The 71,658-nt window shown below is 43.6% G+C and overlaps 5 protein-coding genes across 8 annotated transcripts; 3 read left to right on the plus strand and 2 right to left on the minus strand.

Annotated features, from left to right (window-relative positions):
- Positions 1 to 13,185: 13,185 nt before the first annotated feature.
- LOC127328667 (uncharacterized) lies at positions 13,186 to 16,346 on the minus strand. Its single transcript, XM_051355249.1, has 4 exons — positions 16,050 to 16,346; positions 15,852 to 15,988; positions 14,759 to 14,979; positions 13,186 to 14,222 (listed from the first exon to the last, which is right to left on the minus strand). Exons 1-4 carry the CDS (start codon positions 16,322 to 16,324, stop codon positions 13,668 to 13,670), a joined length of 1,188 nt encoding a protein of 395 aa, XP_051211209.1. The 5' UTR covers positions 16,325 to 16,346; the 3' UTR covers positions 13,186 to 13,667.
- Positions 16,347 to 16,428: 82 nt separating this feature from the next.
- LOC127333061 (uncharacterized) lies at positions 16,429 to 17,444 on the minus strand. Its single transcript, XM_051359381.2, has 2 exons — positions 17,301 to 17,444; positions 16,429 to 17,049 (listed from the first exon to the last, which is right to left on the minus strand). The coding sequence occupies exons 1-2, from the start codon at positions 17,316 to 17,318 to the stop codon at positions 16,594 to 16,596; spliced, it is 474 nt and encodes a 157-aa protein (XP_051215341.1). The 5' UTR covers positions 17,319 to 17,444; the 3' UTR covers positions 16,429 to 16,593.
- Positions 17,445 to 17,543: 99 nt separating this feature from the next.
- LOC127333059 (phospholipid-transporting ATPase 2) lies at positions 17,544 to 38,234 on the plus strand. Of its 4 annotated transcripts, none has more exons than XM_051359378.2 (26): positions 17,544 to 17,672; positions 18,175 to 18,368; positions 18,503 to 18,716; positions 20,167 to 20,283; positions 21,349 to 21,441; positions 21,515 to 21,689; positions 22,533 to 22,699; positions 24,639 to 24,743; positions 27,399 to 27,496; positions 27,583 to 27,725; positions 28,480 to 28,576; positions 28,662 to 28,771; positions 28,872 to 29,036; positions 29,255 to 29,409; positions 29,488 to 29,568; positions 29,672 to 29,792; positions 30,210 to 30,316; positions 32,318 to 32,449; positions 32,830 to 32,983; positions 34,699 to 34,816; positions 34,946 to 35,119; positions 35,256 to 35,307; positions 35,801 to 35,928; positions 36,010 to 36,160; positions 36,246 to 36,368; positions 38,181 to 38,234. In XM_051359378.2, the coding sequence occupies exons 2-26, from the start codon at positions 18,247 to 18,249 to the stop codon at positions 38,217 to 38,219; spliced, it is 3,141 nt and encodes a 1,046-aa protein (XP_051215338.1). In that variant the 5' UTR covers positions 17,544 to 17,672; positions 18,175 to 18,246; the 3' UTR covers positions 38,220 to 38,234. The 4 variants fall into 4 exon arrangements, with proteins under 4 accessions (XP_051215338.1, XP_051215337.1, XP_051215339.1 ...); XM_051359377.2 differs by lacking the exon at positions 38,181 to 38,234 and adding an exon at positions 37,339 to 37,613; XM_051359379.2 differs by lacking the exon at positions 38,181 to 38,234 and adding an exon at positions 37,158 to 37,311.
- A 657-nt stretch (positions 38,235 to 38,891) lies between these two features.
- Positions 38,892 to 41,373, plus strand: LOC127333060 (uncharacterized). The gene has a single exon (XM_051359380.2). It carries the CDS (start codon positions 39,136 to 39,138, stop codon positions 41,344 to 41,346), a length of 2,211 nt encoding a protein of 736 aa, XP_051215340.1. The 5' UTR covers positions 38,892 to 39,135; the 3' UTR covers positions 41,347 to 41,373.
- A 21,229-nt stretch (positions 41,374 to 62,602) lies between these two features.
- Positions 62,603 to 63,413, plus strand: LOC127333062 (uncharacterized). The gene has a single exon (XM_051359382.2). It carries the CDS (start codon positions 62,892 to 62,894, stop codon positions 63,114 to 63,116), a length of 225 nt encoding a protein of 74 aa, XP_051215342.1. The 5' UTR covers positions 62,603 to 62,891; the 3' UTR covers positions 63,117 to 63,413.
- The last annotated feature ends 8,245 nt before the right edge of the window (positions 63,414 to 71,658 follow it).

Genomic DNA, 71,658 nt, shown 5'->3' on the forward strand with positions numbered 1-71,658 from the left:
TGGGGATTTGGCCCTCAAGCCCCCTTCACGTGTTCTTCTTGCTCACTTGGGCAACAAGGACAATGTCATCGGGTAAATCTCCCTTCCATTCCCTCTCCTTCTTGCTTTCCCTCTCCCATTGCCACATGTTGAGGAAAGTTGAGAAAAATTAGGGTTAGGGTTAGGGTTTGTAAGTCCTCATGCCTTTAGAGTGTCTCTCACCACAATGCACTTACTCCACTATATTGCTATAGTCTATATTCAAGTTTATGAGTTTTTGCATGAATTTGTGGTAGAAAATCTGGGCAAAACTTCACACCTCGACAGATCCGGTCACCAGCCCGGTCGACCGGCCGCTCAACCGGCCGGCCCGGCGTACGGCCCGGTCAACCGGGCGCCAACCGGCTTGTCCAGTCTGCTGCCCGGTTGGACCGGCCTGTGCGCCGGTTTGCCCAGTTTTTGCACAATTTCATCACTACACTTGGATATATGCTATGCTCTTTTGGCTTCCCTCTTACTGATGACATGTACACTTACCCCACTGCTATCCTTGCTCTATTTTCTCATTCACAGGTAGTTGGAGTGGTGAGCCACAACGTGGCAATGTTGCCAAGAGAGGAAGGACTGCTGATCCTCCCCGCCGTTCTAGTGGTCGCATACCCCCTCAAGCTCATCAGGGTACTGACATTGGCAGCTCAGCTGGGGGTAGAAGCAAGTCTGTTGGTGGCAAGAAAAAGTATAAGCATGTCGCCCAAGAGGATGATGAGATAGTACCAACTATCAATGTTGGGATTGCAAACCGTGTTGAGTGGCAGGAATGGAGGACAGTGAATCCGTATCGCTTTGAGCAACGGACTTACACTCGTGGGGACAAGGCCTTCTGGACCAAGACACAAGCAGCTCTCTGGGATGGTTACTATGATTCTCATGAGTTTATGAAGCATGGTAATATTGTATCACCCAAGGCCATCAATCCTGACGAGCTTGCCTTGCATGACGTGCGGTGACCCAGCATACCACTGCATGTTGTAGTATACAAGTCGTTGATATGATCTTTGCGAAGGGACTTCTTCACAATTTGCCATATCCCTCAGAGTGGTACAACAGAAACATTGCAGGTCATAACACTCCATACTTTATTACAAACATTGTCTTAACAAGTTGGTATTCTCACAGGTCCTATGAGAACACCCTAAGATACTACTTAAGTACGATTACAACTCATAACAAATATAAAGAGCTCAACAACTTATTTAGGTAAGTTCTACGTTGCTCGGCTCTATGATGCTAGGGTATGTCACTACTCCTCCACCTCCGTGTCATCTGGTCCGTAGACTATCCCATAGTCTACGCCTTCCACTCCGCCGGTAAGATCAGGTTCTTCGTAGACCAGCTCGTAACTTCCTTCTGGTGCTCCATCGTTGATGGCCTCCACTTCCGGATCACAGTCTAGCAAGGGTGTCGAAAGAAAGTGAGTACAGGGGTACTCAGCAAGTTCTAAAAGAGTAAAAAGGTGTTTGATGCACTAGCTACGACCATTGATCAGGAAATCTCAGGTCAATGCATGTTTTGCAATCATTTCTTCAAAAGGTTGCTTTTATTATGAAAACTATGCCCGTCAGTCTTCACAGGTTGACTAGAACTTCGTGGAGTTCCTTTCCTGCCGCGTTCGCAGTTCACTTCCCGGAACAAGGAGTGACAGCCACAATTTGATACACTCTGCAGAGGTGCGTTACTTTTCCCACAAGAGATCTCACCCTTTTTGCCATCCGCAGGGACTTGCCCCCGTTCACACTTCCTTTGGTGTGAGGCCAGGTATAAAGATCCAAGCCCACACCGCCTTCTCCGCGACTGCAAACCCACCCTTTTGTCCAACCGTACACCTCCAGTAGACTTCCCCCGATAATACGGCTTTACTCATGGTGTACTCCGGACAATCCTTCATAGATCGTAGAGCCATCATCACTAATGGATGGGGATTTAAAAGGCTATCCCAACCTACGGCAGTGCCTCCAACACCCCGCCGGCTCTACCAATCCGTTGGCGTGCAGAAGGGAAAAGATACGACTGGCTTCCCCAGAGCCATTATAGATCTCATGGTCAACGCGATTTGTACGGCGCTAGAATCACTGGACGGCATTGGTAATTTAATCCTAGGGTGATATAACCCATTGCAATGGAACCTCCACCATATCAACACATACCATGGTTCCATTGCCAGCCACATAGTCATATTCATAGTTGGAAAGTAACATTTCATTTGCGATGCAGGAATGATAAGTATATAGCTTTGCATTAAAGTAGTAGAAAATACTCAAGTTGACATGAGCAAGGGTGAACTTGCATGTGGACCTGCGAGATAGTGCGGTTCAATGCGGTTGATGGAACCTGGACCTCGGGTTACTCAGAGAAGCATCATTGTCCGGTAAGGACAATGTTATAAAATCCAAATAATGCAATCATGGATGTATTATTTTATGTTGAATCCCTTTACCCCGCTGAGTCATATCAATTTAGGGTTGCGTTTAAGATTTATGTCTTTGACAGTAATTTACAATTGATTTAAAAGTATAAACCATTTTTAATTCACACAAAGTACAACAATTCAAAGTAAAACTATTTACTTGTTGATTCCCTTAATCATTCCAAAAAATAATTGAAAATTATAGAGTTACCTCTATAGTTTTTGGAATAAAAAGGAGTATAGTATTTTTCTGGGAAAAATACCCTTTTCCAAAAGAAATGACTTGGAATAATAGAATTTCATTTTGAAATGTTTGAAAATAAGTTTTTGAACTTATTTGAGATTCTTCCTTGAATTTTAAATACAAGTAAATAATAATTTTAAATTCCAAGTTATTATTTGAATTCTTAAAATTCATAATTTTGAATTTGTTTCATAAATTCCATTTCATATTTTATTCTTGTTAAGATTTATTTTTCATTCATTAATCCAATTTTTAATGGATTTTTAGAGTTGTATTTGATTTATTAAAATTTGGTAAAGTTCTGGCCTTTTATTAAATGTTAAAAGACCAAAATACCCCCTGGACCTTATTGGGCCCAGCCCAATAACCTAAGCCCATGGGACAGCCCACTAAGGCTTGCCCCATAGCGGCTCGGTGGAGCCGAACGGCCCACCGCTCTCACTCACTCGGCCCTCTCTCGCTTTTCGTCTCTAACCCTAGCCTCTCTCGCGACGCCCTGGCGATGGCGTCGCCGCCTCGCTCCGGCCATCGCCGTGCTTCTCCGCCGTAGCCACCTACTGATTCGGAACCGCCGCGTGCAGATCTATCGATCTGTCCGCGTAGTTTTCCCCTTCTCTTCCTCTCCTGGCGAATCGCCTCCGATCTGGATCTCGTGGAGATTCGCCTCGACGAACTCCGGCGAGCTCTCGTCCTCGCCGACGATGGATACGCGCCTGAGGTTGACCTGGCGCGGGTGCTGCTCGCAGTACTCGTGCCATCGCCTCAGGTGCTTGCTACGGTGGTGCTGGTTCGTGTCTGGGTTCGCCGGCGTAACGTCGGCGCCTACCCTGGGCTTGCAGCTGTTAGGGCCGCGCGAGCACTGCCTCGCCATGCCCTAGCTTCTGCTTCCAGGCGCAAGTAAGCGTTGCATCTCTTCCTTCTCCTCTGTGCGCCTCCCTTGCCACTGTTCTTCTTCCTCCTCATGCTATGTTGCTCTCTGGTGATCCTGTGATCACGCAGAGCCATGCTATTGCTGTGCAATTTGCCTGTGCTTCTGTTTACTGCAAGCTCATGGCCCAATTACCGATTCTTGATGCTTGGCACATGTCGATTTGCTTGCTATTTATGCTGTGCTTGCTTCTCTGCTGCTCCTAGCATGCTCTGTACTTGCCATGCTCTGTTGTGCTTGCTCAAAAGCTAACTATGCCATGCTATGCTTGGTTATGACTTGCTTGTGCTTACTGGTATATCATGCTTGCTTGTCTAGGTGTGCTTGTGATGCATCAGTGACACTTGTGTGTGTGCCAGTGGTGTCTGTGATCTGCTTCAGTGCTATCTATGCAAGCCAATGATCCATTGGATCATTCCTTGCTTGTTGGCTAACTTCCCTGTGTAGCTTGGCTTGCTATAATTGATCCATTTGATCAATTCAATGTCAGTGATGGCTTACTGATTAATACTGTGGCTAAGTGATTCAATTTCCTTGTGATGCTGATGCTCAAGCATCACTATGCTGTTGCTCATTCAAGCTACTGGACTTGCTCCAGTGGTTCTGGTGCAGTGATTAAATTGTGTTGCTTAAATAGTATGCTACTGTCAGTGCTTAGCATGGTTCTGTGATAAATTCATGCTTGTATTAATTAAATTATGATGAACTGCTTATGCAGTAATGATTTAAATGACTTGCTTGCAAATGATTTGGCTATTCATGAGTGTTTAGCAAGCAATTGAATCTGAATCCATTCCTGGATAATGATGTGCTATGTTTGGCTTCCTTTTAATTGATGCTAAGTGTGATGTGACCTCAGTAGCCTTGCTACTGATTGGTTGCTCACCTATTTAGTTGGATCTTGTGGCTACTCAACCTTTGCTTGCATATTTGGGAATCATCCTTGAGATGAATGCCAATATGCTTGCCTGATGAAAATCTAGGGTTACTGATGGTTCATAGCTTAGGATTTACTGTGTAGTCTTAGCTGCTAATCCTTGCCATCTACTGGTGCTATCTGTGCATCTAATCTGGCTAATGTGTGCACCTGTGCATATGTGCTAGTTTCTGTGTACAAGATCTGTACCTAGATGCCTTTCTATTCTTAGTAGCTTTTTGACTGGCAGTAATCCTTGGTGAAAACCAAGTGATGATCTACCCATATGAGCATCTGCTCATCCCATGCTTATTTCATGCATATGATGGATCAGATCCATTGGATCTGTCCAAGTATTTGGTATACCTTGTTCCAGCTCCTAGTGTGAAATATTTTGTTGATGCAGACTTGGGGTTTCTGTGCTCAGCCCTTCACCTCCAATCTCTGGTTGATCTTCTCAGGTCACCATGATTCCTGGTGGCTAAGTTGGTTGTGTTGGTTTCTGTTCTTGGTTATGAACTGGATGAACTGTGCTTGTTCTTGCTTCACCCTTACCTGGTGATTTGCAAATGTGGTCGACTGTCATGGTTCTAGGGTTTGTGTGCTATTTATATGGTCTCTACTTCTTCCCTGGCCATGACACACAGGCTCATTTACTTTATGACTCATCCTTTGCCTTGCCTTGCTGTTGCTTGCCTAGCAACAGCCTTGCTATGGTGAAACTTGAGCCCTCTGTGACTGCTCAGGTTTGGTCTGCCTGATCCTATCTGTCTTGTCCGGGTTTTGGACAAGCACAAGTGTGCGGTGATGTTGTTCACTGTCCAAACTGAATTTCTGTGATGTTTTTCACTCTGTCCAAACTGAATTTCTAACACTTAATATCCTGTCTAGCACTTGTGATTTGTTTTGCAGGTTTTGAAGTTGAGTATGACCAGAAGATCATCCTCAAGCCACTTAGTTTAGGTTTAGTTTAGAATTAAACTTGTAATTTTCCTTTTCTTTTTATTCTGATCATTATCTCTCAATTCTTGTATCAAAAATATTGTAAAGACTTTGTAATTGTGTTGTATATCAATAAAGCTCAAGTTTTGGTTTATGAGCTTTGTATTATGTAATGTTTATATTCTTGATGAAATATTATTTGATATTCACTTTGAAATTCAAAGTGATTTCAATTTTTATATCTTGTGTTTGAATTTTAAATTCATTGTTTATATGGTGTGATGTTTATAGTTAATTGTTTAACACTTATCAAATGCAAACATTCCCCAAAGTAACAATTTACAAAAGAGATCATGTCAAAATTTCCCTAACTCACATTGCCTAACCCTAAGTGCAAAATGAGAGAGAACCTCGATCCCTCTTAGGTTTAGTTGCAATAAGGCACGAAAATTTCTCCCGTTTTGCGATGAAATGCACATCCCATTTCTAACTCTACCCTTCGTTGTTCCTATGTTCTGGGTTATTACATGACGCCACAAAGTACCGCTTTGTGGTTCAAACCTTGAAGGGTATGGGATTGTATGACCTTGTGTGCCTCAAGCCTGATGATCACCAAGACGATCCTACCTTCTGTCCCCTCCTTGTCCGTCAGTTTCACTGCACCGTCTTCTTCCATGATGATGCGGACCGCACCATCACCTGGATGACCGGCAAGGATAAGTACTCATGCTCCTAATCTCAGTTCCGTGCAGCCATGGGTTGTGGTGATGACAGTGTTCCAGGGTACAAGATTCATTCACGGTCCAAGCTTACTAAGGGTGACATCTCCTTCTGCTATCCTGCGAACCCTACGCCTGGACCTCCCACTATCTCTGGGATGTACTACTCCTATCTGGTTCTTGCCAAGATGTTCCGTGAGAGCCTCATCAGCAAGTCTGGCGACTCCAGTGAAGTCCGGAACTATCACCTCAACTTGATGTACTATTGTCATCCTGACAGGGTAAGGAAGATTGATGGCTGTGATCTTATCTACTGTGAACTGAAGCGAGCAATTATGGACCGCATGACTCCCAACTATGCTCAGTATGTTCAGCGGCTCATCAACTACATTGTCCCCGCTCCTCTCAATGTCCTTGGTGAAAAAGTCATTATGGACCCATTCAGGATACCCATTCAGGAGGCCACTCGTCCAGACGTTCCCTCCATGATGCCCTCCACTAAGCGCCGTTCCAAGGCACACCATGATCATGATGCTAGCTCCAGTCACTCTCGGCGCTCCCAGCATGGGGTCGCTCGCTTCTTCTCCAGCATGTGGCAAATGTGCAAGAACAGCAATGATGTTGCACGTCAGACCCTTACTCTGACCCAGGAGACACGGAGGCGCCAGACTGAGTTCATGGCCTCAAGGAACCACCTTGTTCCTCCTCCTGGACCTGAGATGGAGCCTGTGGTAGCACCTCAGTGGGAGATGCCTCCTCTTACCGATGAGATGATCCAGAACTTCGACTTCTCCGTGTACGCTCATGGTGCTCTCCCTTCTAGGACTGCTCGTGCTCCCACTCCTGCTGATGATGGTGATGATGTTGGTGATGACGATGAGGTTGATACGGCTGCACGCGATGGTGATGGCGAGAGCTCCTCCTCGATCGGGCTTGGTCACTACTGATGGGTGCGATAGCATCTCTCCTTTTTTCTTCGCCTTTTTTGGTGTTCCGATGCCAAAGGGGGAGAAGAGAGTAGAGTCTAGGACCACGGGGTTCTTTGATTGCCACAAGCCATGGGAGTTGCTTTATTTGGATTTTATATGGCTTGTGCTTGTTTACTTTGAGTTTTTCAAGAACCATTTGCTATCTCCAATAATTCGTGTATGGATGTGTATGGACGACTATTATGTGTGCTACTCTATGTTAGGATGATTATGTGTGCTATGCTTATATATCTTGATATGCACATCTCCATACCATGCTTGTTTCCTAAAGATATTGGGGGAGCTTCTCATGTTTCACAAATGGTGCACTTTGCATTCAAACGCAAATTCTCCAAGTGCACACATTATGGGGGAGCTATCGTAATATCTTATATGGAATCAAGGTTTAGAGTTTATCATAATATCTATTTGTGACTCTAGCTCGGTTTGTCATCGTATACCAAAAAGGGGGAGATTGTAAGGGTATTTTACCCTTATCCATTATTTTGGTAGCGATGACACCGTGCTAAAGTATTTGGCCTAATATGTTTATAAGGATAATCTCAGGTATTAGGCAATGAGGCGTAAATGGTGTATCAAAGGAACAAGAAGGCTCAAGGAGACCCCCCACTTCGAAAACAATCAAAAAGGGTCTACAGGAGAAATCCGGTCTGCAGCCCGGTCCAACCGGGCCAGCAACCGGCCAGTCCGGCGTGCTGGCCGGTCAACCGGGCGCCAACCGGGCTTCAAACGAAGAGCCAGCAGATACGGTTGCCGCCCGGTCAACCGGGCTACTGACCGGCGGGTCCGGCGCTCCGTCCGGTCGACCGGGCGCCAACCGGGCGCCAACCGAAGGAGCGCCAGGACGACGCAAAGGGGATCCGGTTGCTGATCCTGTCTGACCGGCCTCACGACCGGGCTCTCCGGTCTGTGGTCCGGTCAACCAGGTTTGTCGAGGAAAATGCTGAGGTGGCAAGTTGCAACGGCCAGATTTTGAAGAACACTATAAATACCCCTTCTCCTACCTTGGAAGGGTTAGGCAACATACTACAAGCTGTTCTTGAGCTCTCTCTCTTACTCCATTATTAGAAACACCAAAAGCCTCCGATCTCCCTCCTCCTCCACCCAAACTCAAATCCCTCCGGGGAATCACTAGAGGAGGACCCGATCTACTGTTCTACCAAGCCAAATCTCATTCCCCCTTGTATTCATCGAGAAGCTTGCTTCCTAGGGTTCCTTGGAAACCCTAGGTGGGCAAGAGGAGTCCGGAAGCATCCGGGCTGTGGATTTGCTCCGGGCAAGATTGTGAAGGTTTGGAGGCTACCTCAAAGTCTACCACAAGTGGGTGAGCTATTCCTTCGTGGGATAGGCTCCGGAGAATAGGGTGAGCCTTCATGGCGTGGGGAATCCTTCGTGGGACCTCCACCCCTCCAAACGTGACATACCTTGTTGCAAAGCAAGGGAACACGGGAATACATCCTCGTCTCTGCGTGCTATCGGTTATCTCTAACCGAACTCCTTACTTGTGATTTAAACTGCCTGAGAGAGCCTTCGTGCTCGAGATAGTTGTATCTTCATATAGGTTGCTTCACCTAGTTTGCATTAGGCTCACCTTTATATTCCGCAAAGCCTAATATTGCAAAGAAAGGATTAAAATATGTAGAAACCTATTCACCCCCCCTCTAGGTTTACCATCTCTATACTTTCAGTAACAATTTAGATTGGGCTCTGTTCTATAGGCAGGGATTACTCTAGGATTTATGACGAGCTCACAAGATCTCTTTAGGTATAATGGTTAAGGCTTAACTTTAGGTATAATTAGTTTCTACTTTACTTCTTAATGTCAAGAATGTGATTCTATTCCAGTAAGGTTTGTGTTACCTCACCACCTCTCAATGAAATGAATTATATCATGGGGTGCTAACTCAAAGGGTGATGATGTTATCATCCGATGGATAGAACTCTCCCTTGGCTAGGGTTTGGTGAAGATAGATTTGGATTGAGACAAGTAGAATTAACAAGGGATTGTATTATTGTCCTTGTCCTGAGTTCAAGATTGAAGACATACCATGAAGATCATGGTAAGAACATTAATTTGGCAAAAGACATCGAAAAGATAAGTCAAGAATAGTTTCTCAATTCTTTCTTGTTATTTAATTTATAGTTGAATAGGTATCTATATGTTGTAGCAAGGAATGCCATATTATGATCCTTTAGAAGATATGTGATACGTCCAAAACGTATCTACCTTCCCGAACACTTTTGCTATTGTTTTGCCTCTAATTTGTGTATTTTGGATACAACTAACACGGACTAACGCTGTTTTCAGCAGAATTGCCCTGGTGTCTCGTTTTTGTGCAGAAACTCAACTTTCAGGAAAATCCCCGGGATTAATTCTAATGGGCCTATTTTCACATAACATTGACGGAGCCAGAAGACCAGAAGGAGGGGGGCCACGAGGTAGCCACCCCACCAGGCGGCGCGGCAGGCCCCTGGGCCCCGCCGGCCTATGGTGGCGGCGCCTCGGGCAGCCCCAGGTGCCCCCCTCTGGACTACTTAAGGGTTTCGACCTAAAAACGCACGGGGGTTAGACGAAATCGCCAGAAGACATCCAGAACACCGCCGCCATCGCGAAACTCCGTCTCGGGACCAGAAACTCCGTTCTGGCACTCCGCCGAGACGGGGAATTGGAGGAGATCATCGCCATCATCACCACCGACGCCTCTCCATCGACCAGCCATGTTTCCCCCATCCATGTGTGAGTAATTCCCCCGCTGTAGGCTGAAGGGGATGGTAGGGATTGGATGAGATTGGTCATGTAATAGCATAAGATTGTTAGAGCATAGTGCCTAGTGTCCGTAATTGGTACTTTTATGATATTGTTGCAACTTGTTATGCTTAATGCTTGTCACTAGGGCCCGAGTGCCATGATCTCAGATCTGAACATGTTATCAATTCATGATGATATTCATTGCTTTATGATCTTACCTGCAAGTTGTATACACGTATTGCTGTCCGGAACCCGAGGCCCCAAAGTGACAGAAATTGGGACAACCGGAGGGGAAGGCAGTCATATGAGGATCACATGTGTTCACGGAGTGTTAATGCTTTGCTCCGGTACTCTATTAAAAGGAGTACCTTAATTTCCAGTAGATTCCCTAGAGGCCCGGCTGCCACCGGCTGGTAGGACAAAAGATGTTGTGCAAGTTTCTCATTGCGATCACGTACGACTATATACGGAACACATGTCTATGGATTGTTTAGTACTTGGATACTGTTTTATTACTATCTGCAAATGCCCTACTTTGATTGTTACATGAGTTTCTCTCATCCATGCAACGCCCGTTCATCCATCCCTGTGCCTACAGTATTTTAATCCTGCTGTTTACTATAATCACTACTGCTGTCTTTGTTACACTGCTGCTGATATTTCACTACTGCTACTGCTATAAAACTGTTGCTACTGATAAACTCTTGCGAGCAAGTCTGTTTTCAGGTGCAGCTGAATTGACAACTCCGCTGTTAAGGCTTACAAATATTCTTTGGCTCCCCTTGTAACGAATCAATAAATTGGGTTTTACTTCCCTCGAAGACTGTTGCGATCCCCTATACTTGTGGGTCATCAAGACTATTTTCTGGCGCCGTTGCCGGGGAGCATAGCTTTATTTGCAAGTTCACTTGGATTGATATTGTTCGCTGCAAATTCTCCATCATGGGTAAACCTCGCGATACTAAAGTCGCCATATTACCATCCACTACAAGAAAAGGTACAACTCTGAGTATCTCTGCTGCTCTTGATTCACCATTTGTGATAAGTCAACTTGTTTCACCACCACAAGCTTCACATGTTGGTACTTCTGCTGAATCTGAAAATTCTTATAATTTTGATGATGCTTCTGCTGTGCTTGATGATAGTGGTTCGTTAGGATCTTTTCTAGATGCTACAATTGCTAGGTCTAGACAAATTGAAAATACTGAAACTCCTAATGAAAATACTGTTACACCTGTTTATTCACCTGAGTCTGAATACTCTAGTGATGATCTTGATGAAGATTATGTGGAACTTGATGATGATTTTATTGTTAAATGCAATGCTACAACTGATGCAAGTAAAATTAAAAAGCTTCTTGCATAACATACTGTTAGACATAAGCTGTCTCCTGATCCTAAATTTGCCACATCTCCTATAAACATTAAGGATAAGGATTATGATTTTTCTCTTGATTTATCTCATATATCTATTGTTGAGAAAACACCTTTTTGTGGTACTGAAAAAGAAAGTGTTGTAGAACACATGAATGAGCTTTCAACTTTGTGTAGCTTGTTTTCTGATGATATCAAGAAGCGTACTTATTTTGTTGCTAAATTTTTTCCTTTCTCATTAAAGGATGATGCTAAAACTTGGTATAATAGTTTGCCTCCTGATTCTATTGATAGTCCAAGTGGTTTGCTTGATGTTTTCTTTCGAAAATACTTTCCTGCTAGTGCTCAACATATTGCTTTGCAGAAAATTTATAGTTTTGACCAGGAAGATGGAGAGAAATTGCCTGAAGCTTGGGCAAGATTTTGCTCTCTTATCAGAGCTCGACCTGGACATGATCTGGAAAAGCATGATTTACTTGATATATTTTATAGTGGACTAACTATTGAGTCTGGAGCATACCTGAATAGTTGTGCTGGTTGTGTTTTCAGGAAAAGAACTCCGGACGAAGCTGAAGAATTATTGGCTAAAATAGGCCGGAATCATGATGATTGGACTACACCTGAACCAACCCCAACGCCAATATTGAAGAAGAGGGGTTTGATTAAATTGAATGATGAAGATATGAGGGAACCCAAGAAATCTCTTAAGGAGAAAGGTATTAAATCTGAAGATGTGAAGAACTTATCTCCCATAGAAGATTTATGCAAGATAACTCCCCCTTCATTCATGATTGAGGTACACTCTCTTCAACGCTTTACTAGGGAAGATATTCTTTATTCAAAACCTCCTGCTCAATGCTTAGATGAGTTTGATAATTATATTGTTAAGCAAGATAATTTTAATATGAGAGTAGAGAATCATTTAATGGAAAATTCTCGAGCTATTAGTGAATTGCATGATATTATGGAGAGAACCTCCAATGATGTTAAGATGCTTGTTAAACATTTTCATATGGTTCAAACTCAAATTGATCAACTCACTAAAGTTTTACACATATGGCAGCTGTAGATTCTCTTTTCATGTGGGGCCGTGCTGGACCGAATCTCAAGACACATGAGTAACAGGAACGGTTGTGATTTCACCTTCGCCCCATTTTGCATGCACCATCTGCGGGTCGCACGTGTGCTCATTTTCATCCCAGATTCATAATTTGCAGATCCTCAGCTACTTCGGTGGACGGGTCATATGTGATGATACGAAAGCAGCTTTTTCAAATATAAATGGAATTTCACATAGACTAAGCTGGAGAAGATAAGAATGCACTCTTAGAAGAAAATAATCACATCGAATGCTAATTTTTTTAGTTTAAAATATGTATACAGTACAGCTCTTTTGCATTTAACATTGTGAAATTTATCCTTGTGGTGCCTACTATGTTTTCACAACGAATTGTATCTTTGTAAGGCACATCATGGCATATAATATAATTATGTGTCAATTGGTAGAAACCTTTGCTTCATCTGGCTATTGTACATGCCACTTTTTTTTTTGAACTGATTGTCCATGGCACTTGGATTGACTTATAAAGGTCAAGCTGTCAACTGAACTATGGCCAATTAGTATATCCTTTTTGCTTTACCAATTCAAAAATATTCATAAAGGGATCAAGAATTACAAAGTTCTCAACCTTTATTCCTGCACCTCAGTCCAGTGTCTCCGTTCCGCTACGAAAAGATAGAAAATAAAACTAGTGAAAGGGAATGTCCACGCTTCTATTTACTGGGCTTGCCAGTTATAGTTTGAATTCCATCTGTGTTTTGTACAGGTTTATTCTAATAGAATATTATATACATGCATATGTTCTTAACACAGGTATTCAAAGTTACAATCATAGTTGGTTTGGACAACCATACTAATAGGGTTTAAATACTATACACAAGCTTCTAACACAGGCATTAATTAACGTAGCAGTAGCAGTATGTTTTTCTTAGGCTAATGGATATCGAAAAACTGTTTCATGGTTTACGCTTATTTTTCAAAACTTATTCACCAGCTCATATACGACCCCTCGGAAGCTCTAGATGGACTTAACACATGAACTTCTCTTGCCAATCTAATGTTAAATCCAGATTCACATTTTCATCGGCTCTTTGTATACGCTTGCTCGTCGTAGGCAGGCAAGCACGCGGCAAGCCACACCTTCCTACCTAGTTAGAAACAATGGTGCAGGGTATACCATTGTCAGGTAATACTGGTGAAACATGCCACAAGTCCCTGTCTAACTCTAGACTGCTAACTCAGTGTTGGCCCATTCCTCGGACACTTTCGTAGTTTATTCAATGTTGGGATACACTGCAGTAAGCCTATGAGGAAAGCAGAGTCGACCAATTCACCTTCACCGAGATCAACCCAAAATTAGTCTTTATCTCTTCAGTAGCAAACCCATGCGTGTCCGCCTTGAAGGAACAACAGTGTTCATCTGTACTGGATGACTCCGAGGCTACCTTCAACTTCAAATTCATAGTGGAACCATCTACTGCAGCAACCACCGACCTCTTTAAGCCACGTGACTCATGAATGGCACCATTGAAGAGCCGGATTTCTTCATCGTTGTACCCACCTATAAAACAAGCGAGACACAAATTGAAACTGCTTTGCACTTCTGATATGACAACTTCTATGGTCGCCTGGACTGCATCATCAATACGTGATACAGTTATGTCAACTGAGCCACAATCCCCATATATGCGTTTCGTGAATGCACGATTCCATGTGCCCCACAGGTCGTCTATGGCTGATATACCATCGATCAGCTGCAGATCACCACAGGTCGTCTTGCACCTCATGTCATATTCGACTAGAGCAGTGCCATACAAATCTATCCCTCTCTTAGGGCCAGTCATGTTGATGAGAGAACCCTATAAAATCGTTATTATTTAGTACATAAGCCTGTCAAAATGAAAAGATAAGATAAATTACTTGTAGTTATTCAGTCATTCATGCTATGCGTTTTCATATGCCCGTAAACAGAACTGTGGTGTACTGCCAAAGAGTCCAAAACTATTCTACTCTATTTGATTTTGTTTGGCATACATGATACTCAAATAGTTTCACAACTTAGAATATTCATAGAAAACATCATTTCATTTGGTATAGGGTGGCTGCTACAATCCAAACTACTGCTCTGCTACAGTTGGGCAGATTAATCACATGGAAGCATCTTTAATGATGCTAAAGAGATTAAGTGGCTGTTGTATGCTATTGGGAGTATGTATTGATATAATCTCATATATTTTATCCATGCGCTACGGTTGGCAGCATCCGAGCCAGGGATAACTTATGCGGTATGGAATACTTAGGGGGCGAATACCTAGTTTTATACTTGATGGGGTTATGTAATTTGGGGCGCTAGACTTATTCCTTGAAATAATTACAGATAAGTATGGAACTGCACCTGCTTGACGATGATGGGATCGTTCCTGCTTATATTGACAAGATAATTAAGCAATGGATCCATATGATCCCGCACTGCTACGTATCCATACAGCTCTACTGAGCCAAGATTCCCAGAAAGTTCAGCCAACTTTAATGAGAAAATTTGCAACAAGCGAGTAGGTATATGACGTATGCAAGTTCCATTATAAAAGACGCAATCTGTGGGATCTGGCAACCCAGCTTCATAAAAAAAAGTCATATTGTAATTGAAATCAATACATGTAAAAGTATTTGCTATATGAAAAGTAAATGTGCTGCTTGATGATTCCATAGCCCTATTGGAAGTTTTACTTTTCATCTCAGTGGAAATTATCACTTTATTTTTACCTGGAATTCTGCTCCCTCGATGGTTTTTGGTTTAAGGAATCCAACAAAATAAGAGAGTAAAGTTTAATCCCCATTGAAAAGGAAAATGTCAATTTTACTCTCCCAGAATATTTCATAGCCCCCAAAACAATTTATTGGTGAAGTTTACCCCCAAGTATACTAGACAAGTTATTACAACCTTGATGAAAATACTCCATCTAGAAGTCTTCTAAGTTGACTTTTTTGAGATAGCAGCATACCCTATTAAAATATATTTTTATAAATTTATATGCCTATTTGCATTAAGTGGGAGCAATTAAAACTATTTAACACACATGGTACAAAAACATGATAAACAGAACATATTCCATCGCCTCTAAAATTGTCAACATAAAAGTAATGAGATAAAAAGATAAATAAATATCACCATGAAGAGAAGTGAACCCTTTCTGCTAAAAAAATAAACTTGTGTGCGGTGGGGGGTGGGGGGTAGGGGAGGTGAACTAAACTAGTTAAGGTAGTTGTCTGGAAATCAAAACAAATACAACCCCTGAGTACCACTTTGGCAAGTTTCCCTTCTATATATGGCAATGCATCGACATTTAATAACTTGTATAAAAGAAAAAAAAACAAAGTAAATAAAATTAGCCTCATGATTTCAAAAGAGAATATATCCTTTTTATTTTTCACTTGAAAACTGCACTGATATAACAAATAAAAATATGAAAGAATTGTTGATCACTTACTCTCATTACGGTCCGCAACCTTATAGTATCTTTTCCAACTATGACTGGCCCTGTATATAGAACCATCACTGTGTCTGCCTTTTGCAAGTTTTTCCAATTCCATGGGGATTACATCGCCAGGATCCTTGGCTGCGATCCTTGGGGATTACACAAGATAGACACATGAAGGGTAAGTAAACACCTAACGTTGTTCAGAGCCAAGATCCAAAATTATAGCAACGAACTAAGGGCGCAAAAGTTAGCATCAAGATCAGGAAAACATACTGCTGGGAAAGACAACGGACAGGTGGATTGGGAGCCAGAATGAATGGGAGAACTCGTCGTACAAGCGTTGGTGTCGACAAGCAAGGTGGGGTAGAGGCCATGAAAGTGAGGGCAGGGCGAGAGGTAGAGGAGACGCGGTGCATTGGGTGATGAGAGGCGGCGACGCCAGGTCGTCGGAGGAGACGAAGAATAGGGTGGAGGATTTGCATCTCAGGGCGGCGGCGGGAGAGGGGGCTGAACGCGCGGCTTGCTTTGTACGTAGTAGATGCGAAATAAAATCTGGTGTAGTGCGGTCACATAAATCTGAAATCTTAATATCTGATGCAAACTGCCACAAGTTAGATATACTCTCGGTGCAAAGCGAAATTTAGTCCGCATAGAACGTTCATCACAATCACTTGTTGCACAATCGGATGACGGCATCCACCGTGGGATCCTGGCTGCATGCAACGCCGCCGTCACCGGCATCATCAATTCATCAGTGCGGCGGCTTGAAGACCTGGGAGTAGTGCGAGACGACGGCCTCCTGCACCATCTTCCTCGGGTCGGCCGGATCGCGCCCCCACCGCAGCTCGCTCATGTTGGGCGTCTCGACGAAGAGCATGGTGAAGTCGCCCACCTTCTCCACGCGCCCCCTCTTGCCGGCGCGCAGCACGAGGCTGCTGCCCCTGTGGTAGGAGAAGATGCCGCTGGTGAGGCGCACGATGTCCCCGGGCTCGAAGGCGTCGCACTCGGCGCCCCACAGCAGGAAGTGCGCCGCCGCCGTCTCGTCGGCCACCAGCGACAGGCACGTCTCCTCCCTGCCGTGCGCGTTCGCGCGGGCCGCCTTGTCGAGCACGATGAAGGTGGTGTTCACCGTGTTGGTTGCCGCCGGGACCAGGTCCTTGAGCTGCATGATCCCGTTCCTGCCGCCGCCGGCAGGTGGCGCGTCGCCCTACAAAATGCAGAGTAAGTGCGCCGTCAATGAACTATCTTTTTTTTTTCTTTCGCATTGCAAAGTTCCGATCTCGCTACATCGAATTCATGCTCAGTGTTCTTGGTGAAGCAGCGTTCGGTCTCCATCGAGCATTTGAACGAACACCTTGTGGCCGTCGGAAGAGGAAGTTTTCGAGACCAGCTAGCAGGCAACGGAACCAAACACGTGAGGAAGGGGGCAATGAAGATGAAAGAGAGCGGCGGGCTTACCCCTTTGTGCGCTGCCATCGGGATAACGGCGAGCTCGCCTTCCCGCCGCCTGAGTTCGTAGTCCTCGCTCCTCGGAGTTTCTCCCCGCCGGCGAAACTGCCTCGCCCGTGCGTCTGGTTCTGGTCCTCCCTACTTTTTGTTTGCTTTTGGTGCAGCCCGGTCGTGCCAGGGTCGGAACCCACTTGGTCCGACCGGACCGGAGCCGTCAGACGAACGAGCCGCGTCCCGCTTCCACCTCCGTCCAGCCCGAGATACGACTCGTCCTCACTTGGCTCCTCGGCTCCTCCTGCCCTGCGCAATTCCCCCCGCCACCTTCGCCGCCGGCAGCCGGCCGCCGCCTTCCGTCGGAGATCTGGGATTCTCCGGAATCCGGTAAGCACTCCTCACCTCTGGCCCCAACACTTCGGCCGATCCGTGCGATCCCGCGCTTTCCCGCACGCGCGCACGACCAGATCGGGCGCGGGCGATCGGGAACGAAACCGAGATGAACGGTCAAGTGCAGGCTTGCGGTGGAGTAGCTCTCCGTCGCCGTTGGGTGGCGGTTTCAAAATGGCCAGATTGTAGTTTGATTTTTGTATAGCTGTTAGATGATTTCGTTCCTAACTTGCCTGGGGTTACTTTACTTAGTTGTGCAGATCGAGTGCATAGAATACTAAGCTTAGTTCACTGCTAACTTAGCATACCACCATAGGTACAAATTCCACTCGAGCTCGGTTGCACTACAGTGAACTCGGATTCTCTGACAAATTAATTTCCCCTTTACTTAGATCTTGACTTTTAATCCACTGCCGGCAGTTCACAGTGATTGATGCTCATTCACTCAGAGCTTCCCTCTTACCGATTCTTAAGCTTGTGCTCTCTGTATTTTCAACAGGCCTGCTCAGCTCCTCTCACGCGGACAATATAACCGCACGCATTGCAGTAGAATGCATGGTTGTTTCTAGCAATGAAGCGCTTTGTGTACATAAACGACGAGTCCTACCAGAATGACTACTGCGATAACCAGATTTCTAACACAAAGTATAACCTGTGGAACTTCCTGCCGAAGAACCTATGGGAGCAATTCAGGTTCGTATTTCGTAGTTTCACTTATTCTCCACTGGCTTCAAAAATGGAAGCAAGCATTTTTCTCGGTACTTTATCGTGAAGCCGTGGCTTAAGTCGAGTTGTTTGTAGAACTAATCCTTGATTCGGTGTTTCAGGCGTTTCATGAATCAATATTTCTTATTGATAGCGTGTCTCCAACTATGGTCACTCATTACTCCTGTAAATCCTGCAAGCACATGGGGCCCACTCATAATAATTTTCGCGGTTTCAGCAACCAAAGAGGCCTGGGATGACTACAATAGGTTTATTTCAGACAAGCAGGCGAATGAAAAGAAAGTGTGGATTGTAAAGAATGGAGCCCGCAAACATGTACGTTTCTATGCCATTGTATTTTCTTATACTGTAAGATCATTATAAGTATCACGGATCGACACCTAGGCTGCGAATGTTTCTCTAGGGGGAGGACATTGGACTTGAGTCGGTGATGAACTTGTTCTTTCTTTCTTTCTTGCTTAGTGCCGATGAGTACAATAGGTGTTATATAGAGGGCTCTACTGGCAGATATAGGTAAAACCAGTCTAATAATAACTTTCCTAACTTATAGATAAGATACCAGCTAATGAGATAAGATGCCAACTAATTCATCTTAACTTGGTAACCGAGTTACTGCTGCCGCTGGACACTCGTAACTAAGCAAACAAAATAGGGCGCGACTAGGGGAAGAGCGCTTGCGCAAGAGGGCATGCAACTGGTGCTCCACACTCGCCGGGTGTTGCATCAAGGTGCATTTCGCGCGTGTGGCCTGAACCGACGGTCCTCCGGTGCACCATTTTTTTTCTCTATTCATTTTCTTCTGTCGTGCGCGGCAATTTCTCATCTCGTGATAATTCTCGGTTTTTCTCTTTGCACTCCAAGAACCAGTGATCCACTCGGTTCTTTACTGTCCAGTTTTCTTAGCTGTATACCCATTCACTATTCGTGTGAATGTGATACCCAGCGAATGCTGTTGTGGCATACAGTGGCGGATTCGTGCACTAATAAGAGTATTTAATATTAGACTGTATCAACCAAGTCCCATGTACAAGAATATTGTGATCAAACTCATCAAAATAGAACATAAAAAATACCTCAGTGAACCAAAATTGCGCAATAGTTCACCACATTGTCACACATATTGAATTTTCCTAAGTGAATATATCGCACCTGACTTTGTTTTTTGTTTTGAGTGATACAAATGGAATGGTTTTTTTTCATGCCAGAAATTTTTAATTGGTGTAAATGGATAAAGAAGGCTGTTTTATGAAAGTGGATAAATAAATGTTAAATTTTCGTAGCAGATGAAATTGTATAAATAGAACTGTTTAGTTACTTAGTAATACCTCATTCTCTTGTCGTTTCAGATATTGGCATGATAACAAACACATTCGTTTCACCATTACCATTTCTATATTATATTAATAAAATATATAGAAATGGTAACGGTGAAATGAATGTGTTTGTACACCAAGGCTGTCAGCCACCATCCTATCCTTGCGTCTTCGCTTAGGGACTACGTTGTAAACGTTTTTACCAACCGTACTATACGCCTCTCTCTCTGTCTGCGTAGTAGTCTATTTGAGATGTCAGATATTTTGCAAACCCAATACTTATTTTGGTTCTTACTGTTTGAGGTGTATTGACGTAAACCACAGATGCATACCTTTTTGTCAATAACATTACCACTATATGTTTTTTCTGTTGTAATCTCCAACTATATTTATTCTGTACAATTTTGAATATTGCACCTCTGAATATGGTGTTTCCCGATTCTTCGATGTAGATTCAAGCACAAGATATCCGTGTTGGTAACATAGTATGGCTTCGAGAGAATGAAGAAGTTCCATGCGACCTTGTTTTAACAGGAACTTCTGAATCACAAGGCATTTGTTATGTTGAGGTAAAACATGATGAAACCAAAAGTGCTACCTCCCACTTTTGTTTAATGACTAACCTTGAACTGCACTCAACATGTGGACTTAGGCTATGTACAATTGGGAGTGCCTAGAAGGGTGCTTACAAAAATAAACCAATTTTGTCCTTAAGCAGCAATGCTTATTTCTATAGGAAAGGTGCCTAGTTAAGAACCTTTCTTCTATAAATAAGCACTTGTGCTTAAGCAAAAACCGGTTTATTTTTCTAAGAATCTCCCTAAGCACCTTGTATTGTACATGCCCTTAGGAGTAACTTAAATACATTTTGCTTTAAAAAGGGGAATTCCATTGTGTATACAAACTGATAGGCATGCTATATTATCCAACTTGATATTCCACTGTGAAGTGTTTAACTGTGAACTAATGCACGAGAATAGCAAGTATTCCTATCAGCTGAGGTGAAGCATCTCATCTTATCCCCTCAGTATGTACGTTATTTAATACAAAGGAGTAAACAAGAGTATCTACAACAGGCAGCAGGACTATTACTACTATTGGGCTAGACAATCTGTCCAAGAAAGGAAGAGAGTCTTAGATTCCTCTAGATCATAGAACTTAATATCTGTGTACCTTTTGTTTCTGTTTCCTGAAATGGTTTTCATGTAACTCAAGAGCAATATTTTAATTTCAAATGTTTCGGTCTATTGGTGGAACACACTTGTAGTTGTGATTTGTGTTTCAAATCTGTTTAGATTCTGCTGTTCTTGATCAGCCCCTACATGGTTACTGGTTAGAATAGTTTAGCAATGTCAAATGTTTTTGTTTGACAAGGGGTGGCATGAATTTTGCATTCTATGATGTGCGATCTGACTGGCCCAATATTATTCTTGATATAACTGAGGTTGACTCAATTAACAATATTGGTCCTTGCTGCCAATTCTGGTAGTCAAGTTTTTAACATCATTTGTGATACCTTGATGAATTTTATTCCTTGTATAGTACCTAGTTATATTTCAAACCTTGTTTTTGTACAAAATAAAACACAGCAGATGCATGTATACTGTTAACGTAGATTTCTTGAGTTTTTGTAGACAGCTGCTCTTGATGGGGAAATTGACTTGAAGACAAGAGTAATCCCACCAACATGTGTAGGACTGGACTCTGAACAATTGCACAAAATAAAGGTTTGACATTTTGTATTATATGTTTATGATTCGGCCTGCTATTCCTCCTTACCTGTATGCATTAACCAAACAGGGGGTCATTGAGTGCCCAATCCCAGACAAAGACATAAGAAGATTCGATGCAAATATCAGGCTGTTTCCTCCATTTATCGATAACGACATTTGTCCATTGACTATTAATAACACGTTGCTACAATCATGCTACTTGAGAAATACAGAATGGGCTTGCGGAGTGGCAGTTTATACAGGTAAGTTTTGAAATAGTTTGGTCATGATCTTGTCTACCACTACAACAAACCAGATTGTAGTTGAAATTTATATAGTATGTTTTTTTTAGTGTTATTTATCAATTCATACTGAATTCTGTGCCTGGAGAGCAACATAATCACAGTGTATATTTGAAGGAAAAACTGTAGGGGAGGCTTTGGCAAATATATGTTGTTAAGTATACCACTAGTTACAACGATATGTACATAGAAACAGGTTTGTTGACAATGTAGTCAATATTATGCATATTCTTTTTTATGTATAATTGTATAGCACAATAATCTGCTCAGGAAAGTAATATCTGACAACTGTCCTCTGAAAGTGTGATTACGCGAGTAGTGCAAGACTGCAAGGTTGAGTGCTTTGAGTCTAAGAGTTTTGGTACTTATGTATCTTGAAAAATTCTAATAGTTCCATGGATGTGCATTATGTTAGAACATATGGACCTGCGAGAATTGTGCTAAAATATGATAAACTGTTTCATGTACTCCCTCCAATTCATATTACTTGCCACTAGTATGGATGTACCTAGAACTAAAATATGTCTAGATACATCTATATTAGTAGCAACTAATATGAATCAGAGGGAGTACAAAAGAGGAGTGTCAGTTATTATTTAGAGGAGATAATTGTGATCTACTCTCTTTTACAAAATATAGTTTTATTTGTATATCAATTCAATTTAATTTTGATAGCTCTGTAATGGTGCACAATTTGTTATTGTAGTCCCGACTGATCCTATAACACAAAGCATGTTTGTCTTGTCTTGATATTTTCTTTATCTTGTGATCATAGGGTACTGACTGTTTTATCTCAATTTTTAGGCAATGAGACTAAGTTGGGGATGAGTAGGGGTGTCCCAGAGCCCAAGCTTACTGCCATGGATGCAATGATTGATAAGCTTACTGGTGCAATATTCTTATTTCAACTTGCAGTTGTTGTTGTTCTTGGATCTGCAGGCAATGTCTGGAAGGACACTGAAGCTCGTAAGGTGATGTTTTTGCAACTTATCTCATGGCTGTTGTTGATCTCAGCCTCCTTTTACTGCCAAATAGTTATTATACAGTCTACACCCACCCTCTATTATTGTAACTGTAAATGATTTTTACGTCACCTAAATTTTGTCTTACTACACAAGTGGAGTAGAACATAAGAAAAAATAGATTTGGCAAAAAAATATTTGTTTATATGACGTAAAAAATATGACATATAATAAGTATTTTTTATGCTTTTGACACTACAATTACTCATACAATACGTTTTTATGTCGATTTTTTGTTGTTGTGAGTGAATATGAACGTAATTATATGTATACAAAAAAAATTATGTAAGTAACGGCGTAAAATTATGTTGGGTGCAAACTAACTTTTCTGCACCCTGGGGTCAAATAGCGTTTCTATTATATATAATGTTGGGTGCAAAATAACTTTTCTGCACCTTGGGGTCTAATAGCGTTTAACTTTTACGCTATTTGACCCACAGGGTGCAGAAGAGTTATGAAGTAAGATTACTTCATAAAATTATGTTATTGTATCCACATAATTATGCTCATATTAACTTACAACAAAAAAAATTGACATAAAAACACATTTTTTTAGTCATTACTGTGTAAAAAACACCAAAAATATGCATTTTATGTCTTCTTTTTGTACGTCATGTAAACAAAAAAATATTGGCCATGTCTATTTTTTCTTATGTTCTAATTGACTTATGAAGTAAGACAAAATTTACGTGACGTAAAACCCATTTACGGTTACAAAGATAGAGGGTGGGTGTAGAATAACTATTCTGCACCCTGGGGGTCAAATAGCGCGACTCTTCTATATATATATTTATTTATTACTTTTTTAAACTGAATATATATTACTTCCTATGAACCTATGATGATGTATCTTGCACAAACATGTAGCAAAAGTCGTGTCGATGTGCAAGTCTTAAGAAACAGCTCTTTCCACATGATCTATGTTTTAGGATCTGAAGACGACTTTTCAGATTTTCTTTTCGTAATTATCGTGGAACATGCGCATTCTATATTCCTTAATGGTTTTCTTCTTTCGTGTTGGACTCCAACCTGAGTATGGTTTCTCCACATGATTTATAACCAGCTAAAACATTCATGACGAGCCACTCAGCACGAATGTCTGACTGTGATAGGTTGTGTATGTGGTTGATTTATTACAGCAAAGTTGTTTAATACAGTACTTAATGAAGTTACTTTATGTTCAGAAGCTGTCATGCTGCTTTTCTCAGAAAGACTGGCCTTTGCATGTATCTGCGTTCTAGTTCTGTATTGATAAGCCTAGCGCCATTGTTATTATCGAGCCAATTTGGTTTAAAAATCTCGAATGGTTTCTTTAATGGTTTAGGCTGCTTCATCATGAGTTAATGGGCTTTGTAATCTGGATTGAACTGATTCCGAATCACTGTTGCTCTTAGCCTCACATTCATTTCATTATTATTCCTCTTCCTTTTTTCCTTTTCTAGAAATTATCATCAGACTGTAAGCAGCTAGCATACTAGTCACTAGCTAGGCCAAGTTGAAACTATTTGTTCCAGAAAACCTATAGGCTGAACTGTTATGGTGTAGTAACTTCAAACCAAACTCCAAAGAAATGACTGCTAATCCAGTTTGATTGATTTATTCCCTCCCTCCACCCCAACCTCCCAAATTTGATCTAAAACTTGGTTGGATAATCTCTAATCCAAACTTCCCAGCTTGGATCAAACATGTGGCTTAATTTATTGTTTAGTAAGCTAATCACTAAGTGAGTATATTTTCTTATCCTCCATATACAAGATCTCATGGCTAATATGAGCCTTCTATGTATTCTTAATCAGGTCCTCTGACAATTCTTCAGCAATCATATACCAATTACATTTTTTATACTTTGTTATATGATTATCTGATAGTTCTTCACATCGTTTTATAGCAATGGTATGTCAAGTATGATGATGACGAACCATGGTATCAGATTCTGGTTATCCCTCTCCGCTTTGAGTTATTGTGCTCCATCATGATTCCCATTTCAATAAAGGTATGACCCTTCCAGTTCATCTCACTCTGATATAATTCCTTTTCTTCTAAAATGCGATTATGTTCCCTATATCATGTTGTCAATATCATAGTTTATTACACTATCAATTTAGTCAAATAGGATATCACTCGTTTTCAAGATCATCAGTTGCAGTTGCAAACCACATGCATTTCAGTCGAGACTCTAAATTTGTTATGGAAAAACCCAAACCATGACAGGTACTGGTTCCCAGCCAGCTTTACTGGTGTGTGGCTTTTCTTCTGGGCGATTTTGGTTATTTGATATAAACAAAAGTGATTTTACCAGAAACTACATGAGTTACTGCCCATCAATTTAGTTAAATTAGTTTCATATTTCAATTTGAAGTGCCATAGGCTGGTTCTTTTGGTTATCGTTTTTGTTTCAGCCAGGATAAATTTTAGTGGACCAACATTATGATCTATATAACATCGCAAGTCTGATCGCTGTCCTATAGAACTTGCCTTTTAGCTTTTGTGGGACCTTGTCACATAGGACGCCCGATGCTTGACGCCACTTCATCCACCCCACCTTGATTTTGTGGCAAACATCCTCATTATCACCATTGCTTTGCAGCATTGATCCCAAGTATTGGAAGGTGTTCCTCTTAGGCACTGCTTGTCCTTCTAAACTAACATTTCCCTCTTCGCACCCAACACCACTAAAGTCACACCTCATATACTCGGTCTTGGTCCTGCTAAGAATAAACCCCTGAGATTCCAAGGTCTGCCTCCATAGAGCCAAAGTCCTATTGACGCATCCTGGTTTCATCTAGCACCCCATCATTAGCAAAGAGTATACACCAAGGAATATCTCCTTTTATATCCTTTGTCACCTCATCCATCATTAAGAGCAAAAAATATGGGCCCAACTGCCCAAGGCTGACCCTTGATGTAGTCCTGTTGTGATTGGAAAGGTACCGGTCTCCTTATCACCTGCACAAATACTTTTCACAACATCATTGTACATATCTCTGGTGAGGTAATGTACTTTGTTGGGACTTTATGTTTCTCTAGCACCCACCACATGACAGTCCTTGGGTGTGGGCTGACCCATAATTTAATTTTGAATTAAGCAATGGAATAGTCAAAAGACAAACTAAGGCCCCATAGCCTCTCACCCACGGCGCTGAAGATAAGGGCAGGTGCCCTATGTCTGGACTCTTACCAACCGATGCACATGAGATTTGTGTCCCTGTTTTAGTACAGTAAAATGCATGCAGTGCATACTTGCATTCGGTTGGCTCCATATCTTTATATATATCCGAGGTGAAGATTATCAGAACAAGGTTTCTGGAGTTACATTTATGTAAGATCACAGTTTTATTTTTATAATTTCTACAGAAAGTGGAAAACAAAATAACAAAAATATATTAGTAAAGTGGACCTCCATCGCAACAATGGTTGATGTCTCCCTTTGTTGAATCAATAACATTGATATACCCAACTTAAATAGAACATACTATATAGTACAGCACTGAGTACTAGCAAAGTAGCAAGCATGTGGGATAACACAAGTCCGTTTCTGCTAGTTGGTACTAGTGTTTCATTTATCTCTAGAGAAGACACAAAAAGCTTTGCGTCTCAGTCAATTGATAGAAGAAAAGTTAATGTACAAGCCCATGGAAGGGCAACACACCAAATATACAACGCTACACTCCTAAGTGCTAGGCACCATCAGGATCAACAGAGTGACCCACCACTCTTGCTTTCACCCACAAACGGGACTCAGCCTTGATCTTGTCAAGCAAGCTAGCTTGTTGGGCTGCAAGACGGCATCATTATGCTGCTTCCAGATCCACCATTCCGTGAACATGATCGCTGAAAAGGCGCCGTTCCGCACGGTGGTGGGGACAGAGTGGATGGCCTGCTGCCACCAATCCACAAAGTCTTCTCTGACAATGGGTAGTCGAGTGGTCGACCAAATCCATGAAATGAATTCATGCTATAAGGTGCGCGAGTAGGTGCAGATAGTGAGGAGGTGGGCCATAATTCCCCGATTGATCGCACAACCAGCACCTCGGGGCATGCTGCCATCTAACAACGATCCTGGCAAGCCAACCAGATGAAGAACTTCACCTGCTGTGGGACCCAAGACTTCTAGTTATGCTTCCAAGATCTCTAGATAATCACCCACCTGGAAAAATGATGTTGTAGCAGGTCTTGAAAGAATACTGCCAGCCAGATGTCTAACGCAAGGCCATGATATGGATATATTGCCAGAGACGGTGAGATAATAGCCCCTCTGATGTCCGTGATCCAAGTCGTCCACGAGCGCCTTCTGGACCGAATGCGCCCCAAGAAAAGCAAAAGGTTGGGCGCAATCTCGGAGATGGTCCGTCCGTCAAGACAGCGGTCCTCCCAGAAGAGAGAAGATGTTCCGTCGCCAACCACGAGTCTTGAATTCCCAACACAGATAGGATTTCAAAGCCAGCTAGGTTTATTCAGTGAGGAATAAAAGAAATTTGTCCTACATGCATCATGTGGGTTCTGTTAGGAACTGTTCTTGAGCCAAATTCGATTTCTAGGGGGTGGGGGGGGTACTCTATCTACAGTAAATGCTGTCTAGTAGTAATACAGAATTGCAGATGACGTCTTCCTGTGCAGTTTTTAAGAGAACTTTCTATGTGTCATGTAGGTTTCTTTGGACTTTGTTAAAAGTCTGTATGCAAAGTTCATAGATTGGGACGAGGAGATGTATGACCGGGAAACAGATACACCTGCCCATGCAGCAAAGTACACAACCATTTGCATTAATCTTGATAAGTTGGGCAGTTGCTGTTTTCATTCTCCAAATCTAATCATCTCTCAATAACTTTCAGCACAGCAATCAGTGAAGACTTGGGACAAGTTGAGTATATTTTGACAGATAAAACGGGGACGCTAACAGAGAACAAGATGATCTTCCGAAGGTGCTGTATTGGGGGCACCTTGTACGGGAACGAAAGTGGAGACGCGCTGAAAGGTCATATTTAGCCTCATAAAGATTTCTCTTCTTAATTCTGCCAGTAAATATCTCATAAAGCTTGGGTCATGTGCATGTTTGTTAAAATGATTGTCTGTTGAAGTATTATTTCATTAGTGAGCTTAGGGTGGTATTAAGATAATGTGAATAGTAACATGTCTTTACTCCGGATCACAAGTTTAAGAGCCGTTATTGTTAACTAGTGGGTCATTAATCGTTTCATGAGACTGCCTAATAAATTGCTTTTCTGTTGCACTTGGTTAATTGCATCCATCCTCTTAAAAGCGGCAAAGATGCCAGCATGTGAGCACTATTTTTTTTCCGTAATCGAACTCTTGCAAGATTTTCCAGTAAATCACATTTGTATGTTGCTCCTGGTTAATGTTATATACAGAAGTACATGGCCTCACCATGGCAATGAGATCAGCTCCCAACTATGGGATATGATCCCCAACCACTTAGGAAGATATGTTTTAGCTTGGCACTTGAGCCAGTTTGTTACTTACATTGAATTATTAGGCATCTATATAAGGGACCCTCTATGAGGAATTAATCAAGCAAAAATTGGACTGACACTTCTATTTGGATTCTCTCCCTAGCGCTAGTACACAACAGTTAACCACTGCCATCTTTTAATAGTAGTAATCATGTAATCTCGATTTCTCAAAACTACTTTTAATTTTGATATTGAACTGAAAAAAAGCTGCTGTTAGTTTGTTATCATGTTTACTGATCTATTGTTTTATGTCTTTAGATGTTGAACTGCTGAATGCTGTTGCCAATAATTCGCCCAATGTCATTAAATTCTTGACAGTCATGGCACTCTGCAATACAGTTATTCCTATAAAAAGGTTATATCTTTTCCCATGCTGCAGTAACACTCCACAGCTCATCTTGATTCATTTTACCTTATTTTTCCTTTTTTATGAACCTCAGTCCTAGCGGAGCAATATCATATAAAGCTCAGTCCCAGGATGAGGATGCTCTGGTTAATGCAGCCTCTAATTTGCATGTTGTGCTGGTCGGCAAAAATGGAAACAATGCTGGTAGGTTTCTGTACATTTCACCATGGTCTCCTGGCTTGTAATTGTTTGTTTCTTCTCTTGTGGTTGTTACAGATCATTAATAAATCATGCATTTAAGCAGAAATTCACTTCAACAGACGGGTGATTCAGTATGAGATACTTGACATTCTAGAATTTACCTCTGATCGAAAAAGAATGTCTGTTGTGGTATCGGACAGTCAAAGTGGCAAGATTTTCCTCTTGTCCAAAGGCGCAGATGAGGCTATTCTTCCTTTGGCTTATCCTGGTAATCACCTTTTTTGTTCAGTTCAAAATTCACATTTTTGTTCTTTATTTGTTGACTTGATTTTTTTTAAAAATTCTGTGTATGGATGCTAACCAGTTCTGTCTTGACTCTTTGCCTTTGTCAAAGCATAAGATAGAAAACTCATAGCTTTCTCAGCCCAATTGGAAGTCTCCACATGCATTGACCTTTTCAGGATTTTAAGGATTTTAACTTTTCAGGGCAGCAGATAAAGACATTCGTTGACGCGGTCGACAAATATGCTCAGCTGGGCTTACGCACGCTCTGTTTGGGATGGCGTGAGCTAAGTTTGGAGGAGTATCTAGAATGGTCTCGGTTATTTAAGGAAGCCAGCAGCGCGTTAATTGATCGGGAGGTAATTGTCATAGTGATTTCCTTTATCTAAATATATACTGTATTATGCAAACTGAAACTGTAATGGTTGTTTTTGCAGTGGAAAGTTGCCGAGGTTTGCCAGAAATTAGAACACACCCTGGATATTCTAGGTATCAGTGCAATAGAGGATCGCCTGCAGGTATTAACTTTGCCTTCAATTTCTCTTTCATAAACAGGCCAATATTGTTAGTTTGTTTTTGGCATTTTCTTACCATTTCTTCTGGCTTGATTCGTCTATATAGGCTGGTGTGCCAGAAACTATTGAAATACTGAGACAGTCAGGAATCAACTTTTGGATGTTAACTGGAGATAAACAAAGCACTGCTATTCAAATAGCTCTTTTGTGCAACTTGATTTCTTCAGGTAACTGTCTTTTACTGAATAATTTTAACTGCCTAGAAGGTTCTTTGGGCCCTTCATTCAATAGCTTATTATTTGTTGATCAGAACTTGCCAACCCAATGTGCAACCATAAATTATCTCTGCCTCCTGTTATTCAATTCTGTGTGACCAAGCCTCTTCTATTGTTTGATATGTATTGTTCTATTCTTTTAAATGACTAAGCCCATACATCGGGGGTCAAGTAGAACTTAACATTGATATGATCCAAATCATAAAAGGGGTCTGATGGCACAAATTTCAGGTAGATTATCTTGATTGCACAAAAATGCACTAGTTTAGGGTACATTAACTCAGTTGGACGACAGGGCGATTCCTTTTCATGTTAAATAGAACTAACAAAAGGCAACACTGCTGTTTGACTTTTGTTCTATTGTCCTAGAGCCCAAGGGTCAACTCTTGTATATCAATGGGAAAACCGAAGATGAAGTTGCTAGGAGCTTGGAAAGAGTTTTACTCACTATGCGGATAACGTCTTCTGAACCTAAGGTTAGTTAAATTGTAGATCGAAATAATTAGTACCATTCATGCCTTCACGGTGAAATTAACACCCTGAAGAAATTTGCTACTCCCACCATGCTATATTTTGGACATCGACACGGTCTCCATGGTTGCACTTTGCGCATCTATTTCTGTGAAAATATGTTTTTAGAATCAAAGTATGTATACATTATCAATATGGTATTGTAAATATTCTTAAAGTTTTCTATATTGATGATTGAGAGTGCGGCGTTTGTGCTCCTGAGTTACAGTGATCTTGGTATTTGAAATTGTGGAACATGCACATGTTCTCTACTCCCTCCGATCCTAAAAAATTGTCGGACATGTCATTTTGGGTGTGTTTGGTAGACTGGGTGGACACAGAAATTCCCATCTCAACACAGATTTTTCCAACTTTAGTTGTTTGGTAGATCGGGTCGGCTCAAGTGGGCAGTGCTGACCTCGTGCGAATAAGGGCTCTCAGCCAGGCCCGGTTGTGAAGCTCAAAACGAGCTTCACAGCTCGCCCAGGCTGACCACATCCCGCAAAATACTGTAGCACCACCCCGCGGCCCCCCCAGACCCCCACCCCCACCTCTTTCTCTCCCTCATTTCCCCCCACCTTCCGGTCCTTCCCTCTCCCGTATGGCCATCTTCCTCCCGCTCCCCAGTCTCCTTCGGCCGAGCAGGAGCAAGACCACGCCGCCTCCTCCCTCCCGTCCTCGTCTAGCGTTGGCCGAGCATGAGCACGACCAAGGGCCGCCTCCCTGCGCCGCCAATCGCCGCAAACGGTCGCCAGGATAAGCTGGATCGACGCGCCGCCAGGACGCGCCTGAATCCACGCGTCGCCTCCCATGGCCGCCTCCGCGCCTCCAACCGCAGCTAACCGCCGGCAGGACGAGCTGGGTCGATGCACCGCCTCCCACGGCCGCCACGACGCGCCTGAATCCCCGACGCGCCGCCTCCCACGCCCGCCCCGACGCGCCGCCTCCCACGGCCTCAACGCTCTGCTCCAGGAGCTCGCGCAGGCACCCTCCGGCCCGCCACCGCCGCCCCACGGCCCGCCGCCGCTGGCCAAGATGCTCCCAGCAGGATGTTGTGTATATAAGGACCCGATTGCTTTTTATTGTTTTTGTTCAGGGGCTTTTGTGTAAAGGTTTGGACCTCTCTGTAATTTCTTAGTTTTTGAGCCAATCTCACCTCATACAGGCTACCAAACAGAGTACCAGTTGAACTTCTCTCAACACATACAGGCTAACAAACACAACACAAAATCTCAAATCAGCTTGTATGACATGAGATATCTCAAGTGGGAGAGTGAATTCCAAATGACCCGGTCTACCAAACACACCCTTTGCAAACGCACCCTCAGTCTTTCATTGTTATTAACCCACACTCCTCTACCAGTTGAAATCGCATTGAATGAGACGGCGTGGCGTGCTTGCTTTTGCTGGCCAGCTGGCTTGCATTGCATGTGCGTCTGCTGGTCAAATGCATGCTGCGCAGAGTGCGGACCATGTACCACGCACGCATGCGAGCCAATCAAATTGATTAATTTATAAGGGGTTAATTATAAAACGTGATTAGACTATGGTTTCCGACATTTTTTTAGGATCAGAGGGAGTACATGTTTGCAGATTTTTGCTAAATAATACGTTGTATTCTAGGCTACACTAAAACACGAAATCATGGCTTTCAAAAGGTAAAAAATAACTCAAATTTGCATCCAACGTTTGTCTTTTTTGTGCAGGACACATACTATAAAATATTTTGATACAAAAAATTTCGTACATAATAGGCATGTATATATACTTGCATATTGTGTTTTCAGAATTTTTTGAGACAATTTTTTTTTGTTTTTTTTTTTAAACGAGCTCACTGGAGCTCAGGAGCCAAAACCACTTTTTGGATGGTTGAAACCTTTATATGTTTGACGTAGATTCTGATGGCATATATCATGAAAACGTTTATTTTGTGTTTAATCTGCTGATGTACTATTTTCTCGGAACAGGAGTTAGCTTTCGTTGTGGATGGTTGGGCTCTTGAAATTATTCTAACGCGTTATAAGGAAGCTTTTACTGAACTAGCAGTTCTTTCAAAGACAGCGATATGTTGTCGTGTTACACCTTCACAGAAAGCACAGGTTAATCCTTGCCCCTGATTTTCTCATGTTTATCTAAGCCATATACATTAATCACTATTAGTTACTTTGATTGATAGACCTCACAAGTCCAAAAATGCAATACATCAGTTATGGTGCGTATAAAAAAATGAGAAAGAGAATCAACGAGTTGATCTCCATGTACTTGTTTATAGGAAGGAGAATGGGCTTCACATGCACCATGATCATCTTATTGTCTAGCACTGAGATACTATTTTCATGTGTTTTGATATATATCACCCACATCCACCAATTTGTTTTGAGGAGCTGACCAATGTGCACAATCCTCATTAATCCATCTGTACATCTACCTACGTATCATTCATATCTTTCATATGGATTTGTTTTCATTTTTTGTGTAGCTTGTCAAGCTTCTGAAGTCATGCGACTATCGAACTTTGGCAATTGGCGATGGTGGGAATGATGTCAGAATGATACAGCAGGCCCACATTGGTGTAGGAATTAGTGGTAGAGAAGGTCTTCAAGCAGCAAGGGCTGCTGACTATAGCATTGGCAGTAAGCTCTCTTCAAATTGAACTATCTTATCACTATTCTTACAATGACTACATTCTTACCTCGTAAATTTTGCACCTCCGATCGTTCATGTACAGCAAAGAAGTTCAATCTACCATCTGTTGCTATTTTTTCTTGATTATTCTGGATAATAAGTTTATTTTCAATGAATGACGAATGTACTCCCTCCGTCCCAAAATGTAAGGCGCCTAAGGATTAGTCAAAAGTCAACGTTTTTAAAGTTTGACCAAGTTTATACACAAAAATATGAACATTTACAATACTAAATTAGTATCAATAGATTCACCATAAAGTATATTTTTTTAATATGTCAATTCAACATTGTAGATGTAAATATTTTTTTCCTAAATATTTGGTCAAAGTTAGTAAGGTTTGACTTTTGACCAATCCTTAGACGCCTTACATTTTGGGACGGAGGGAGTACTAACAAAATCTTGGTGTGGACTGTCCATTATATCAGCTAGATTCTTGTCCGTGAAAACTAATATTGAAATCAGGCCCAAGTGATGTAATTTCCTTTAACCCACTTTCTCTTGTCATTCCCTTCTCTCCCTTTATACCGACTCTTAGTTCTTCCTTGCCTGTGCCTCTTCCTTGGCCTTGTGGGCACCTGCCACTCAGACTTGCACCACCCCCTTGATGACTCTTACGTGTGGCTGAATGTTTGGTTATGGAAGGGAACATGGGAACATTTGCTTCTGGGATGGAGCTTCAATTGATGGGTGTTAACCACTGGGTACCTGTGTGGTACTGACTGTTGTAAAGCGGTAAATTGGTGGAGTTGGTGGGAATGGCTTGGCTGTGGAGGAGCGCACGTTCACCATCGTGCTCAGCTTTGGTGAAAACCTGAGAGAGGATGGGGCAAATAAGAAGAGCTGTAGCATCAGTAGGATGAGGAAAAGCTTCTGGTTTTCTTTGTTAAAATCTGGTACCGACTATTGTGGCGTGGCCAATTCACCATTGTGCTCAGGGGCGGTGAAAATCTGAGTGAGAATGGGGCCAAGAAGAATAGCTGTACATCAATAGGGTGAGGAAAGATGTCTGGCTTACTTTTTTGTTAAGACTTATCAATTTGGTGGCGAATTTTAGGGATGTGTTTGACTAATAGATAAAGCACAATCGGATAATAGATAAAGCAAACACGTGCAGTCCGTTCATGGATGCGGCAAATCATAGGGATGCATTTGACTAATAGATAAAGCGCAGTCGAAGGAAGACTATATGTTGGCAGATGGACATTGTTTTAGTAGCGAGGCGGGGGTATTTTACCTGCTCCGAAATCTACATGTCAACTGGAAACATAAGCGCACAAAGCCTCGGAAGGCAAAACTGCCCCTAGAAACCATCCAATGGGTTTTACTGAACCAAAATCATTACTTTAGGAGGCATAAGAGATGGTTTCATGCCCAGGATTGATATATGCCTTTTTCCTTGAAATATCAGTGACTGTGTTTTAGTTTCTTTTATGTTTTACGTGTAAATGGATCACAGAAGATTTAGCAATCAAAATGTATATCCGAAGCCATGCTAATGTGGAGAACAGTGTAGCTATTTTCCTGAAATATTCAGAATACAGTTGAAGAATTATGATTGTATGTTATTCCAATATAACTTTTGTTTCTGAGGAAATTCTTCAACTGTTTATTTCATAATACATAATGGTTGATACACTAAAGTACTTCTGCCTTTTCTTGCAGAGTTCAGGTTCTTGAAAAGGCTTATTCTTGTCCATGGGCGATATTCATACAACCGCACTGCCTTTCTTTCACAGTATTCATTCTACAAGTCATTGTTAATTTGCTTTATTCAGATACTGTAAGTCATAAACTGCATTTTTTGCAGCCTTTTTATTTTATCTTGAATATTCTTCTCATTCCATCTGTCGCTAAAAGCATACTGGATACTAGTTGATGTTCTCAACGTTCGCTTGTTATGTCCATGCAGTTTTTCTTTTGTTTCGGGTATTGCTGGAACAAGTTTATTCAACTCAGTTAGTTTGATGGCTTATAATGTCTTCTACACAAGCATTCCTGTTTTAACTACTATTCTGGACAAGGATCTATCTGAAAAGACAGTGACACAGAATCCAGAGATTTTACTTTACTGCCAGGCGGGAAGGTCAATTATACCTCCTTCTATTTGTCGTTACAGCTTCCACGTGTTCTAGATGTTCTGTTAGTATTTTGAATAAATCGTCTGTAGCCTCTTAGGTTTAAGTTTGTGTTTCCTTCACTGATATGTGCATATTTTGCAGGCTTTTAAATCCAAGTACTTTTGCTGGTTGGTTTGGTCGATCATTGTATCATGTGAGTACACCTTTGTTGCACCATCTATGCTATTAGTCTGCAAGTGATAGCTGCAAAAATTGTCATGCATTTTCACTAGAATTAGGACTGTTTAACTCAGAATTTAGACTTGCATGCTCTTCAATATCACAACATGGCATTCATTCTGTTGCTTTTGATTGAAGATTTTAAGTCGTTGATGAGCAAGTGGTTACTTCCCAATTTCATTGGGCAAAACATCTATTAACCCTGATATTTACTTATCATCTACACATGGTTCTTGCACTCATACAAAATGTGGGTATGTTGTATTGTTGGTGGTTGGTTCTGTGTTATGCACACATTATTTCTTGTGGTGGAGTGAAGTTACTTCGTCAACTAAGAATTATGATATTTTTCGGTTAACTTATAAAATAGAAAACGATGGAGACTGAACCTGCCTAATTTGGAATGCCCATTCACAGATTTTGACGTGGCTGATAAGAGTTGCATCTTTTCTTGGTTGATATTGCAGGCAATTGCTGTTTTCTTAATCACTATTCATGTGTATGCCAATGAAAAAAGTGAGATGGAGGAGTTGTCAATGGTTGCCCTCTCAGGAAGCATTTGGTTGCAGGCGTTTGTTGTGACATTGGAGATGAAGTAAGAAAGCAAAAAACTTTTAATGCAACAATTTCTGCACTGTTGGTTATACTTTTTCCAACATGTCTTTCCATTTTGCAGTTCTTTCACATTTCTGCAATTTCTGGCGGTATGGGGAAACTTTGCTGCTTTCTACATCATAAATTTCTGCATCAGCAGCATACCATCTGCTGGGATGTACACTATCATGTTCCGCCTTTGCAGACAGCCGTTGTACTGGATAACAATGCTGGTACGTACTGCCATCACATTCTTTTTCTTCGTTGTACATAAATCCGCACACATGTCCTCATAATGGTATGATATCAATGTTTCAGCTAATCAGTGGAGTTGGCATGGGTCCTGTACTAGCTCTGAAATATTTCAGATTTACATACAGACCTAGTGCCATTAACATTCTTCAGAAGGCCGAGCGATCACGTGGGCCTATGTACACCCTGGTAAATCTTGAATCTCAACTGAGATCAGAGAAAGATAATGCTGCGATCAATTCCATTTCGACCACACCAGTCAAGAATAAGACCTCAGTTTATGAGCCCCTACTGTCTGATTCTCCTATGGCATCGAGGAGATCACTAGCGTCATCATCATTTGACATCTTTCAGCCATCGCAGCCAAGGGTTCCTGCTTCTTATCCCAGAAATATTAAAACTAGTTAACGTTTGGTTCCCCTTGTAGTACAGGTTATACCCCTACCTCCCTTCACCATTGCTTTCGGAATGAAATACAATAGCCCTCAACAAAGAAATGGAATGATAGATAGAGGTCAGTCGAATTAGATGTGTAGCATAGTGTTGTAAAGGATTTTGTAAAAAAAAAAACATATTATCTAGAATATAAATGTCAAGCGATAAAATGTACCTATATTCTGATCAAATAAAAACCTGGTTGCACTGCAGAAAAGATTTATAGTTGTATGGGTGGGTGCAAATAATATGGAAGTCACACTTGCACATCTCAAAAAAAATCTTTAGCTGAAAATAGAGACATGTGAACAGGTTATAAGATGTGAACCCGTAAAAATGTACTCCATCCGTTCGCATTTAATTGACGCCCGGACATGCAAACATGCTTTACTAGCTAGCTTGTAGTGCGTGTCGATTAAAGAAGAACGGAGGTAGTAGCTAAGAAATGACAGGCACTATAAGTTAAACTAGATTATATTTCTTTTTGTGCACAAAATACTGTGTAGTGCATGTATGATCCTACTTATGTATGAAATTGTGCAGGTGCACACATGATGTTTCACAGTGGTTGCACGCACTCATACAAAAGAGAAAATATGCGCTCTTAAGAATTTTGGTTCAGTAAAAGGATTTATACTGCGTTGTACTTTGCTGTGCAATCTAGTAGTACAATAAAATGAGTATTACAAATATGGTTGTATTTCATCGCCAAAAAATTGAACAGGGAAAGATTTTCATAGAGAGTACTAGGGCAGAATCTAACGGAGAATGGACCCATCTTGTGATCTGTCACTCAAGAACTCACAGACATCACGGCAAGCAATGGTTCTACCCTTCTACAGATTTAGTATCTTATGTCTTCTAAGTACATAAAATCGAGGGCATCAAAAACGTTTCTCTGTGGCATGTAAGATTTTACATGTACTTGGCCAGCATCGTCCTGTGGAAAAACTTCAACGTTTTTTTAGGAGAGCATGCCAAAGGTGTACCATGTTTATAGGTTTATTAAGTACAACAACTCGACATAGTTCTAACTCCTAAGCTACATCGATACTAAAACAACAACACAACATGAAAAAAACATGTCCTAAGCTATACACGAAGGTGTGTCTCTGCCGGTGCTGACTTAAGAATGTTTTGAAACTCTATTTTTGCGATTTAGTTTTTGAGCTCAATAAAAGGAAATTTGACGAGCTTTGCCATTGTCTGCTCATCGTATATTTTGCGGAGATGATTCTCTTCACCATGCGCTGGCTCTTTCACTTCGCTCAAGTGCGCCTCAGTTCATGGAAGCTGCCAAAGTTGGCTCGCCCCTCTGAACTTCCTCCGCGTAGCATGCGTTTCTCCTTGATTCGTTTGTACTCCTATCCAATCCTAAGCTCGTTGTCTCCATGGGGTCTCATACCTCCTCCATCGCTTTGTTGTGGGAGTTCCTGTAAGTGGGTGAGGTGAATGACCTCACGCTAGACCTAGAATCATGTATAGCGTCCATGTGTCACTTATGTTATTTTTTAGCACGTCTAGTTTGCATTTTCTCTTTTAAATTTTAACCAAACCTTGAATTAGCAAGCAGCCCAGACGGTGGTCACAGGGACTCCCAATTAGCATGGACTCCCAACTAGCATAAGCAGCCAGCCCAGATCAAGCGATGGCAAAGCAGCGACCGGCCTATGCTCTCAAAGAAGAATAGAGCAGTGACTTGGCTAAGTGGCGCCCCATGGCTCCAAAACCACCGGTGTTGTGCCAAGAAGACGAGAGAAACAAGAAAGCCGGTGCCCCGGTGCAGTGGCAGGGGGCACAGACTAGCCATACAGGGCGGAGTCCAGTGTTGGTTGCATTTATTTAGTGGGAATTCTTCTTGGCAGTGAAGGATTATGTTGACATATCTCACTTCCAAGTTATATTAAATCGTATGGTCGTATTATAATTTACTTTATTTATTTTTGTTAAGTTTCTTAAAACTTTCAGACGCTGTTTCTACAAATGTCAATTTGTACTTTTATTGGCGTAAAAGCATGGACCATTTTCAGTTTTTTAACTTCATGTTTCGTTTTGGTTGGAATTTGAACACCCAAACTTAAAATTTCTGGATCCGTCCCTGCTGAGAGGAATGGTTTCGCGGCATCGTGGTTCCAGCTGGGCTCTGACAAACCGGGTTCGTGGTTGGCTAGCTGGAATCACCTAATGCAATGTCTATATTGTTATATGTCTAGTATTCTTGTCTTTTTTGCGCTTTCTTCAGTTGTTTGTACTTTGTAGACGTCTGCCAATGAAAGCTGTATCGCTGCTCTAGGATCAAGGTTATGTATTGTGGATCATGGATTGGTAGCTTACTGTCTTCAGCCTATTGAACATTGACCACTATAGCTGGATATGGGTGTGCCAAGACTTCCAAGTGTCACTCTGATAATGACACATACCCACTTACAATTTCTTATTCTGATCATCTGATGGGAACTCATCTATAAAACTACTAGCATGCATGTAGCTTATGCCCTTAATCTGAACCATTTCTGAGAACATGCCATTTGGACACCTCAAGTTCTACAAGACAACAGCTGTAACTGCTCGCTGTCTTGCTTGTCAACAGGTTTTATATTCTCTGGAACAGCCAAACACCACCCTTACCGAAACCATCATGAAGCTCATCCATCCTGCAGGTCTTGTCCTACTCTCTTGCATTTTTCTCCTGTGCGCCGTCGTGCCAGTGAGAGCCGACTTACGGCGTGAAGCTGAAGCACTCGTGAATTGGAAAGCTAGCTTGGCCAGTGCCCATGAGTCCCTTGGATCATGGTCGTTGGCCAACTCCATAAACCTTTGCAGATGGTCGGGCATCAGGTGCGATTCAGCCGGGCACATCGCTGAGCTCTACCTCTGGAACGCAAGTCTGAACGGCACACTTGACGAGCTCGACTTCTCGGCCTTTCCTCACCTGAAGGAACTCAGCTTTGGCCACAATGGTCTACACGGTACCATTCCAGCAGGGATTGGCAACCTGACGAGCTTGGTGGTGTTGCAGATCACGGACAGCCCGTATTTGAGGGGCGCCATTCCACGCAGCATTGGCCAGCTGAAACACCTTGCTTTACTGAATTTAGTATTCTTGGGGCTCGATGGCACACTACCTGAAGAGGTGGGTAACTTGACAAGCTTGGAGGAGCTCAGTCTCAACTCGGTTACTTTGACTGGATCAATCCCACTAACAATTGGGATGCTCGTGAAGCTTGGCGTTCTGGATCTCTCAGGCAACAATCTGACTGGCAGCATCCCACTGGAGATCGGAAACATGACATCATTGCTGCATATGGAGTTTTCGTTGAACTACTTGGAGGGGCAGCTACCCAGTACCATCTCACATCTGACAGAACTCCACTCTTTGGTTTTGTCAGCAAATCAGCTTGGAGGCCATATCTTCCCTGAGCTCGGGAATAGCAGCCTCCTCGATACAATCAATGTTGAAAAGAACAACTTCTCCGGGTTGTTCCCGTCATCGGTTTGCGTAGGAGGAGCACTAAGAACTGTCAGTGCTAGTTATAATGGATTTACCGGCATTCACCAGCAGACCTTTCAGAACTGCACAACCCTGCAAGAAGTTTACTTCACAGCAAACAACATTGTTGCAGAGCTAAGGGATTGCTTTGGCGAGCATCCAGAGCTTGAGATTATGGCTTTCCGTCAAAACCAGCTGTATGGCTCACTTCTGACTGACCAGGGTGAGGTATTCCTTTGTAACATTACTTATTTAGCACTCTTAGACCTAGCAAACAACGACTTAAATGGAGGTCTCCACGAGTGTATTGGGGAGTTGCCACGGTTGATATTCATGGATCTGTCAAGGAACTCTTTCAGTGGTGTTGTTCCGTTCTCATGCCACAACAACAGTCTTCACCATCTACACTTAGCCAATAACCATTTCAGAGGGACTTTTCCTTTGGGTCTTAAGAAATGCAAAAGCCTTATCACTCTAGATCTTGGAGGCAACCATTTCTCTGGTACGATACCTTCCTGGGTAAGCATGAGCTTGCCTAGACTAAAATTTATTCTGCTGTCATCAAACATTTTCGACGGTATCATACCCCACCAGATATTTCAATTTCGCCAACTCATGTTATTGGACTTGTCAAAGAATAGGCTCACCGGATCCATTCCAGACGATTTTACCAATTTCACTGGCATGATACAAGAACAGAAAACTCACACCGCTATCTTCCTGCCTAATGGAGAAGAGATTGAAATAGTTTTTAATTATGCTGATCATGTTGAGGTTGAAATAGTTTGGAAATATGCTGGTCGTGTTTACAATCTGTGGAAGGGAGCCATGGTGGGTATAGACTTGTCTGACAACTATCTTTCACAAGAGATCCCTAATGGACTTACAGCCCTTCTTGGACTCAGGTACCTGAACTTATCAAGAAATCATCTGTTAGGCTCTATTCCCAAAGACATCGGTAATCTGGTACTGCTGGAATCACTGGACCTTTCGCAGAACCAGCTTTCCGGGGGAATTCCTCCAAGCTTCGCAGCTTTGAAGAGCATCACTGTTCTGAACCTCTCGTATAATGGTTTATCAGGGAGGATTCCTACCAGCAGTCAGCTGCAGGGGCTGTGCTCCGGTGTACCCCCCCCGGCGAACGACGTTCAGGTGGTAAACATGCGTTTGGTTCGTGACCAGAAAATATGGATGATTCCATCTCAAAAGCCGAATATTTCTGAGAAAGGCTGGACCATATGATCCATGAATTTCATGACTAATCTCACTAGCCGCCTGAGAATCCATGGCCGTCGACGCGACTCCGACACCTGCCACCGTCGTATGTGTGGCTCCCCAGCTCAGCGGCGGCCACCATGTCATGGCGAGCGGTGGGCTTGCTTTTCCGCGTGGCTCCCCAGCTCGACATCGGCGGCCTCCAGGGCGCGGTAAGCGGCGAGCTTGATTTTCAACGTGGCTCCCTAGCTCGGCGGCGGCGGCCTCCATGGCGTGGCGAGCAACGAGCTTGCTACGTTTGTGCCACACCCAGTCGACAGAAACGGCCTCGCTAAATATGTGCGGGTAGTGACCTTGCTAGGCACGGGTAGACGGCCGGAGCAATAGCCGTGGACAACATGCAAGGGAAGGTAACCAAGAAGATGCATAGCTGCAAGTCGTGCTTACGGGGCAGAGGCCCTTATGACAGAACGAGGAAATGCATCATGTGGTGCTGAAGTAACGTCAAGCGTGTCTGTAGTATTTCCCCTGTATTTCCTATGTAGTACGTTGGTGTGCATGCAGTTTATGTGGTTACAGATGAAATTTGCAAGTTTTCCCCGATTGAATGGTAGCTTAGGCTATTTGTAGGACAACAATTAGATCTCTCGAATCAATTCTATTTGTCTTGAATCTTTAGCTAGTTTTTTTGTTTGATAACTGTAGACAGCCGGATCATTCCAGTATTGGTACATGAAATCAAGATCTTGAATTTAAAGAAAGAATTTGAGGTGCGCTTGCAGCTCCATCTCAGCAAAATGTGCTGGTTGCTCATCAGTCTGATCAACAAAGACATGCATCCGTGTGTCGTGAATTTCAAATGTTCATATCCTACAGACCAGTGAAGCACCTGCTACACATGGTCATATCCAAGGGTATCAGTGATGCTTTCCAGTTATTTTTCTTGTATGCTCCAAGGGTTTGCTAGTCTTGTGTAAGTCCCCGCCCTATCCTCGCTCCGGAGGTGCGTCTAGCGCGGTGGAGAGCGCGTGAAGTCGTATGCCCGTCGGATCTCCTGGGATCCATTCGGTTTTCGTGTTCGGTGGTATGGTTTTAGGTTAGTCTCTTTCGATATACGGTTGTTATCATTGATGATGATTGCTACTCTGGTGCGCTGGTCCTTTGCAGCCTTAGCACGACGATTTCCCATCTATCTACTACAGCAAACTCTACTATGACAAGCTTTGCCTGACTCCTGTGATGGAGGGGCGAGGACGGTTGTTAGAGTACGTAATGGGCTTGGGCTGGCGGTATAGCCCGTTAGTCTTAGGGTTAATTAGAGATAAAGGTCGCTTGCTTAGGGGTCAAGTAAACCTCTCTATATTCTATATAAGGAGATGAGACGTATCAATCTAATCAAGCAAGAATTAAGAAGGAAATCCCTTCCCTCTTGCCACCGGCCGTGGGCAAGGCCCCCGGCCGGCCCTCTCGCGCTATCCCTCTAGCAGCACCATAACACTTGGTATCAGCTTTACCGGGTTCGATCATGTCCAGCCCTCCACCGAGTTCTTCCGACCCGCCGCCGCCGCACTCCGACGTCCCCGCCGTTCTCTCCCCGGCGGAGATCACCACAGCCCTCCGCGATCTCGCCACCGCGGTCCAGGAGATCCACCTCTACTTGGCCGGCCCCTACGGGCCGCCGCTTGCCGCGCCACCAGCCGCCACCACCAGGCCGTTGCTCCTGTTGTGGCAGCCACCGTATCTGGCGGTCTCCGCCGCGGTCGCCGCCACCACCCCGCCCTGGTTGCCGTGGCCGTCCCAGGCCCTCGCGGGCCCCGTCGCGGCCGTGGCCTCGCTGCAGTAGCCCGTGCCGCCGCCGCCCTGGTTGTCGTGGCCGTCCCAGCCCCTCGCAGGCCCCGTCACGACCGTGGCCCCGCAGCAGCAGCCGGCGCCGCCGCCACTCAGCCCCGGGCCAGCTACAACCGCGCCGGCGGGAGTTCCGATCCAACAAGTCTGGTTCCCGCCCTCGCCGTCACCGCTTCTTTCTTGGATCACTACCCGCCACGTGTCGGCGGCGGTGAGGCTGTAGGCTGCTGTGCGCGGCCTCCTAGCGCGTCGGCGCGTGCGGGAGATGCGTGGTCGGCAGCTGCCGCTCCTCCAAGTTGCGCTTCATTGCGCAACGGACCTCGATCTCGTCCGCTGCGTCGGGGATCTTGGGCGTGCGGTTTCCCCCACGGGCGGCGGACATGCTGTTTTTCCCGCGGGCAGCAACCTCAAAGTCTGCACCATCGACAGTCATCCGGCGAGGAGAAGGCATGGTGCCACCGACAGGAGCGCACCGCGTAGCACCACTGCATTCCGCCACCGGTCACCGCGTGGGCTCCTTTTGTCCTGTTGGTTTCCATGGGATCCAGGTGGCTGTACAGGTGCACGTCCGACGGGCGGATGGTGTTCACTTTATGTTCAGGGGTCAACAATAAAGCGTGCTAGTCCATTTCAGGTTGAGAGTAATAAAACAAGCCGAGATGTAAAAGGCTCGTTTTTAGGTGTTAGGTTTGTGTTGTGTCGAGTCATGGTTTGTTTAGGTTGCAGCTCGAGGACGAGCTACATGTCCAGGTGGGGTGTAGTGTTGGAGTACGTAATGGGTTTGGGCTGGCGGTATAGCCCGTTAGTCTTAGGGTCAATTAGAGATAAGGGTCGCTTGCTTAGGGGTCAAGTAAACCTCTCTATATAAGGAGATGAGACCTATCAATCTAATCAAGCAAGAATTAAGAAGGAAATCTCTTCCCTTCCCTCTAGCAGCACCATAACAACGGCGGCGCGCTCGGCTCGCGCTAGTGTCTGTAGTCATCGCTAGGTGGTCTAATGAGCTATTTGTAATTTTTATTACTTTTAGATCTCTTTGTACTGTTGTTGATGATTATTAATAGATTGCTGAAATTTTCGCAAAAAAAAGGCATTACTGATACCCCTGGTCTTTTAATGAGCTTATTAGAGATCCCCTATATCTCAAGGATTGCGACAAAACATTCAAAATCACATGGATGTGTCATTTCAAGAATACCTCGTAGGACGGTATCTTTCAAAAGCATTTTGGCCTTAGACCACATTAAGGTGAAAGCCAACATCTTTTTCGATAAAGGGAATATATTAATATCAGAAGATACCAATTACACCCACTGCAACAACGCAATGTCCAAATAACATTATGGATGCACACAGCCAAAAAAGAGAAAAATAAAACTAAGAATAAAAGTCCCGCTACAGTATCCCAGCCCTAGCAACAGTAATATATCCACCACCAAGACAACACCTGAAAATCAGACTCTTCAAAAGCAACGACTCCAAGAAGGGAACAGTGCACTAGCGCCATCGTCGTCCGATCAAAGATCTTAGGTTTTCACCCTGAAGATAGTCTCCGCTCTCAAAAACAATGCCTTCAACAAGGACATTGCGAGGCACAACCAGTTAAGGCTAGACCTTGGGTTTTCACCTTGAAAGGTAAGACTCCGAACTTCACATGTGCTGCCGTCTTCACTTTCATACCACTGTTGCAAAGTTCGGAACACCAAGCAAACCCCTCAACAACGCAAATACTTGAACCTCCATTAGCTAGTCCTTCAAATTCGGCCATCATGATATTCTCTTCTTCTGAATTCACCATGGATCAGCTGTCACTTGGTGTCAACACAGAAAAGAGTTTCGCGCAACACCCTCCAAAACCAAACGGTCGGAATAAAAGCATGGGCGCACACAATCGAATACCATCGATCCAACAAACTGTAGGCAATAGAAACATTGTTACATTCGCCGGCGGCGCCTTTCGGAACTCAACACTCCGGCCAGATCATGAAGGACAGGCCTCCGACAGGTCTTCATCTTCGCCCAAGAGAGACCCTAGGACCACCGCCTTTATTCAGGCCGGGCCCCCACGCCGGCGACCATCCCAAGCTGGCCATGGTTGCCGCCGGAGACACCAAGCAGATCACGTAGTCCGAAGACACCGCGCACGCCTGGGCACTGCCGCAGCTGAAAGCCAGCCCTCCACCGCCAGCCTCCAAGAGGCGAGGAGAAGGGGACCTAGGGTTTCCCCTTGCAGCCCGCCCCCACCCCTCCCTCCGCCGCCGGCAGGGCACTCCACCACCTTGTCGTATGTCATGGCGTCACCGAGCCAAGGCCAGACGCCGCCATCAAGGTCCCCGACGAAAGGGCCGCGCTCCGGCCCGAGGAAGACGATCCACGCCCGACCTCCTCGCGCGAGATGACGAAGAATCCCCGCCGCCGTCGGCGCCGGCCGGCCTTTGCCAGACCGCGCCCCCTGGCGGTGGCGAGGGAGGGGAGGGGGAGAGGGGGAGGCGGCGACGGCGGGGTAGAGTTCCCCCCGGTCGCCACGCGGGGGCGGCTCGGGAGGAGGACATGAGGGTTAGGTCGGGGGTATTTCCTGCATTAGTAAGAGTACTCATTTAGCTGGAAATGGAAGATAAATATGTATTTTTCTAATTGCTCCAGCAACTTCTTTACCCTTTTCCTAACTCAATGGATCTCCAATCACATAGGCAAGGTTTCCTTTGTCGGGCAACTCAAAGATCTCAACCTCATCACCCTTGATGACCATCTATCACAAAACATGATAGCCCTTTCATAAAGTGATCCGTCAGGTTAGCGTAAATGCAATCAGGCGTCGATCACTCATGTTTGTCTGGGACTACTAACAGGCTTGATTCACTGTTTCACATGTTTTGATGACTTCAGGTTATCCTTTAAATTCTTAGCCTTGGTGGTCATGTTTTGGTTATCACGGTTTAGAAGAAGAATAGCCAGAATAGGTTTTTCTTGTATAGTACAATCTACTAGGGGCCCATAGTCCAACAAATTACCCGCGAAAAGGAAAAGATAACCCCTGTCTGCCTAGTTTTGCACAAGATGAGTAATTCGCTGATGAAAAAAAAAGGCAAAACAGAAGCAAAAAACTTGACGATTGGTTCGTAGGCTGCTGGTACATCGATTGATCGATTGAGTAAAGACATTGTCTGCTTATGGCCGGCTTTAATCCTGGAGGTGCACTACACGGCAATGAATACGAACATGACGAATGATGCAGACCAACTGTTATGGGATCACCGATTTTGGAGGCCATCGTCAGTTATCAAGTTAATGTTGCCAGCAAGCCCAGCATGGGTCAAGTACTAATTTGCTCCTCGGCTCTCCTAAGATTCTTTCGTGAATCCTATGAACGCGGGAAATCATTTTTCGTAGTAGGAACGATATATTCGGTGGCAAGAATTTGGTCGAAATGATATACTCCTACTACGATAATTAAAGACCATGCTTCGCCAATGTATATCTGTCGCCCGCAACAGCCTAGCACTAAATGCCTTCTGCTCGTGGCATGTTTCGGCAGGCTTGCCACATGATGTACTGGCGTTATCGGCTATCCTGTGTCGTGTACATACAATGATACCGTCTCATGATCGCCGTCCTTGCTTATGAAATCCAGGCCTGTCGCCGTCGCTGTGTCAAACGATTGGCAAGCAACCTGTTTGGCTTGGAGCGTCTAGAAGCAGAAGGAAAAAAAATCCATTCTCAAGTCTCTTTCTCCTCATCGGCCCCCATCAGAAAAACCTAGCCTCGCCCCACCATACGTTTGTTTGGGTGAGGAATCTGATCTATGGGTGAAGTTATCAGTAAAAGTAGTGTTTTTAAGAATTAGGTTAGGCCTTTGGTATCCTGTATTTTTTTGGCCTTCGCATCAATGTAGATGTTATTGTCTATAATAATTGATCTTCGGTCTTTCGTTCGACGAAAAATCTTCTTTCGAATGTTAGTGCTGTTAGAAAATTAAATTTATCTAGGTATGAATATATGGTCTTAGATCCCATCTACCAAATCCTCTTCCTTGCTGAATCAAGGTGAGGAGTCGTCATCAAGCTATACGTGTGCACATCTCGGAGGTACCGCTTGTTGTGGTGCTGATCAGATTAGATCATGGAGGTGCTACCAATCCCATCATTTATCTTATTTTTCTACGGCTGCTTTCAGAAAAGTACAAGATTGTGTCTTAGAAGAAGAAATAGTTTGAAGACCTTGAGATTTGCTTGTTTCTTGATTTTTTGTTGTTGTAATCGTTGTAGACATGTTATGTATCTCTTCTATGTATTATTTGCTACTATAAATATATCATGGTGTTGATTGCCAAAAAAAATCTAGAAATAGGACATAAATATGTGTGCAAATAGATGATGGAAAATACAAGAATTTTGTAAACTTGGGTATTTAATTCAAAGTAATAGGAAGCACAAGAAAATATAACAAACATGATCAACTCAAATTGAAACCATGTGAAAGAGCATAATTGACGACATATAAAGTTTTAAGTTTGCGATGAGTTTAGCCTCTGCTCATTTTACTTATATAATACATATGCAGCACCACTAACTTACAAAAGATACAAATAAGAAAATTAAATCGTCTTCACAAGAGGGACCAATTCTCGTACATAATACACCTAACAAACGAATGCACTACTCTATTGAATTTATATGTGAAACAACCATCCAAAAGACACAAATATAAAAACACACTCTTCATCTCTCTAGTAAAAACGTTCTTGCAACTAACACAAATAAAATAATATTGGATGACACTCCAACTGAAAACAATACTTTATGATTTACCTTCCTCTTTTTTTAGGTGTTCACCGTAGCAATGCACGGGCCCCATTCTGGTGTCACCAAAGACTTTTGTCTCGTACTTCGTAAGGAATTTTTAAAATAAAAATAATCCATATTCCTATGATATTATTTTTTAGGTGTTCACCGTAGCAATGCACGGGCCCCATTCTGGTGTCACCAAAGACGAATAGTGTCACCATAGAAATATTTAGTTTGAACCAAGAGTGTATGAAAATAGGAAAAACATGATTCACACGCATATGGACATATTACTCTATTCGGTCTTGAAAAATGGTGTAATATTTCTGCAAAGTCACAGAATGTAAGGATTGATCAAATATATATAAAAACTATCAATGTGTACAAAACTAAATAGCTATGATATAAGAGTAATTCATGATTGTCTAATGCAGTCGAGACAATGAGCTGAGAGTGGTGCAGTCGATGTAATTGACAATTTTGATGTTAAAAATTGACACATATGCAGTTGAGAACATGTCTCAAATTCATCGCACCAACAACATAATCACAAGGTCACATCATTCACTCTTAAAATGCATATGCGATAAAGAACTGGTTAGTGTTTACCCTAGAACTGTGCTCTTGGTTTTAGCTCTAACAAATAAATGCCTTCTTGTGGCATGTTTCGGTAGACCTTCTACATGACGTACTGGCGTTATCGGTTATCCTTTGTATTGTATATGACACCGTCCCATGCTCGCGGTCCTTGCATATGAAATCGAGGACCGTCGTCATCCATATGTCAAACAATTGGCAAACTTGATTATGATTTGTTTGGTTTTCCATGTATTCTAGAAGCGCATGGGTAAAAAATATAGAAATAGGATATAGTTATATATGTTTAAAACAGATGACCGGAAAATACAGGAACTTTGAGAGGGAGTAATAGCAAACACATGAAAATCCTAACGAGAATTCAAACCATATGAGAGAGCATAAAGATTGAAGTTGGTGGTGAGTTCACCCTCTCTTCATTTTTCACTTGTATAATATAAGTGAAACCACTAACTTATAAAAGATACAAATAAAAAATGCAATCATATTCATAGGAGGGACCACTTCTCATACATAAGACACCTAACAAACAAATACACTACTTTATTGAATTTATTTGTGGAAATCAATACTGACACATATATAAAAACACACTTTTATTCTCTCTATGACCAACACTCTTGCAACTGACACAATTGAAACAATATGGGATGACACTCCAACTCAAAATCTTACTTTAGGATTTACCTTCCCCTAGCAAACTCTTCCTTTCTTAGACGTTCTCCATAGCAAAGCGGGGGCTCCATGCTAGTGCCACTAAATACCTATGTCTAGGACTTGTAAGTATGATCGTATGAGGTATTGTCGGAACGATGGGGACTTCCATCGATTGCGTGTTAATATATAGGGGCCAATAACGGCAGAGCTGGATACAAGGAAGGTTACAACAGATAGAGAAAAACAAGGGTTGATCTTGATCTTATAGTTACGATCAGATCAACAACAATATGGTTTGAACTGCTGACTATCTCTATCCGAACTTCTGTCTAGATACGTCTGAACCTCTCTGCCACAAACTCTAACACCCCTCCTCAATCACAACCTTCTTTAGGTTGAGATTGTGCTTGAATTCTTCAAACTGTCTTGTTGGCAAGGCTTTAGTGAAACCATCTGCTACTTGATCTCTTGTTGAAATAAATCAAATTTTTAGTTGCTTATTAGCAACTCTTTCTCTGACAAAATGAAAGTCAATTTCAATATATTTCATTCTGGCATGAAAAATAGGATTAGCAGACAAATAAGTTGCACCCATATTATCACACCATAAATATGATGGTTTACTCCTTTGAATTCCAAGTTCTCCCAGCAGAGATTCAATCCATATAACTTCAGCTGTGGCATTTGCCAGAGACTTGTACTCAGCCTCTGTGCTTGATCTTGATACTGTTGCTTGTTTTCTAGCACTCCAAGAAATCAGATTAGATCCAAAGAAGACTGCAAAACCTCCTGTGGATTTTCTATCATCAACACAGCCTGCCCAATCAGCATCTGAGAAAGCACTCACTAATGCATAGGATGATCTTCTGAAAGAGAGACTGATGACCCACAAGTAAAACCCAATTTATTGATTCGACACAAGGGGAGCCAAATAATATTTGTAAGCCTTAACAGCGGAGTTGTCAATTCAGCTGCACCTGGAAACAGACTTGCTCGCAATAGTTTATCAGTAGCAACAGTTTTATAGCGATGTGATAGTGAAATATAAGCAGCAGTGTAATAAAGACAGCAGTAGTGACTATAGTAAACAACATGATTAAAATACTGTAGGCATAGGGATGGATGAACGGGCGCTGCATGGATAAGATAACTCATGTAATAATCAAGACAAGGCATTTGCAGATAATAATAAAACAGTATCCAAGTACTAAATAACCATAGGCATGAGTTCCTTATATAGTCGTACGTGCTCGCAATGAGAAACTTGCACAACATCTTTTGTCCTACCAGCCGGTGGCAGCCGGGCCTCTAGGGAAACTACTGGTAATTAAGGTATTCCTTTTAATAGAGTACCGGAGCAAAGCATTAACACTCCATGAACACATGTGATCCTCATATCACAGCCTTCCCCTCCGGTTGTCCCAATTTCTGTCACTTTGGGGCTTCGGGTTCCGGACAGCAATATGTATATACAACTTGCAGGTAAGATCATAAAACAATGAATATCATCATGAATCAATAACATGTTCAGATCTGAAATCATGGCACTCGGGCCCTAAGTGACAAGCATTAGGCATAACAAGTTGCAACAATATCATAAAAGTACCAACAACGGATACTAGGCACCATGCCCTAACAATCTTATGACTATTACATGAACAATCTCATCAAATCCCTACCATCCCCTTCAGCCTACAGCGGGGATTTACTCACACATGGATGGGGGAAGCATAGATGGTCGATGGAGAGGTGTCGGTGGCGATGATGACGATGATCTCCTCCAATTCCCCGTCCCGGCAGGATGCCAGAACGGAGTTTCTGGTCCCCAAATAGGGTTTTCGATGGCGGCGGAGTTCTGGATGTCTTCTGGCAAATTGGTCGAACCCCCGTGCGTTTTTAGGTCAAGGGCTTTAAGTAGTCCAGAGGGGAGCGCCTGGGGCTGGCCGAGGCGGCGTCCCCATGTGGCGGCGCGGCCATGTGCCCACCGCGCCGCCACGTGGTGTGCGCGCCTCGTGGCCCCCCTCCGTCTCGTCTTCTGGCTCCGTGGATCTTCTGTAAAAATAGGCCCATTGCAATTATTTCCGAGGATTTTCCTAACAGTTGATTTTCTGCACAAAAATAAGACACCAGGGCAATTCTGCTAAAAACAGCGTTAGTCCGTGTTAGTTGTATCCAAAATACACAAATTAGAGGCAAAACAATAGCAAAAGTGTTCGGGAAAGTAGATACGTTTTGGACGTATCAACTCCCCCCAAGCTTAGCTTATTGCTTGTCCTCAAGCAATTCAGTTAACAACTGAGTGCGATAAAAGAACTTTCATTAACACATTTGCTCATATGATGTAAATATTCTCATTATATGGACGAGTACTTAGGCAATTCATAATAAGATAAATGCAAATAAAGTCATCTAATAGTTATGTGAATCATGAAAAAGATACCAACAAACTAATAATAAGCATCATGAAACATGTCTATAAGCAGGATTGCAATGCTCATAAAAATATATGATAAAGTGGTATCTCGCTTGCCCGTATTTGTACAGCAAAACATAAATGCCCAGGCACCTCTGAAGTTCATGGGAAGACTAGAAGTAAAGATTCCCCGGCAATGGCGCCAGAAAATAGTCTTGATGACCCACAAGTATGGGGGATTGCAACAGTCTTCGAGGGAAGTAAAACCCAATTTATTGATTCGACACAAGGGGAGCCAAAGAATATTTGTAAGCCTTAACAGCGGAATTGTCAATTCAGCTGCACCTGGAAACAGACTTGCTCGCAATAGTTTATCAGTAGCAACAGTTTTATAGCAGTAGCAGTAGTGAAATATAAGCAGCAGTGTAATAAAGACAGCAGTAGATTTATCAGCCATTTGCAAAGATATATCAGTTGGTATCAACTTATCTAAATAAAGTATCTTGTAAAGAGAAAAAGGCATAACACTAACTCCTGCTCCCAAATCACATAGAGCAGTTCTAACATAATTATTCTTGATGGAACAAGGGATAGTCGGTATACCTGGGTCTCCCAGCTTCTTTGGAACCTTGCCATTGAAAGAGTAATTCGCAAGCATAGTGGAAATATCCTCATTAGGAATTTTCCTTTTGTTAGAGACAATATCTTTCATATACTTTGAATAAGGAGGCAATTTAATAGCATCAGTCAAAGGGATTTGCAAGAACAAAGGTTTCATCCAATCACAAAATTTATTATAGTGTTCTTCCTCATTTGATTTTAGTTTCTTAACAGGAAAAGGCATTTGCTTTTGAACCCAAGGTTCTCTTTCATTACCATGTTTCTTAGGAATGAAATCTTCTTTAGTGTACTTTTTATTTTTAGCATGCTTATCAGGTTCATCTTCAACCCCTTCTTTATCAGAAACATCATTCTTATCATTATCTTTATCATGTTAATTACCACTTTCAGTTTCAGCATCAGAAATAGAAATACTATTAGGATCATTAACAGGTTCAGAAGATTCTACAACAGTTTTATGTTTCTTCTTCTTTTTCTTAGAAGGAGCACTAGTTTATTTAGTTCGTTGAGAATCTTGTTCAACTCTTTTGGGATGCCCCTCAGGATATAGAGGATCCTGAGTAGAAACACCACCTCTAGTTGTTACTTTATACGCATGTTTTTCTTTAGAAGTATTTTTTAACAAGTCATTTTGCACTTTAGTGAGTTGATCAATTTGAGTTTGAACCATATGAAAATGTTTAACAAGCATCTTAACATCATTGGAGGTTCTCTCCACAATATCATGCAATTTACTAATAGCTTGAGAATTGTCCATTAAATGATTCTCTACTCTCATATTAAAGTTATCTTGCTTAACAACATAATTATCAAATTCATCTAAGCATTGATCAGGAGGTTTTGAGTAAGGAATGTCTCCTTTATCAAAGCGTTGAAGAGAATGTACCTCAATTGTGGATGAAGGGGGAGTTATCTTACATAAATCTTCTATGGGAGGTAAATTCTTCACATCTTCAGATTTAATACCTTTCTCTTTAAGAGATTTCTTGGCTTCCCTCATATCTTCATCATTTAATTGAATCATACCCCTCTTCTTCAATATTGGTGTTGGGGTTGGTTCAGGTGTAGTCCAATCATCATGATTTTGGCTTATTCTAGCCGCATTCTTGACTTCGTCTGGAGTTCTTTTCCTGAAAACACAACCAGCACAACTATCCAGGTATACCCTAGACTCAATGGTTAGTCCACTATAAAATATATCAAGTAAGTCATGCTTCTCCAAATCATGTCCAGGCCGAGCTCTAAGAAGAGAGCAAAACCTTGCCCAAGCTTCAGGCAATTTCTCTCCATCTTCCTGGTCAAAACTATAAATTTTCTGCAAACCAATATGTTGAGCACTAGCAGGAAAATATTTTCGAAAGAAAACATCAAGCAAACCACTTGGACTATCAATAGAATCAAGAGGCAAACTATTATACCAAGTTTTAGCATCATCCTTTAATGAGAAAGGAAAAAAAATTAGCAACAAAATAAGTACGCTTCTCGATATCATCGGAAAACAAGCTACTCAAAGTAGAAAGCTCATTCATGTGCTCTACAGCACTTTCTTTTTCAGTACCACAAAAAGGTGTTTTCTCAACAATAGATATATGAGATAAATCAAGAGAAAAATCATAATCCTTATCCTTAATGTTTATAGGAGATGTGGCAAATTTAGGATCAGGAGACAGTTTATATCTAACAGCATGTTGTGCAAGAAGCTTTTTAATGTTACTTGCACCAGTAGTAGCATTACATTTATCAATAAAATCATCATCAAGTTCCACATAATCTTCATCAGGATCATCACTAGAGTGTTCAACAGACTTAGGTGAATTAACAGGTGTAACAGTATTTTCATTAGGAATTTCAGTATTTTCAATTTGTCTAGACCTAGCAATTGTAGCATCTAGAAAAGGACCTAATGAACCATTATCATCAAGCACAGTAGAAGCATCATCAAAATTATCAGAGGAATTTTCAGATTCAGCAGAAGTACTAGCACGTGAAGCTTGTGGTGGTGAAACAAGTTGACTTATCACAGATGGTGAATCAAGAGCAGCAGAGGTACTCAGAGTTGTACCTTTTCTTGTAGTGGATGGTAATATGGCAACTTTAGCATCGCGAGGTTTACCCATGATGGAGGATTTGCAGCGAACAATATCAATTCAGGTGAACTTGCAAATAAAGCTATGCTCCCCGACAACGGCGCCAGAAAATAGTCTTGATGACCCACAAGTATAGGGGATCGCAATAGTCTTCGAGGGAAGTAAAACCCAATTTATTGATTCGACACAAGGGGAGCCAAAGAATATTTGTAAGCCTTAACAGCGGAGTTGTCAATTCAGCTGCACTTGGAAATAGACTTGCTCGCAATAGTTTATCAGTAGCAATAGTTTTATAGCAGTAGCAGTAGTGAAATATAAGCAGCAGTGTAATAAAGACAGCAGTAGTGATTATAGTAAACAACAGGATTAAAATACTGTAGGCATAGGGATGGATGAACGGGCGCTGCATGGATAAGATAAATCATGTAATAATCAAGACAAGGCATTTGCAGATAATAATAAAACAGTATCCAGGTACTAAATAACCATAGGCATGTGTTCCTTATATAGTCGTACGTGCTCGCAATGAGAAACTTGCACAACATCTTTTGTCCTACCAGCCGGTGGCAGCCGGGCCTCTAGGGAAACTACTGGTAATTAAGGTACTCCTTTTAATAGAGTACCAGAGCAAAGCATTAACACTCCATGAACACATGTGATCCTCATATCACAGCCTTCCCCTCCGGTTGTCCCAATTTCTGTCACTTTGGGGCCTCGGGTTCCGGACAGCAATATGTGTATACAACTTGCAGGTAAGATCATAAAACAATGAATATCATCATGAATCAATAACATGTTCAGATCTGAAATCATGGCACTCGGGCCCTAAGTGACAAGCATTAGGAATAACAAGTTGCAACAATATCATAAAAGTACCAACAACGGATACTAGGCACCATGCCCTAACAATCTTATGGCTATTACATGAACAATATCATCCAATCCCTACCATCCCCTTCAGCCTACAGCGGGGATTTACTCACACATGGATGGGGGAAGCATAGATGGTCGATGGAGAGGCGTCGGTGGCGATGATGGCGATGATCTCCTCCAATTCCCCGTCCCGGTAGGGTGCCAGAACGGAGTTTCTGGTCCCGAAATAGGGTTTTCGATGGCGGCGGAGTTCTGGATGTCTTCTGGCAAATTGGTCGAACCCCCTTGCATTTTTAGGTCAAAGGCTTTAAGTAGTCCAGAGGGGAGCGCCTGGGGCTGGCCGAGGCGGCGTCCCCATGTGGCGGCGCGGCCATGGGCCCACCGCGCCACCACGTTGTGTGCGCGCCTCGTGGCCCCCCTCCGTCTCGTCTTCTGGCTCCGTGGGTCTTCTGTAAAAATAGGCCCATTGCAATTATTTCCGGGGATTTTCCTGAAAGTTGATTTTCTGCACAAAAATAAGACACCAGGGCAATTCTGCTGAAAACAGCGTTAGTCCGTGTTAGTTGTATCCAAAATCCACAAATTAGAGGCAAAACAATAACAAAAGTGTTCGGGAAAGTAGATACGTTTTGGACGTATCTGAGACCAAGGCTAATTGTTCCACTGACATACCTTAATATTCTTTTTACAGCTGTCCAGTGTACAGTAGTAGGTGCATGAAGAAACTGACACACCTTGTTAACAGAAAAAGCAATGTCTGGTCTAGTGATAGTCAGATACTGCAAGGCTCCAACAATACTCCTGTACCTTGTACCATCTTCTGGTCCTAGGAGTTCTCCCTCTGTGAGAGAAAGTTTGTCTGATGATGACAATGGTGTAGGCAGACTTTGCACCCCTTCAAACCAACTCTGTCAAGTAAATCTAGAGCATATTTCTCTTGGATTAAAATAATGCCTTGTGTAAATTTCTTCACTTCAATTCCCAGAAAGAAATGAAGGTCACCTAGATCTTTTAATGCAAATGCTGAACCAAGATCTTGAAGTAGTGCAGCAATGGCTTTGTTGGAAGAGCTAGTAACAATGATGTCATCAACATAAACCAACACAAATATAATTATACCTGACTTGTTGTATATGAACAATGATGTGTCAGCCTTTGACGCCATAAAACCAAGCTCCTGTAGTTTAGAACTCAGTTTGGAAAACCATGCTCTTGGAGCTTGCTTCAGTCCATAGAGTGATTTGTCAAGCTTGCACACATGATGAGGTGCATTGGGATTTTCATAACCAGGTGGTTGCTTCATGTAGATCTCTTCTTCCAGAACACCATGGAGAAACGCGTTCTTCACATCAAGTTGCCTCAAGCTCCAGCTTTTCGAAACTGAAATAGCTAGAACAAGTTTGATAGTAGCAGCTTTAACAACTGGACTAAAATTATCTTCATAATCTATGCCATAACGTTGTTTAAAACCTTTTGCTACTAATCTAGCCTTATATCTATCAATGGTGCCATCAACTTTTCTCTTAATCCTGTAGACCCATTTACAATCTATCAAATTACTGTCCTTTTTATAAGGTACTAGGTGCCATGTTTTATTATCTAGCAAAGCTCTATACTCATCATCCATAGCTTGTTTACATTGTTTGTTTTTCAATGCTACTTGCAAGTTTTCAGGTTCATCAGAGGAGCAAGACAAACCGTAGCGGACAGTACCGTCCGTGTAGGTTTTTGGTTTGGCATGACCAGTTCTTGATCTTGTCATGTACACCGGTGCAACAGGCTGAGCTACAGGGGGCGCTGGCGCAGAAGATCCCCCTGAACCCAAATCCGCCGTAGCAGGAGAGGGTGCAGATCCCACTGTTGATGTTGTCGGTGACGCGGGCGTGTGTTCCCTCTCTCCTGGGCTCGGTGCGGTCCACGTGTCATCCACTGATTCGCTGGGCGTGCGCCTCGACACCGTGGAGGGTGACGCGCTGTCGCGCTGTCCCGTCTCCCGCACCCGTGCGCCTGTCGCTGTCATGGTCCCACGCGACGTGTTGACACCGGAGAGGCGCACGTGAGATCCCGAGGCTGATTCCTGACGATCAGGAATTTCCGTGATCCGAGGCTAATCTGCCTCGTGTCTGGCGCCAGACGGTGCACCAGCATCCAGGTGCCTGTTTTCCTCCGTATGACCACCCTTTTTGCACCGAATTTTTTTCTGCATTCAGCTGTACCTGCGTAGGACTTAACACAGGCATTTCAGAGTCATTAGATGTTAGCTCATTGCAATGATGTTCCCCCTCATGAGATGACATGGGATGATTCTGAAGAGACACCGGGAGGAGGAGGATTTCTTTGCGGAGAAGAGCACCGGCATTGTCATGGAGACTAGCAAAGGGAAACACCGTTTCATCAAAAACAACATCGCGTGATATGTAGACATGACCAGAGTTGACATCTAAGCACTTGACTCCTTTATGAATGGGGCTATAGCCAAGAAAAACGCATTGTTTTGAACGGAAGGCAAGTTTCCTGTGGTTGTAAGGCCGAAGATTTGGCCAACAAGCACAGCCAAAGATGTGAAGAGATGCATAGTCTGGTGTTTTGTGTAGGAGACGTTCCATGGGTGTTTCATTATTTATGACTTTGCTAGGCAACATGTTAATGAGATAGGTAGCAGTCAAGAACGCTTCATCCCAAAATTTGAGTGGCATGGATGCATTAGCAAGAAGAGCAAGACCTACTTCTACAATTTGGCGATGCTTGCGCTCTACAGATCCATTTTGCTGATGAGCATGAGGACATGACACATGATGCTCAATGCCAATTTTTTCAAAGAAGGAGTTTAAGTGTTCATAGTCTCCTCCCCAGTCGGATTGGAGGGCAAGAATTTTTCTATCAAATTGTCGTTCAACAAGTTGCTGAAAGTTGTGGAATATTTGGAAGACATCAGATTTTTTCTTAAGGAGATAAATCCATGAAAATTTGCTAAAGTCATCAATGAAGCTTACATAGTATGTATATTTCCCTACTAAGCTAGGTGCTGGTCCCCAAACATCTGAGAACACAAGTTGTAAGGGGAAAGTAGATACACTAGTAGACCTCATGTAAGGAAGTTGATGACTTTTAGCTCTTTGACAAGAATCACACACTGACTCAACACTAGATTTATTGGAATAAGGAAGTTCATAATGACTAAGCACTTGTTGAACAATACGAAAAGAAGGATGCCCTAGACGACTATGCCATCTTGAAGCTGAAGTCTTGATGACACTGCAAACTTGTTTATTCTTGACTGAAGATGAAGAAATCAATGGATAGAGGCCATGCACGCATCTACCCTTGAGAAGTACCCTCCTCGTTGCTCGATCCTTGACATAGAAAAACCATGGATGAAATTCAATATAGACATGATTATCTCTAGTAAATCGATGAATGGAAACCAGGTTTTTCGTGGCATGTGGAACATGAAGAACATTTTTAAGATGGAAGGATTTTGAGGGGGTATCAACAATTGCATGACCAACATGACTAATGCTCATACCTTGTCCATTTGCCGCATGAATCTGATCACGGCCATGGTACTTCTCCTTCATGGTGAGCTTGTTGAGCTCACCGGTGATGTGGTCGGTGGCACCGGTATCGCCATACCAGTTTGGTGTCCACGCCATAGGACACAGCGTTGGCGCCCTTCTCCTCCTCTTCTTCTTCATCGTCGGAGTAGCGGTGCCAACACTTCCATGCCTCGTGTCCTGGCTTGCCGCAGATCTGGCATGTGACGAGGTCTCGATCCTTGCCACCGTTCCTGCCTCCTCCACGGCGTGGATTGCCACCTCCACGACGACCGTGGCCACGGTTGCCATTGCCACGTCCTCCTCTGCGCTCACCATGGTATCCACGGCCGCGTGGTCCTCCACGGCCACGCTGAGCAGTGTTGGCGGATAGATTGCTTCCACCGCTGATGGCGCCGTCGGTGAGGAGCTCGATGCGGTTGTCGTAGGCGGTGATCTGCGAGTACAGGTCCGCCAAGGAGAGGTCCTCCGCACCGTTTACCCCAATGGCGGCGAAGAGGGGATTGTAGGTTTCATCAAGGCCGGCCAGGAGGTACTCAACGAGTTCTTCCTCGTCGATAGGCCGGCCTGTTGTAGCGAGCTCGTCGGCGAAGCTCTTCATCTTGGTGAAGAAGGCCGCCGTTGTCATGTTCTCCTTCCTCGTCTTGGCGAGGGCGACGCGGAGGTTGGAGACCCGCGTCCTGGATTGGGAGGCGAACATTGCCTTGATCGCCGCCCAAACCTCAGCTGCCGTTTCCATCCCGATGGTGGTGACGAGGATGTCCGGCGTGAGGGAGCTGAGGAGAAACGTGAGGATCTGCTGATCCGTAGCTACCCACGCATTGTATGCGGGGTTTGGCTCCTTGCTCGACTTACCGTCTTCTTCGACAGTGATCTCTTCTGGCGGCGGCTCGACTTTGGAGTCGAGGAAGTTCATGAGACGGGCGCCGCGGAGAGGAGGCAGTACCTGCGACTGCCAGATGAGGTAGTTCTTCCTCGTCAGCTTCTCACTGACGCTAATACCTGCAAGAGGATTCGTCATGTTCTTGATGGAGGCTGGGGCAAGGCACATAGATGTGTTTTCTAGGAAGTTGGCTCTGATACCATATGATCGTATGAGGTATTGTGGGAACGATGGGGACTTCCATCAATTGCGTGTTAATATATAGGGGCCAATAACGGTAGAGCTGGATACAAGGAACGTTACAACAGATAGAGAAAAACAAGGATTGATATTGATCTTATAGTTACGATCAGATCAACAACAATATGGTTTGAACTGCCGACTATCCCTATCCGAACTTCTGTCTAGATACGTCTTAACCTCTCTGCCACAAACTCTAACAATAAGGAGTATGATAATTCCGGTGTTTCCAGTTCATGTAGTATTCTACACACCACGACATGCATTCATACATTTCTCATGTCTCCGCAGTATGAAATCCTACGAACAAATCGAGTTCTTAGAGTGTACATACTTTACTATCTTTTTTCCTTCTGAAAACACAATTGTCCGACACAACTTCACTTAGAAAATTGGTATCATCCCACTGCATTCATCCTATAAATATGTGTCACGGTCCATAATACGTTTGCGGCCTGTTTGGGTAAACCCGACGGAAACTATGCCTATTATATTATATATGGAAAGAAAGGCCGGAAATTCAATTCGGCTCCCGGGTGCGTATGCTCCCTCTACAAAAAAAACATATTTCGAAATGTCAAAAAATTTGAATAAAAAATTCTACATGTACATCTCCATAATGTATGTGCATTCGCTAAGTTTCACGAAAAACCAATATTTTTTGTGGTCTATGTAAAAAGGAGAAACTTTATCTTGTGAAAAACATTATTTTTAGCACTGAATTTTATCTTTTTTACACACGTCACATGATAAGTCGATTTTTTATGAAACGACTTTCTGAGCGCGTAGCACGTGAAGATGTACGTACAAATTTTTTGTTTCAATTTTTTTGAAATTTAAAATGTACATAAGATGCATTTTAAAATATAGGGAGCATACGCACCCATGTTCCAAAACACCCGGCTAGATATAAAGCTAGGAGAGGTACGTTTAAGGATGTCACAGTCCACAAAGGACAACTAATTACACTCTAGATTAGCAACAAGTTTTGGGGTTTTGCTTTTCTTGATGAATTGATGATGTTACTTCAGCAGAAGAGTTGTAAGGCAGTGCGGGACCGTGAGTAGGTAGCAGCGCAGGAGCAAGTTGCATTTTGTCACTGCGTGCAGCTGAGGCGCAAGGTCGGAGCAGCACCCAACTAATTAACCGAATCAACCAAGTTGCCCGTAATAAGTCGGATCAAAACCCTCGCCGGCACGCTCGCTTAGCAAGGAAGGAATAGCCTGCATCTGCACACGCATGGTACACACGAAACGGTTATGCGAAAGCCAAATGGGATTAGGGGCGGCATTAATGTCATGACACGGTCGCCTTGCTCCTGCTGCTTCATATCCATCACCTAATTGAAGTCCAAACCAACCTCTGCCAAGCAACCTACGCCCCGTCCTTGTCTCAGCACCCTAACCCTTACTTTTCCCTCTCCAACCATAGTTGGGAAGGGGAACACGATACACCGTCCGTCCGATCCATCGTAGTCCACCGACGCCTCTATACATTGTTTCCGTAGGATTCAGATCTTTGTACACTAGATCATCTCAAAACTCCACCGGCATGGCTCATGGGTAGGGATGTATGGAGTACATGGTACACTAAATCCACATCCACATCTTTTTGTGAGAATATGGTACACATTTTTAGAAATTAGCTAGGTATGGATGTGAATGTAGATAATGTCCAAGCGGATATCTAACGGATGCAAATGTGGATATTGTCCAAATGAATATCTAACGGATATAGTGGTGGATATGATAATGGTAATTCAACGAATATGGATTATCTAACTTTTTCGGACTATCCGAGGTATTGAAAGAGGATTATCCGATTGAATTAACCCAAGCTCAAAATGCCTAGACAACCTATTAGTCCATCTGTCCAACTATGCATGCTACCACTACTCATCATGTCATTCACATTGCACAATTACACTATTATTATTGTCTACTGTAAATGTACGGAGTGTCTTGGGGTGATTTTGATGTTGTGCTATCAAGCAAATCGGTCCATTGTACGAACAAGCGTGCATCTTGCGTTACATGTTTTTATATCATACTGCTTGAATAAAAGTATGCGTACATTTGTTGTATTACGCGCTCTAATTCGAGTTTGTTTCATATTCATAATCTGATATAATCTGTATCTGAATTTACATGCGACCATTACCGGCTCTAATTCGAATACGACAAAAATATATTATAAAAATATATGAAAATAGCAATGCCCGCCGGTTACATCATCCCTGGTCATGGAGATAACAAACATCTCGGCTACAGGCGGTTGATCCTGCTTGCGTGGGCTGCTAGGTCTTCCGCAACGACAAGCAAAGGCAACCGCCGATACATCTGTGTAGCCACAAGATGGTGAAAGATTTCCTTGGAGATGTGATCCAAGAATGGGACTTTTGCTTTAGTCCCGAAACAATAGGGTGAAAGTGGAGGTCGAATTTGGTTTGTGTCGACCTCCACACCCCGAGACGATCGAGCTCCCAACCATGGTGAAAGTGAACGCTGCTGAAACACACACTATGATCCACTTGGCTCGGGGAGGTTGAGAGTTGGCGCCATCACACGCGGACCACACGGCCGGCCAAGTCTGTGCTGGTGCTCGCCGTGTTTCTGTCTGCCCCGGCCATAAGTAACCACCGGACAACGGCAGACTTAGTCAAGAAGCATACTCGCGCGCGCGGCAGGGGCCATAATGGCCACCCCTACCGGCCACCACCCGCAGCCCCGGCGCCCGGAGGGAGACATCAATGCGGCCCATACAATCGCCGCCTTAAATCCCCTCCTCCTACCCGCTCTCCGTCCATCGCACCGCGCACATTGCTGACTGGCTCTCCGCCATTGCTGACTACAACTACCACTGCCTTACCACCACCGCACAGCCAGTATATATACACAGGCTGAAGCGGTGACAGACAAAACGGGCGACTTGAGCGCGGCTTAGCTGTAAACTAGCTACTCACCTCGCACACGCACCAGAGGGCAGAGAAAGCTCGAAGGTGACCGGCGGCGCGCGGACATGGTGTCCTTCTGCTTCCTGGTGGACCAGCGGCGGAAGGTGCGCAGCAGCAAGCCGGCGGCGGGCATCTGCTCGCGGTGCGGCGGCTGCGCCAGCGTGGCGGACATGGAGACGGCGACGCGCCTCTGCTACCTCCTCACCGTGCACCGGGTCACATGGCGCGCCATCATCTGCACCTTCTGCGGCGCCATGCTCAAGTCCTACCGCCACTACAGGCTCTACTAGGCCGCGCGCGCGTGCTAGGGCTACGTACAGCAGGACCTTAAATTAATCAGTCTGCGCGCGCGCGATGGCCGGCCGGCCACCATCTCCATCCTCCCCCCGTCCTTGGTGGCCTTCTTGCGCCAGCCGTCTCGTTTCTTGACGGTGGTGGAGAGGAGTATGTGCTGCTCCTAGTTTTGCTTTGCTGCTTAATTTGTTTTTCCAGCATGCCCTTGATGCCTTGGGAGATTGTTGCACTAAGCATGCATCTTGTACATAGTATTATGGATGGATTAATTTGAAATAATTAAGCTTCCAGCAGCAGAGTCGCATTGCCTCTTATTTCTTCTCTTCATCTATTCTCTTTCTCTTATTTTGTTTTGATGGAATCTCTTCTATCCTTCTCTGGATTTTTGTAGTAAGATCGGTACAACTAAGATCTTGTTATGATTGGCGCCGTATACTACTTATAACTAACATCTCTTGAAAAAGCATGACTGTTCATACATTTCCCCTCTCCCCTCCTCTTCACAGCATGAACGTATGTGTGATTCTTCACACATTTCATCTGGGAAGGCCTATTGTCTACTGCCACTCGATATATTTCGAATTAAACAAGGACATGACAACATTTTGTGCTGCTGTCGTTCTTTAAAAAAAAAATTCAGCTCCTGAAACTTCGTCAGGAGGGGAAAGCAAAAGCATTTGAAAATCACAAGTGCCATGCCAGACCGGGCCGACAACCAACAGATGAGCATTAACTGCATCTGCATACCATGCGAGAACATATGGCACATGGATGTGGACAGCCCTGGCCAAACAGGCGAAAAACTCTGGTTTAAATTTCCTTGGCCCACGAGACGATCGACCATATTTGTGGAGATGCTGCAGCGGCTGAGCTGAGCCAGCTGTGGTCTGTGTCAACGGAATGGCGATTTGCCACCCAAAAGTGAAAAAAAACACCTCCTCGAAACTATTTCACCCATCTAACATTTTTCTGTGGCGCTCCTCCCATCGGCGCCACACATGCCAGTGTGGCGCCCCTCCTGCCGGCGTCACTCTCCCAGCCAACGTGGCGCCCTCGACGCTGAGCTGGTCCGCCGATCCGACGTGGCAGCATGTGTGGCGCCCCTCCCATCGGCGCCACACATGCCAACTTATATCAACTTTTGGGTCGTAAACATCCAGGGGCTCCGGACATCTGGGACTTAGCCGTTTTAGCGAGGCTCTACGTGTGGCGCCGATGCCACGGGCGCCACACATCCACTTAAGTGTGGCGCCCGCGCCCGCCCCCAGCCTGACCCTCTTCTTCTTTCTTTCTCTCCTCTGTTTCTCTCCTCCAACTGCCGCCGCCGGCCGCCTCTCCTCCGCCCCCCACCAAATCCTCCACGGATTGGACAGATCTGGCCGGCCAAATCCATCCCCATACAATTCTCAAGATATTCCCCTTCGTTCCCCTTCGATTCATTCAAGATTTGCTCCGATTTAATTCGATTTAGACATGGAACCTAGATTGGAAATGTTTGTTGTTGGAATCTATATTGGTGTGTATGTATTGAAATTGATAGCCTCATTGTATGCATGTGTTTGAACCATAGATTTGTTGGAACCATAGATGTTAAATTTTGCTAGATTTGTACATGAACCCTAGACATGGAAACTAGATTTGAAATGGCTATGTATGTATTTGAAATAGCTACGTAAGTGTTGAATGTGTATGTGTAGGAACCCTAGATATGTATGTATCCTAGATTTGTGGAGGAACCCTAGGCATCAAATTTCATGAATGTGTCTGTGAAGGAATAACTCATAGTTGTGATTGAATAACTCATATTTGTTATGAATGGCTCATAATATGGTGTGTTATCCCTAGATAAGTATATATATGTATGTATGTGATGTATGTGTGATGGCTTATTTGGATATATTCTCATGTATGTGTTGCTCATATTTGTTAGAAATGGCTCATAATATGGTGTATTTCTGTAAACATGTAGGATGGTGTGACTCCTAGATCAAGAGTATGACAGGGATCACCGGGCTTTTCATATGACAGAGAGGACAACGGATCTTCACCCTTTGAAGATTCGTTACCATGGCACAGTGGATATACCGTATGACGAGAGGTATACGAAACACATCGAGCCTACCGGTCTTCTCCCGTTCATATCGCTTGTTGAAAGTATAGAGATGGTAAACCTAGAGGGGGGGTGAATAGGTTTCTACAGATTTTAATTCTTTCTTTGCAATATTAGGCTTTGCGGAATATAAAGGTGAGCCTAATGCAAACTAGGTGAAGCAACCTATATGAGGATACAACTAACTCGAGCACGAAGGCTCTCACAGGCAGTTAAATCACAAGTAAGGAGTTCGGTTAGAGATAACCGATAGCACGCGGAGACGAGGATGTATTCCCGTGTTCCCTTCCTTTGCAAGAAGGTACGTCACGTTTGGAGGGGTGGAGGTCCCACGAAGGCTCACCCTATTCTCCGGAGCCTATCCCACGAAGGAATAGCTCACTCACTTGTGGTAGACTTTGAGGTAGCCTCCAAACCTTCACAATCTTGCCCGGAGCAAATCCACAGCCCGGATGCTTCCGGACTCCTCTTGCCCACCTAGGGTTTCCAAGGAACCCTAGGAAGCAAGCTTCTCGATGAATACAAGGGGGAATGAGATTTGGCTTGGTAGAACAGTAGATCGGGTCCTCCTCTAACTTTTCACCGGAGGGATTTGAGTTAGGGTGGAGGAGGAGGGAGATCGGAGGCTTTTGGTGTTTCTAGCAATGGAGTAAGAGAGAGGGCTCAAGAACAGCTTGTAGTGTAGTGCCTAACTGTTCAGAGGTAGGAGAAGGCCTATTTATAGTGTTCTTCGAAATATGGCCGTTGGTCACTTGCCACCTCATCGTTTCTCCCGACAAACCCGGTCAACCGGACCACTGACCGGACTGTCCGGTGCAGAGGCCGGTCGGACCGGGCCAGGGACCGGACCAGCCGGTCCAGACCGGACGGTAGACCGGATCCCGACCGGGGGACACTTTGCCTCGTCCAGGAGCTCCTCCGGTTGGCGCCCGGTTGGCGCCCGGTCGACCAGATCGCACGCCGGGCTCGCCGGTCTGGAGGCCGGCAGACCGGGCCGAAGACCAGATCACTTAGGCGCTGGTTTGGGGCCCGGTTGGCGCCCGGTTGGCACCCGGTTGTCGCCCGGTTGACCGGGTTGCTCGCCGGACTGGCCGGTTGTGTGGCCGGCCGACCGGGCGGCAAACCGGATTTTTGCTGTAGACCCCTTTTTGATTGTTGTTGAAGTGGGGGTCTCCTTTAGCCTTCTTGTTCCTTTGATACACCAATTATGCCTCTTTGCCTAATACCTGAGATAATCCTTATAAACGTATTAGGTCAAATACTCTAGCACGGTGTCATTGTTACCAAAATAATGGATAAGGGTAAAATACCCTTACAATCTCCCCATTTTTGGTATACGATGACAAACCGAGCTAGAGTCACTTATAGATATTATGATAAGCTCTAAACCTTGATTCCATATAAGATATTACGACAGCTTCCCCATAATGTGTGCACTTGGAGAATTTGTGTTTGAATGCAAAGTGCACCATTTGTGGAATATGAGAAGCTCCCCCAATATCTTTAGGAAACAAGCATGGTATGGACAAGTATATCAAGATATATAAGCATAAAGCATGATTATCCTAATAGAGTGATTAAGCATACAAATAGTCATCCATACACGTCCATACACAAATTATTCGAAGTAGCAAATGGTTCTTGAGAAATTAAAGCAAATAAGCACAAGCCATATAAGATTCAAATAAAGCAACTCCCATGGCTTGTGACAATCAAAGAACCCCGTGGTCCTAGACTCTACTCTCTTCTCCCCCTTTGGCATCGGAACACCAAAAAGGCGAAGAAAAGAGGAGAGATGCTATCGCACCCATCAATAGAACTCATGCCCGGCGGAGTAGGAGCTCTCTCCATCATCGCGCGCAGCCGCATCAACTTCATCCTCATCACCATCGTCATCAGTAGGAGTAGGAGCACGAGCAGTCCGAGGAGGAGGGCTACCATGAGCATACATGGATAGGTCAAAGTTCTGGAGCATCTCATCAGTAATGGGAGGCATCTCCCAAGCAGGTGCAACCACAGGCTCCATCTCAGGGCCAGAAGGAGGAACATGAGCATTCCGTGCAGCCATGAACTCACTCTGTCTCCTCCGTGTCTCCTGGTTCAAAGCAAGACTCTGATGTGCAACATCATTGGTATTCTTGCACATCTGCCACATGCTGGAGAAGAAGCGAGCGGCACCACGCTGAGGGCGCCGAGAGTAGCTGGAGCTTGCTGCAGGATCATGGTGTTCCTTGGAATGGCGCTCATTGGAGGGCATCATGGAAGGGACTTCCGGGCGACCGTCCTGAGTAGGGAACCTGAATGGTTCCATGATGACCCTTTCATCAAGAGTGTTGAGAGGAGCAGGAACAATGTAGTTAATGAGCCGCTAAACATACTGAGCATAGTTGGGAGTCATGCGGTCCATAACTGCACGCTTCAGTTCACAGTGAATAAGATCACAACCATCAATCTTCCTTATCCTGGCAGGGTGGCAATAGTACATCAGATTCAGGTGGTAGTTCCTGACTTCACTAGTATCGCCTGACTTGCTGATGAGACTCTCACAGAACATCTTGGCAAGAACAAGATATGAGTAGTACATCCCAGAGATAGTGGGAGGCCCAGCTGTGGGGTTAGTGGGATAGCAAAAGGAGATGTCACATCTAGTCATCTTAGGCCGAGTATGAATTATGTACCCTTGAGCACGGTCACCACCAAAACCCATGACCGCACAGAACTAAGTGTAGGTGCAGGAGTACTTCTCCCTGCCAGTCATCCAAGTCATGGTGCGATCCGCATCATCATGGAAGAAGACGGTGCAATGGAACTGATGGACTAGGAGGGGACAATAGGTGGGATCTTCTTGTGCATCATCGGGCTTTAGGCACACAAGGTCATATAGTCCCATACCCTTCAAGGTTTCAACCACAAAGCGGTACTTTGTGGCTTCATGCAAGGCAAGCTCTTCAGGATTGATGGCCTTGGGCATCACAACAGCACCATTCTTCATACACTCTTGAGTATCATAGAAACCATCCCATAGGGCTGCTTGTGTCTTGATCCAGAAGAACTTGTCCCCACCAGTGTAAGTCCGGTGCTCATAGCGGTACGGATTCACCGTCCTCACTTCCCGCCAATCACCACGGTGTGCATCCGCAAGATTGAAATCTGGCACTATTTCATCATCCTCTTGGGCGGCATGCTTATCCTTTTTCTTACCACCAACTGACTTGGTTCTTCTCCTCTCCGAGATGCCAGTGTCAGTAGTCTGATGAGCTGCAGTGGGTACGCGACCACTAGCACGGCGGGGTGGATTCTCAGCAGTCCGTCCTCTCTTGGAAACAGTGCCACGTGGTTCACCACTCCAACTACCTGGGAATGAGAGAATAGAGCGAGGATAGCAGTGGGGTAAGTGTACATGTCATCAATAAGAGGGAAGCCAAAAAGCATAGCATATATCCAAGTGTATTGTTGAGATTGTGCGAAAACTGGGCGATCCGGCGCACTGGCCGGTCCAACCGGGCTGCAGACCGGACGAGCCGGTTGCCAATCCGGTTGACCGGGCGGCACGCCCGGCCGGCCGGTTGAGAGGCCGGTTGACCGGGCTGGTGACCGGATTTGTCGACTTGTGAGGAGTTGCCCAGATTTTCTACCACAAATTCATGCAAAAACTCTGAAACTTGGATATAGATTATAGCAATAGAGTGGAGTATGTGCATTGTGTTGTGAGACACTCTAAAGGCATGAGGACTTACAAACCCTACCCCTAACCCTAAAATTTCCTCAAATCTTGTCAAGAAATTGCAATGTGTGATGAGGACTAAAAAATAGGGAGGAAGGGAGAGTACATTACCCGAAGACATGGTCCTCCTTGATCAAGAGAGCAAGAAGAACACTAGGTAGGGCTTGAAAACCAAGAACCCCAAAATTTCCCAAAATAGCTTGAGAGGGACCAAATCCTTTGGTGGAGATGTTCCAAGGGGCCCGATCTATGGTTTGGTGGAGTTTGGGGGGATTCTTGTGGTGGGAAGGTCCTAGATCGTGGTGGAGGTGGTGGAGGCGGCGGCCATGGAGGTTTGGGAGTTGGGGGGTAATGAGGAAGATGACCCCAAGGGGTATCGCCTCCCAACACATATCAGGCCGCACGGCCGGTCGGGCGTCCGGTCGACCGGACCTGGCGCCGGCTGGTCCGGCCCAGAGGCCGGTCCAACCGGGCCAGAGACCGGCCAGGGACAAACTGCCCAGTTTTATCTCGTTTTGCCTCGTTTTGCCTCTATTCTTTGTGTAAATGTGTGTGAATGCTCAGATGATGACATGTACATATAGATAGAAAGATGATGATGAGATGAGCATAGACATGGGGTTGGAAACACAAAGTTCTCTAGGCATACCCATTGGAGAGAAAATCCAAACAAGATGTAAATAGCAACAATGGGTATGATTCGAAATATATATCAAGAATCATAAGTCATTTGGAAATGATTTTTGCATAAGATCATTTGGCCTTATTTCTTCTCTTCATCTATTCTCTTTCTCTTATTTTGTTTTGACGGTATCTCTTCTATCCTTCTCTGGATTTTTTAGCAAGATCAGTACAACTAAGATCTTGTTATGATTGGCGTATACTTACCTCTAACCAACATCTCTTGAAAAAGCATGAGTGTTCATACATTTCCCCTCTCCCTTTCCTCTTCACAGCATGAAAGTATGTGTGATTCTTCACACATGCATTTCATCTGAGAAGGCCTATTGTCTACTGCCACTCGATATATTTCGAATTAAACAAGGACATGACAATATTTTGTGCTGTTGTCGTTCTTTTTTTAAAATAAAATCATCAGCTCCTGAAACCTTCGTCAGGAGGGGAAAGCAAAAGCATTTGAAAATCACAAGTGCCATGCCAGGCCGGGCCGACAACCAACAGATGAGCATTAACTGCATCTGCATACCATGCGAGAACATATGGCACATGTATGTGGACAGCCCTGGCCAAACAGGCGAAAAACTCTGGTCTAAGGGCCTGTTTGATTCCCAGCCATAGTTTGCCAAGCCTAACTTTGGCAAGTGTGGCAGCTACAAAAGTGTGGCTAGGATTTTAGAAGCCACAAAGTGTGGCAAAAGTTGGCAAAAAATTCACTCTATGACAAGTGGGCCATATGATTAGTGAAGTGTGGCAGCTCTAAAGTGTGGCAAGAACCAAACACATGCCAAATTGCCAAACTTTGGCTTGGCAAAGTGTGGCTAGGAACCAAACAGGCCCTAAATTTCCTTGGCCCACGAGACGATCGACCATATTTGTGGAGATGCTGCAGCGGCTGAGCTGAGCCAGCTGTGGTCTGTGTCAACGGAATCTCCAGCGGCCGCCAAGCAATTTCAGACACGAAAATTACTCGTTTAGTTTGGACCGTGAGCATAAATATGATATAGTTGTATGCTTCCAACTTTCCAGAGGAGTCTTAAAATGGTTGGATTATTTTCGATCAAGATTCTTCTGGTAAGGGGATTGCGAGAAGCGTAAATATCGGCTGGCTAAATGGAGTGTGCTCTGTCGGCCCAAAGATCATAGAGGACTTGGTATTCAAGATCTCCAGGTCAAGAATATGGCACTTCTCGGTAAATGGTTGTATAAGCTACTTACCGAAGAGGGCATATGGCAAACACTCCTCAAGAGGAAGTATATTATCTCATGTTATTTGGAAACCAGGAGATTCGCATTTTTGGGTTGGTCTTATGGAAACAAAGAAGTTTTTCTTTCCATATGGATCTTTCTCTATAAAGGGTGGATCAGAAATTCGTTTCTGGGAGGATAAATGGTTGGGTAATACCACACTCCGAGAACAATATCCGGCATTGTACAATATTGTGCGCCACAGAGGCGATACTGTCGCTAAGGTGTTGGAAAATTTTCCACCAAATGTGGAGTTTAGAAGAAGTCTTATCGGTCTCAGACAAGCCTCTTGGCAGGATTTGTTACAGCGTCTTGAGTTAGTTCAATTGACGCAGGGACCGGATGTATTTCGATGGAATCTTACCGGGAATGATTTATTCTCAGTGGCTTCCATGTACAATGCTTTAATTCAGCCTGATATCCCGGTCGATAATAATTCAAAAATTTAGAAGATGAAGATACCATTGAGAACAAAAATCTTTGCCTGGTATCTTCGTTCGGGAGTAATTCTTACTAAAGATAATCTTGCCAAACGCAACTAGTATGGAAGTAAAAAGTGTATCTTCTGTCATCAGGATGAGACTAAACACTCGAAAATGCAAAGGAGCTCACGAGCTCGCCTCCTCCCGGACAGTGATTGGGTGAACTAGCACATTGTGAAGCGGGCCTCGGTATTCCTATCAGGTATTCCCTGTTAGACTGCTCATAGTGGGAGTAACATAGCTAGTAACATCACACATCTCAAGGCATTTTTGTGACATGACATGCAAATAAATGA

Source organism: Lolium perenne, chromosome 2, assembly GCF_019359855.2.
Source record: "Lolium perenne isolate Kyuss_39 chromosome 2, Kyuss_2.0, whole genome shotgun sequence".
NCBI lineage: Eukaryota > Viridiplantae > Streptophyta > Magnoliopsida > Poales > Poaceae > Lolium > Lolium perenne.

Coding starts and splice junctions, on each gene's coding strand:
- LOC127328667 (XM_051355249.1), bottom strand. CDS start 16,324: ATGCAAATCCTCCACCCTATTCTTCGTCTCCTCCGACGACCTGGCGTC. Junction 14,980..15,851: donor GGTTGCGGACCGTAATGAGA/GTAAGTGATCAA, acceptor TTTTTTATGAAG/CTGGGTTGCCAGATCCCACA. Junction 14,223..14,758: donor ATCCCATCATCGTCAAGCAG/GTGCAGTTCCAT, acceptor ACGATTTTATAG/GGTTCTCTCATCAACATGAC.
- LOC127333059 (XM_051359376.2), top strand. CDS start 18,247: ATGAAGCGCTTTGTGTACATAAACGACGAGTCCTACCAGAATGACTAC. Junction 18,369..18,502: donor AACCTATGGGAGCAATTCAG/GTTCGTATTTCG, acceptor TCGGTGTTTCAG/GCGTTTCATGAATCAATATT. Junction 28,772..28,871: donor CAAAAATGGAAACAATGCTG/GTAGGTTTCTGT, acceptor GCATTTAAGCAG/AAATTCACTTCAACAGACGG.
- LOC127333060 (XM_051359380.2), top strand. CDS start 39,136: ATGCCATTTGGACACCTCAAGTTCTACAAGACAACAGCTGTAACTGCT.
- LOC127333062 (XM_051359382.2), top strand. CDS start 62,892: ATGGTGTCCTTCTGCTTCCTGGTGGACCAGCGGCGGAAGGTGCGCAGC.